Below are 63,531 nucleotides of genomic sequence, written 5' to 3'. Positions count from 1 at the left end.
TCATGGAGGTTACCGGGCTTCAGCCAGTCCTTGATCACCGTGACCTTGTCAGGGTCTGGGGCCACTCCTTCGGCACTCACCACATGGCCAAGGTACTGCACTTTGGGTTTTAGTAGGTGGCATTTGGACGGTTTCACCTTTAAGCCGAAGTTGGACAGAGCTTCAAACACCTCAGCCAGATGCTTCAAATGGTCTTCATAGGTCTTAGAGAAGACAATAACATCGTCCAGATAGAGCAGCACGGTCTCAAAGTTCTTGTGTCCCAGACAGCACTCCATCATCCTCTGAAACGTCCCCGGGGCGTTACACAATCCGAAAGGCATGTAGTTGAACTCGCAGAGACCCATCGGGGTCGTGAAGGCCATCTTCTCCTTGTGCGCCTCTGCCACGGGAACCTGCCAGTACCCACTGGTGAGATCCAAGGTGGAGAAGTAGTTAGCAGACTTTAAAGCAGCCAAGGACTCCTCTATCCTGGGCAGGGGGTATGCATTCTTATATGTAATGCGATTTAGTTGTGCACATGTAATCCCATTAAAACATAACTTTTAATGTAATAAATATTTAGTATAAAACCCTAACCCAAAACAAACCTTGGATTAATACAAAGTAAAATAAAATTGCCACAAATAGGTAACCTGTTGAGATACTATACTATAGCCTACTGCTCTCACCTGCCTTGCTGTGGAGGTTGGCACCCTAAGAACCGATTTTTTGGCGCCCCCACTCAACATAGGCTGTCCCTCTCTCCCTTACAAAATCCCTCTTCGTGTAGGTGGGAAAACAATATAGTGAAGAGCAGTGGTGAAAAAAAGGGTTCACAAATATTCAGATAGCAATACCCCAAAAAACCTTTACAGGCACCCCCAAAGTACCATAATGATGATCCAACACACCGCAAAAAAAGTCAAATCTTAATATTCAGTCTGACTGATGGCAATAAATGTCCCATATCAATTATGGATGTGTGAATATTGCAAAACGTAATTCAAACGGGACCAGCCCAAAAGATCAGAATATCATGATAAGTAATGATAAGGAGATGACTTAGCGTGTGCTGGTGTCGCCCCGACGCGTTTCCCCGTTAGCACGGTTCATCAGGAGGGAGTAGTGTGGTAATCAATGCCGCCGGATGCCATGGAGATGAATAGCATCTATTAGCATTTATGCTCTCCAGGTGAGAGCAGTAGGCTATAGTATAGTATCTCAACAGGTTACCTATTTGTGGCAATTTTATTTTACTTGGTATTAATCCAAGGTTTGTTTTGGGTTAAGGTTTTATACTAAATATTTATTACATTAAAAGTTATGTTTTAATGGGATTACATGTGCACAACTAGTCTTTATTAGTCCCAACTTCATTTACTGTTTGACCTTTTAATGCGATTTAGTTGCCTATAATCCACACACATCCTCATGGTGCCATCTTTCTTCCTAACGAGGACCAATGGAGCTGCCCAGGGGCTACAACTGTCTCTCACTACCCCAGCCTCCTTCATCTCTCGTAACATGTCCTTGGCACACTGATAATGAGCTGGGGGTACAGGACGGTATCTCTTTGATGGGTGGGTGATCTCCCGTGGGGATACGATGCTGAATCCCTTTTACCTGCCCGAAAAGTGTTTGCTGAATACCCGCTCATATTCATGAACCACCCTGTAAGCTCCCTGGGTTTGGTGAGATGGGGTAGTGCCCACATGTAATTCCCGACACCAATCTTTCATTTGCCCTACAGACCCATTGTCCTCCGCCGGGCTGGACGGAACCAAGGGCCCAGGTGCCTGTATCACGCTATTATTAACAGTAAACAGCTTGGCCAGCGTGACATATTTGGTTAGGTGGACTTCTTCCTCCCCACAGTTAAGAACACGTACCGACACCCTCCCCTTACGGACATCAACCACCCCTCTGGCTGTCAGGAGGGTAGGCCTATTATCTGAATACACAGGTTCTACCAGGGCCTGATAGTCTTTACCCCTTAGGCCTATGACTGCCCGACACCATATCAACATTTCGCTCCTGGGGGGTATCGCAATGGGGTTTGAATCACTCACTGTGACCCGGCCAATCTCACCACCAGTCAACTCCACTTGCTGTCTCTGCATTAGAGCTCTGATTTCTTTCTGCAAGGCACGTTGTTCACTATAACCAGCTGTTTCGGCGACCTGCTGCAACAAGACAATAACTTCTGCAAGACAATTTTCTATGACATTAGTACCGATGGTCATCATGGGGTTACATTCACGTCGGTCAATATCAACAATAACAATTCCCTGGGCCTTCAATTCTACCCGCCCCACCTTAATGGTGACCTCTTTATACCCCACTTGTGGCAGTGGCTGACCATTACTAGCTATTATGGAGAAATAATCATCAGGGACACAGGTAATGTCGGTGTCCTCCCAATAACGTCTATAAAGGATGTAAGGCATAGTCGTCACCTGGGAACCCGTGTCCAGCAAAGCGTTCATGGGGATACCGTCGATCACAATGGGGAGAACTGGTCGCCCTCCGATGTACTTGGCTCTCCAATTCTGCGGGCCTGATCGTCCTACTCCTGGGGGTTGTGTTATGGTTCTCAATGGCAAGAGAACATAGCCCAGCAAACATAAGAACTAGCTCTTGGAAGGATGGAAACTAAACTGACCATGAACTAAACCTGCCGCACAACTAACAGTAGCCGGGTAGCGTAGCCTGCGTTTTATCCCTAGACGCCCAGCGCCGGCCGGAGGACTAACTAATCCTGGCAGAGGAAAATATAGTCCTGGCTCACCTCTAGAGAAATTTCCCCGAAAGGCAGACAGAGGCCCCCACAAATATTGGCGGTGATTTTAGATGAAATGACAAACGTAGTATGAAAATAGGTTTAGCAAAATTGAGGTCCGCTTACTAGATAGCAGGAAGACAGAAAGGGCACTTTCATGGTCAGCTGAAAACCCTATCAAAATACCATCCTGAAATTACTTTAAGACTCTAGTATTAACTCATAACATCAGAGTGGCAATTTCAGATCACAAGAGCTTTCCAGACACAGAAACGAAACTACAGCTGTGAACTGGAACAAAATGCAAAAACAAACAAGGACAAAAGTCCAACTTAGCTGGGAGTTGTCTAGCAGCAGGAACATGCACAGAAAGGCTTCTGATTACAATGTTGACCGGCATGGAAGTGACAGAGGAGCAAGGCTAAATAGCGACTCCCACATCCTGATGGAAACAGGTGAACAGAGAGGATGATGCACACCAGTTCAATTCCACCAGTGGCCACCGGGGGAGCCCAAAATCCAATTTCACAACAGTACCCCCCCTCAAGGAGGGGGCACCGAACCCTCACCAGAACCACCAGGGCGATCAGGATGAGCCCTATGAAAGGCACGGACCAAATCGGAGGCATGAACATCAGAGGCAGTCACCCAAGAATTATCCTCCTGACCGTAACCCTTCCATTTGACCAGATACTGGAGTTTCCGTCTGGAAACACGGGAGTCCAAGATTTTTTCCACAACGTACTCCAACTCGCCCTCAACCAACACCGGAGCAGGAGGCTCAACGGAAGGCACAACCGGTACCTCATACCTGCGCAATAATGACCGATGAAAAACATTATGAATAGAAAAAGATGCAGGGAGGTCCAAACGGAAGGACACAGGGTTAAGAATCTCCAATATCTTGTACGGGCCGATGAACCGAGGCTTAAACTTGGGAGAAGAAACCCTCATAGGGACAAAACGAGAAGACAACCACACCAAGTCCCCAACACAAAGCCGAGGACCAACCCGACGCCGGCGGTTGGCAAAAAGCTGAGTCTTCTCCTGGGACAACTTCAAATTGTCCACTACCTGCCCCCAAATCTGATGCAACCTCTCCACCACAGCATCCACTCCAGGACAATCCGAAGATTCCACCTGACCAGAAGAAAATCGAGGATGAAACCCCGAATTACAGAAAAAGGGAGACACCAAGGTGGCAGAGCTGGCCCGATTATTGAGGGCAAACTCCGCCAAAGGCAAAAAAGCAACCCAATCATCCTGATCTGCAGACACAAAACACCTCAAATATGTCTCCAAGGTCTGATTCGTCCGCTCGGTCTGGCCATTAGTCTGAGGATGGAAAGCAGACGAGAAAGACAAATCTATGCCCATCCTAGCACAGAATGCTCGCCAAAATCTAGACACGAATTGGGTACCTCTGTCAGAAACGATATTCTCCGGAATACCATGCAAACGGACCACATTTTGAAAAAACAGAGGAACCAACTCGGAAGAAGAAGGCAACTTAGGCAGGGGAACCAAATGGACCATCTTAGAGAAACGATCACACACCACCCAGATGACAGACATCTTCTGAGAAACAGGAAGATCCGAAATAAAATCCATCGAGATGTGCGTCCAGGGCCTCTTCGGGATAGGCAAGGGCAACAACAATCCACTAGCCCGAGAACAACAAGGCTTGGCCCGAGCACAAACGTCACAAGACTGCACGAAGCCTCGCACATCTCGAGACAGGGAAGGCCACCAGAAGGACCTTGCCACCAAATCCCTGGTACCAAAGATTCCAGGATGACCTGCCAACGCAGAAGAATGAACCTCAGAAATGACTTTACTGGTCCAATCATCAGGAACAAACAGTCTACCAGGTGGGCAACGATCAGGTCTATCCGCCTGAAACTCCTGCAAGGCCCGCCGCAGGTCTGGAGAAACGGCAGACAATATCACTCCATCCTTAAGGATACCTGTAGGTTCAGAATTACCAGGGGAGTCAGGCTCAAAACTCCTAGAAAGGGCATCCGCCTTAACATTCTTAGAACCCGGCAGGTAGGACACCACAAAATTAAACCGAGAGAAAAACAACGACCAGCGCGCCTGTCTAGGATTCAGGCGTCTGGCGGACTCAAGATAAATTAGATTTTTGTGGTCAGTCAATACCACCACCTGATGTCTAGCCCCCTCAAGCCAATGACGCCACTCCTCAAAAGCCCACTTCATGGCCAAAAGCTCCCGATTCCCAACATCATAATTCCGCTCGGCGGGCGAAAATTTACGCGAGAAAAAAGCACAAGGTCTCATCACGGAGCAATCGGAACTTCTCTGCGACAAAACCGCCCCAGCTCCGATTTCAGAAGCGTCGACCTCAACCTGAAAAGGAAGAGCAACATCAGGCTGACGCAACACAGGGGCGGAAGAAAAGCGGCGCTTGAGCTCCCGAAAGGCCTCCACAGCAGCAGGGGACCAATCAGCAACATCAGCACCCTTCTTAGTCAAATCAGTCAATGGTTTAACAACATCAGAAAAACCAGCAATAAATCGACGATAAAAGTTAGCAAAGCCCAAAAATTTCTGAAGACTCTTAAGAGAAGAGGGTTGCGTCCAATCACAAATAGCCTGAACCTTGACAGGATCCATCTCGATGGAAGAGGGGGAAAAAATATATCCCAAAAAGGAAATCTTTTGAACCCCAAAAACGCACTTAGAACCCTTCACACACAAGGAATTAGACCGCAAAACCTGAAAAACCCTCCTGACCTGCTGGACATGAGAGTCCCAGTCATCCGAAAAAATCAAAATATCATCCAGATACACAATCATAAATTTATCCAAATAATCACGGAAAATGTCATGCATAAAGGACTGAAAGACTGAAGGGGCATTTGAAAGACCAAAAGGCATCACCAAATACTCAAAGTGGCCCTCGGGCGTATTAAATGCGGTTTTCCACTCATCCCCCTGCTTAATTCGCACCAAATTATACGCCCCACGGAGATCTATCTTAGAGAACCACTTGGCCCCCTTTATGCGAGCAAACAAATCAGTCAGCAGTGGCAACGGATATTGATATTTAACCGTGATTTTATTCAAAAGCCGATAATCAATGCACGGCCTCAAAGAGCCATCTTTCTTAGCCACAAAGAAAAAACCGGCTCCTAAGGGAGATGACGAAGGACGAATATGTCCCTTTTCCAAGGACTCCTTTATATATTCTCGCATAGCAGCATGTTCAGGCACAGACAGATTAAATAAACGACCCTTAGGGTATTTACTACCCGGAATCAAATCTATGGCACAATCGCACTCCCGGTGCGGAGGTAATGAACCAAGCTTAGGTTCTTCAAAAACGTCACGATATTCAGTCAAGAATTCAGGAATCTCAGAGGGAATAGATGATGAAATGGAAACCACAGGTACGTCCCCATGCGTCCCCTTACATCCCCAGCTTAACACAGACATAGCTTTCCAGTCAAGGACTGGGTTATGAGATTGCAGCCATGGCAATCCAAGCACCAACACATCATGTAGGTTATACAGCACAAGAAAGCGAATAATCTCCTGGTGATCCGGATTAATCCGCATAGTTACTTGTGTCCAGTATTGTGGTTTATTGCTAGCCAATGGGGTGGAGTCAATCCCCTTCAGGGGTATAGGAGTTTCAAGAGGCTCCAAATCATACCCACAGCGTTTGGCAAAGGACCAATCCATAAGACTCAAAGCGGCGCCAGAGTCGACATAGGCATCCGCGGTAATAGATGATAAAGAACAAATCAGGGTCACAGATAGAATAAACTTAGACTGTAAAGTGCCAATTGAAACAGACTTATCAAGCTTCTTAGTACGCTTAGAGCATGCTGATATAACATGAGTTGAATCACCGCAATAGAAGCACAACCCATTTTTTCGTCTAAAATTCTGCCGTTCACTTCTGGACAGAATTCTATCACATTGCATATTCTCTGGCATCTTCTCAGTAGACACCGCCAAATGGTGCACAGGTTTGCGCTCCCGCAGACGCCTATCGATCTGGATAGCCATTGTCATGGACTCATTCAGACCCGCAGGCACAGGGAACCCCACCATAACATCCTTAATGGCATCAGAGAGACCCTCTCTGAAATTCGCCGCCAGGGCGCACTCATTCCACTGAGTAAGCACAGCCCATTTACGGAATTTCTGGCAGTATATTTCAGCTTCGTCTTGCCCCTGAGATAGGGACATCAAGGCCTTTTCCGCCTGAAGTTCTAACTGAGGTTCCTCATAAAGCAACCCCAAGGCCAGAAAAAACGCATCCACATTGAGCAACGCAGGATCCCCTGGAGCCAATGCAAAAGCCCAATCCTGAGGGTCGCCCCGGAGCAAGGAAATCACAATCCTGACCTGCTGAGCAGGATCTCCAGCAGAGCGAGATTTCAGGGACAAAAACAACTTGCAATTATTTTTGAAATTTTGAAAGCAAGATCTATTCCCCGAGAAAAATTCAGGCAAAGGAATTCTAGGTTCAGATATAGGAACATGAACAACAAAATCTTGTAAATTTTGAACTTTCGTGGTGAGATTATTCAAACCTGCAGCTAAACTCTGAATATCCATTTTAAACAGGTGAACACAGAGCCATTCCAGGATTAGAAGGAGAGAGAGAGAGAAAGGCTGCAATATAGGCAGACTTGCAAGAGATTCAATTACAAGCACACTCAGAACTGGAAAAAAAAAAAAAAAAAAAAAAAATCTTCAGCAGACTTCTCTTTTCTCTCCTTTCTCTGTCAATTAATTTAACCCTTTGTGGCCGGTCAAACTGTTATGGTTCTCAATGGCAAGAGAACATAGCCCAGCAAACATAAGAACTAGCTCTTGGAAGGATGGAAACTAAACTGACCATGAACTAAACCTGCCGCACAACTAACAGTAGCCGGGTAGCGTAGCCTGCGTTTTATCCCTAGACGCCCAGCGCCGGCCGGAGGACTAACTAATCCTGGCAGAGGAAAATATAGTCCTGGCTCACCTCTAGAGAAATTTCCCCGAAAGGCAGACAGAGGCCCCCACAAATATTGGCGGTGATTTTAGATGAAATGACAAACGTAGTATGAAAATAGGTTTAGCAAAATTGAGGTCCGCTTACTAGATAGCAGGAAGACAGAAAGGGCACTTTCATGGTCAGCTGAAAACCCTATCAAAATACCATCCTGAAATTACTTTAAGACTCTAGTATTAACTCATAACATCAGAGTGGCAATTTCAGATCACAAGAGCTTTCCAGACACAGAAACGAAACTACAGCTGTGAACTGGAACAAAATGCAAAAACAAACAAGGACAAAAGTCCAACTTAGCTGGGAGTTGTCTAGCAGCAGGAACATGCACAGAAAGGCTTCTGATTACAATGTTGACCGGCATGGAAGTGACAGAGGAGCAAGGCTAAATAGCGACTCCCACATCCTGATGGAAACAGGTGAACAGAGAGGATGATGCACACCAGTTCAATTCCACCAGTGGCCACCGGGGGAGCCCAAAATTCAATTTCACAACAGGGTTGGCCCTTTGCCCCAGGGGTTGCTTGTTTAAAGGACAGTACCTTGCAAGATGGCCCACCTGGTGGCAGCGGCGGCAGATAGGTCATCCATCCCGATGAAAGCGATCATCGTCTCTGCCTCTGGTCGACGGAATCCTCCGCTGTCGCGGCCAGGGGACATCTTCCGGTCCGGAGGCCAGCTGGATCTTCTCCTTGGGGGCCTCCTGGAGGGACTGGACGGTCCGGGCTAGGGCAGCAACGCTCTTGGTCAGCTCTTGCATCTGGAGGCGTAGTCCTGCATGGGAGTCGTCTTCCAGGATCTGGGCATCGGCCTCGGCAGAGACGGGTGCTTCCGGCGCCACCTCCTGGTGGTACGTGAGGGCTTGACGCTTGGGAAGTACAGCACAGCTGGGCTGTCGCTCTGGTAGTGCTTGGATGGCTTTATCTTTAAATTGCGCAAACGTCAGGTCGGGATTCTGCATGGCTAGGAAGTGTAGCTGGGCCCTTTGGTGACTGCACAGGAGCCCCTCGATGAACCGCTCCTTTAGGAGTTTATCTTCATCTTGTATACCGCTTGGATCACTCTGCTTAATGGCCCTCAGTGCCTCCTGCAGATTAAGGGCATAGTCCCGTAAGCTATCCTGCAGCCTTTGCTTGCATCCATAAAATGTCAATTTGATTTCTGTAGCAGTGCGGGTGTCAAAGGTGGTTTTAAGCTTTGCAAAGATTTGTTGCGCAGTCTTCTTATCTGCGGTGGGCCAGGACTTCACTTATCTCAAGGCCGATCCAAAGAGTTGGTTCGTTATCATATGAACTTTCTGAGGCTCTGTCAAGGGATAAAACTCGAGCAGGCTGCAAATTCCCTCTTTAAAGTCAGTTAACGTATGGGACTCTCCCGAGTATCGCGGCTCCGGGTAGGTACGGCATGGAAAAGGGCATTATGGCTGTCGTAGCTGCGGCAGTGTCCGGCTGGTCGGTGGGAGCAGCAAGTCCCGCGGCATCTGGCGGTGGTGCAAGGCCCGCGGCTGCGTCTACTATGGGGCCTGGAGGTGCCCCCACGTCTGCGGCTGCGACCGCCGCCTCTGCCCCTCCGGGGTCCGACATGGTTGTTCCTTCCCCCTGCTAACCTGCCGGGGTCGGGGTTCCTCTTCCGGAGTCAGCACCCTCCCGCGGTTTCTCGTTCCGCGCTCTTTTTCGGCCGGCTCCGCCCACGAAACTAAGGCTCCTCCCTCCGTGCTCCGCTCAGCGCAGCAATGGCGGATTTTGGGCGGCAAACAGCAATACATAGTCTTTGCAATAAGTCACTGTTCAAGCACAAGCCAACACAGTCCCAAGGCACACATGACCTGATTCTTCAGGCTTAAGTAGATCCTGTTCGTGACGCCAAGTTGGAGCACCCCCAGACGCAGGGCCGCGGGGTACTCGATACCGGGCCTCTCTGTCTCTGTCCTGGGGTTGTCACGGTGGCTAGACCCGGTCTGTGACCCTGCTAAGGGGCGTCCAATGAAAGATAAGATTATGATGCGTGGTGCACGTCGTGATGAATAACGAGGACACAGGGTTGCAGTCTCTTTACCTCTTTACTGAAGGCTTCAGGATCCTCAATCCAGAGCACTGCTAACAGGACTGGCTGAGACCGGCCGGTCCAAAGGCACATCCAGAGTTCCCTTTGCAGGTGGAAATCAGTGCCTACCTTCTAGCGCCTGTGTGTTGTAGTACTTAAAAAAAAAACACAATTAGAGGAAAAACCTCCACTATACTAAACAAAAAAACACCAGAAAACAGGCAGAGATGCTTACCTGTTCAGGGCCTCCAACAATTGCACTAACCAGGGTGCACCAGGCCCAAGTAGAGATAGCAAATACACAGGTGCAAATAATACTAATGTAGCCAACCTACAATCAGGAATTGGCCGCTTGGAGCACCCGTGCAACAAATAGTCTGTATGTGGCATGTTCATGCAGCGCCCCAGAGTCCTGGTCGTTGCAGTACTGTGGCTCCGCCGCTAAGGGGGGCTATGGTACGTCTGATGGCACTGAAGGAGTTCCTCTGACCAGGTATCACATACACCAATACATTTCACAGTCTGGCCTCCAGGGGGAGCTAAGGGTACTATTCATTAGGCCACTCCTCACAGTCTGGTAAAACTGGGGGTTAGGCAGGAAGTTAAAAAGAACGCTGACTGGGTACGAACCAGGCAACACCTTGTGGCAGAGGGTGTTGCAGGGGAAGATTCGGTAGGGTCCCTGTCAGGGGTGGGATCCTGACAGAGGCCTGGCAAACAGAGAGAAAGCTACGGGACCGCGCCTGCACTTCATAGCGGCGGTGCCCTAAGAAAGGACAAGAAGCAAGATTTATTGTGCTGAGTGAGAAACGAGATCAAAGCAAGAAGGAGAATACCAGTAGGAGTCGTGCTGTAAGATTGAGGCAACATCCTACTGAGGCGTAAACAACCGGCGGCCGGAACGCCGAGGAGGTACAGAGCTCTAAGCCATACTTCAAACCAACGGCAGGACAGTCAGTCACAGGCGGGCTGTCTCATCTAAATCACCTACGCAGACATAGGGGGCAACCTTTGGAGAGGGGCGACTCTAGGGTCCCGGAAGAGCTCCGAGCCTACCCGTCATACGGGTGCGTCCCAACCATAACACCTGGGAGGGACGGAAGATTAGCAGAAGATCATCTAATCGAGTTGTGAGGGAACACGAGAAACAGACACAACAGTTGTGGGGACTATCCCGTAAGCTCAGCAGGGGAGGACCACAACACATAGCGCTAGCAGGAAGGCACAGATTTCCACCTGCAAAGGGAACTCTGGAGGTGCCATCGGACCGGCCGGACTTGCGCAGCCCGGTTAACCGTATTCCGGATTGAGGACTTTGAGACCTTCAGTAAAGAGGTAAAGAGACTGCAACCTGGTGTCCTCGTTATTGACTGCGACCGGCACTACACTACCACCATCATCCACATCTATCATTTGGGCGCCCCTCAGCAGGGTCACGGACCGGGTCTAGCCACCGTGACAACCCCCAGAGCAGAGACTCAGAGGCCCGGTACCGGGTACCCCTCGGCCCTGCGGCAGTGGGAGCGCTACAACTTGGAGTCACGAACAGGATCTACTTAAGCCTGAAGAATCGGGTCATGTGTGCCTTGGAATTGTACTTTATTATACTTGGACTGTGACTTATTGCAAAGACTGTGCTGTGCCACTTGCCGCCAAAATCCGCCGCCATTACAGCGCTGAGGAGAGCGCAGGAGAAGAAGAGGGGCGTGGAGTGGGCGTAGGCAAGCTGGAGAGCGCGAACGACGATGGCCGCCCAGTCTAAATATTTCTGCACCGTGAGGACGTGTCTGTCAGCAGCCGAGATCCGCCTCCTGATTCTCAATGGAGGGCGGAGACAACGAAAACGAAACCGCCCACGAAGGAGAGAGCGGGAAAAGGATCAGGAAGCGACCCACGTGGAGGACGCCATGGCCTGCAGCTCGGAACCCGAATGTGGGGTGGAAGCAGAAGTCTCCCCCAACTACCCGGACGAGTACCGCAGCCAATTCTCCACGGACAGTGCTGATCCGTTGCAGGTTGAGATGGGAGACCTGATCCACCATCTCCTTCAGCTAAACGCGGAGGCCCAGGCTCCGCACCAGGTGGTGCCGGAAGGAGGTCCTCTGACATCGGATCCTGTACCATTACCGGAGTTGTTGCTGAGGCCCTCGCCGACACCGCCAGCAGACCCTGCTGCGGAGGAGGAACCTGCATCGGCTGGTGAGTCCGTCGACCCTGTCCTGCCAGCAGAGGACTTGTTAACAGGCCCCGTTGCAGCACCCCCTCTCCCGGGGACCCATAGACTCCAACGCCTGTTACCATGGGAGGAGGCAACGGGCATGGAACACCGCCTGAAGGCCCCGATCGTGCCAACCACCCTGTTGTGTGAGACCCGCGCAGAGCGCACGGTATGCCGCTGGGTGAACCCAGGATCCGACCTCATGGGGTTCCCCGGGGTGAAGACACGGGAAGGGGAGATGGTGCAGGCCCTGAGCTGGGAGGAATACCAGGCCCAGCTGGAACAGCAGTGGGAGGAGAAGGAAAAAACGTACCAGGCCGGGCTGGAGGCCTACCATCAAAAAGACCTGGCGGTCAAGGACCGGGCCCGCAAGGACCCCACCGCTCACCAGGCCCCACGCAGGCAGGGCATCATCACCACCTTCAAGCTCCGCGGAGGCTGGGGCTTCATTAAAGAGCCGGGCCTGTATGCGGAGGTGTTTGTAAACCGGAGGGATGTTGAGTCGCACCTCAGAGAGGGCCACCCAGGCCGGGATCTCTACCCGGGGGACGGGGTTAGTTACACCAGGCACTTTGGGGAAAAGGGGTGGTTTGCCCTGAACGTCCACAAGAGGCAGAACCCTGTGACGCCCCCCATTTAAGGTGCCAGTGAAGCTGACCCCTGTAGCAAAGGTGCCCCCTTGTGGCCAGCCCATGATCACCACCAGGACCACCGAGGTCACTCCAACGTGCACTATGGTCAAGACCACAACGTGCAGCATCGTCACTTCAACCACCATCGTGGCCAAGGAGGTGCCTCCTCAGGTGGGTGGTGCTTCTGCTGCTCCAGCACTGAAGACAGTGGGTACACAAACCCCCAGATGGGACAGTACTCCACCTTACGCAGTACCAGGCGGCGGGCAATATCCAAAGGGGTTGCCTCCGCCGGTGCTGCCCCCTGATTGGTTTGAGTAAATATCTGAATGCTTTGCCACTGTAAATAAGTTAATTGTTTTCATTGTTTTTCTCTGCTATTTTGCTGCTAAAACCCGTCTAGGGTTATTCTTAAAGGGATCCCTTTGTTGACCCGGGATCCCTATTGTTTTTGTTTGTTTTCTACGTTTGCACAAGTTATCCAGAACTGCTGAATCATGAACAATGCATGATACAAACTCCTTGTATATAGTTTGCACTGTCATGATTCTCAATGGCGAGAGAACATAGCCCAGCATATATGAGAACTAGCTCTTGGAAGATGGAAACTATACTGACCATGAACTAAACCTGCCGCACAACTAGAAGTGGCCGGGTAGCATGCCTACGTTTTTTATCCCTAGATGCCCAGCGCCAGCCGGAGAACTACCTAATCCTAGCAGAGGAAAAGACAGTCCTGGCTCACCTCTAGAGAAATTTTCCCAAAAGGCAGACAGAGGCCCCCACATATATTGGCGGTGATTTTAGATGAAATGACAAACGTAGTATGAAAATAGGTTTAGCAAAATCGAGGTCCGCTTACTAGATAGCATGAAGACAGAAAGGGCACTTTCATGGTCAGCAGAAAACCCTATCAAAACACCATCCAGAAATTACTTTAAGACTCTAGCATTAACTCATAACACCAGAGTGGCAATTTCCGCTCACAAGAGCTTTCCAGACACAGTAACGAAACAGCAGCTGTGAACAGGAACAAAATGCAAAAACACACAAGGACAAAAGTCCAACTTAGCTAGGAGTTGTCTAGTAGCAGGAACATGCACAGAAGGCTTCTGATTACATTGTTGACCGGCATGAAACTGACAGAGGAGCAAGGTTATATAGCGACTCCCACATCCTGATAGGAGCAGGTGAACAGAGGGGATGATGCACACAAGTACAATTCCACAAGTGGCCACCGGGGGAGCCCAGAATCCAATTTCACAACAGTACCCCCCCTCAAGGAGGGGGCACCGAACCCTCACCAGAACCACCAGGGCGATCAGGATGAGCCCTATGAAAGGCACGGACAAGATCGGAGGCATGAACATCAGAGGCAGTGACCCAAGAATTATCCTCCTGACCGTATCCCTTCCATTTGACCAGATACTGGAGTTTCCGTCTGGAAACACGAGAGTCTAAGATCTTTTCCACAACGTACTCCAACTCACCCTCAACCAACACCGGAGCAGGAGGCTCAACGGAAGGCACAGCCGGTACCTCATACCTGCGCAACAATGACCGATGAAAAACATTATGAATCGAAAAGGATGCAGGGAGGTCCAAACGGAAGGACACAGGGTTAAGAATCTCCAATATCTTGTACGGGCCGATGAACCGAGGCTTAAACTTAGGAGAAGAAACCCTCATAGGGACAAAACGAGAAGACAACCACACCAAGTCCCCAACACAAAGCCGAGGACCAACACGACGACGGCGGTTGGCAAAAAGCTGAGTCTTCTCCTGGGACAACTTCAAATTGTCCACCACCTGCCCCCAAATCTGATGCAACCTCTCCACCACAGCATCCACTCCAGGACAATCCGAAGATTCCACTTGACCGGAGGAAAATCGAGGATGAAACCCCGAATTACAGAAAAACGGGGACACCAAGGTGGCAGAGCTGGCCCGATTATTGAGGGCGAACTCCGCCAAAGGCAAAAAAGCAACCCAATCATCCTGATCCGCAGACACAAAACACCTCAAATATGTCTCCAAGGTCTGATTAGTCCGCTCAGTCTGGCCATTAGTCTGAGGATGGAAAGCAGACGAAAAAGACAAATCTATGCCCATCCTAGCACAGAATGCCCGCCAAAATCTAGACACGAATTGGGTCCCTCTGTCAGAAACGATATTCTCCGGAATACCATGCAAACGAACAACATTTTGAAAAAACAGAGGAACCAACTCGGAAGAAGAAGGCAACTTAGGCAAGGGAACCAGATGGACCATCTTAGAGAAACGGTCACACACCACCCAGATGACAGACATCTTCTGAGAAACAGGCAGATCCGAAATAAAATCCATCGAGATGTGCGTCCAAGGCCTCTTCGGGATAGGCAAGGGTAACAACAATCCACTAGCCCGAGAACAACAAGGCTTGGCCCGAGCACAAACGTCACAAGACTGCACAAAGCCTCGCACATCTCGTGACAGGGAAGGCCACCAGAAGGACCTTGCCACCAAATCCCTGGTACCAAAGATTCCAGGATGACCTGCCAACGCAGAAGAATGAACCTCAGAGATGACTCTACTGGTCCAATCATCAGGAACAAACAGTCTACCAGGTGGGCAACGATCAGGTCTATCCGCCTGAAACTCCTGCAAGGCCCGCCGCAGGTCTGGAGAAACGGCAGACAATATCACTCCATCTTTAAGGATACCTGTGGGCTCAGAATTACCAGGGGAGTCAGGCTCAAAACTCCTAGAAAGGGCATCCGCCTTAACATTCTTAGAACCCGGTAGGTAAGACACCACAAAATTAAACCGAGAGAAAAACAACGACCAGCGCGCCTGTCTAGGATTCAGGCGCCTGGCAGACTCAAGGTAAATAAAATTTTTGTGGTCAGTCAATACCACCACCTGATGTCTGGCCCCCTCAAGCCAGTGACGCCACTCCTCAAAAGCCCACTTCATGGCCAAAAGCTCCCGATTCCCAATATCATAATTCCGCTCGGCGGGCGAAAATTTACGGGAAAAAAAAGCACAAGGTCTCATCACAGAGCAGTCGGAACTTCTCTGCGACAACACCGCCCCAGCTCCGATTTCAGAAGCGTCGACCTCAACCTGAAAAGGAAGAGCAACATCAGGCTGACGCAACACTGGGGCGGAAGAAAAGCGGCGCTTGAGCTCCCGAAAGGCCTCCACAGCATCAGGGGACCAATCAGCAACATCAGCACCCTTCTTAGTCAAATCAGTCAATGGTTTTACAACATCAGAAAAACCAGCAATAAATCGACGATAAAAGTTAGCAAAGCCCAAAAATTTCTGAAGACTCTTAAGAGAAGAGGGTTGCGTCCAATCACCAATAGCCTGAACCTTGACAGGATCCATCTCGATGGAAGAGGGGGAAAAAATGTATCCCAAGAAGGAAATCTTTTGAACCCCCAAAACACACTTAGAACCCTTCACACACAAGGAATTAGACCGCAAAACCTGAAAAACCCTCCTGACCTGCTGGACATGAGAGTCCCAGTCATCCGAAAAAATCAGAATATCATCCAGATACACAATCATAAATTTATCCAAATAATCGCGGAAAATGTCATGCATAAAGGACTGGAAGACTGAAGGGGCATTTGAAAGACCAAAAGGCATCACCAAATACTCAAAATGGCCCTCGGGCGTATTAAATGCGGTTTTCCACTCATCCCCCTGCTTGATTCGCACCAAATTATACGCCCCACGAAGATCAATCTTAGAGAACCACTTGGCCCCCTTTATACGAGCAAACAAATCAGTAAGCAGTGGTAACGGATATTGATATTTAACCGTGATTTTATTCAAAAGTCGATAATCAATACACGGCCTCAAAGAGCCGTCTTTCTTAGACACAAAGAAAAAACCGGCTCCTAAGGGAGATGACGAAGGACGAATATGTCCCTTTTCCAAGGACTCCTTTATATATTCTCGCATAGCCGCGTGTTCAGGCACAGACAGATTAAATAAACGACCCTTAGGGTATTTACTACCCGGGATCAAGTCTATGGCACAATCGCACTCCCGGTGCGGAGGTAGTGAACCAACCTTGGGTTCTTCAAAAACGTCACGAAAGTCAGACAAAAATTCAGGAATCTCAGAGGGAATAGATGATGAAATGGAAACCAAAGGTACGTCCCCATGAGTTCCTTTACATCCCCAGCTTAACACAGACATAGCTCTCCAGTCGAGGACTGGGTTATGAGATTGCAGCCATGGCAATCCCAGCACCAAAACATCATGTAGATTATACAGCACCAGAAAGCGAATAACCTCCTGGTGATCCGGATTAACACGCATAGTCACTTGTGTCCAGTATTGTGGTTTATTACTAGCCAATGGGGTGGAGTCAATCCCTTTCAGAGGTATCGGAGCCTCCAATGGCTCCAAATCATACCCACAGCGTTTGGCAAAGGACCAATCCATAAGACTCAAAGCAGCGCCAGAGTCGACATAGGCGTCCGCGGTAATAGATGACAAAGAACAAATCAGGGTCACAGATAGAATAAACTTAGACTGTAAAGTGCTAATTGAAACAGACTTGTCAGGCTTCTTAGTACGCTTAAAGCATGCTGATATAACATGAGTTGAATCACCACAATAGAAGCACAACCCATTTTTTCGTCTAAAATTCTGCCGCTCGCTTCTGGACAGAATTCTATCACATTGCATATTTTCTGGCGTTTTCTCAGTAGACACCGCCAAATGGTGCACAGGTTTGCGCTCCCGCAGACGCCTATCGATCTGAATAGCCATCGTCATGGACTCATTCAGACTCGCAGGCACAGGGAACCCCACCATAACATCCTTAATGGCATCAGAGAGACCTTCTCTGAAAATCGCCGCCAGGGCGCACTCATTCCACTGAGTAAGCACAGACCATTTGCGGAATTTTTGGCAGTATATTTCAGCTTCATCTTGCCCCTGAGACAAGGACATCAAGGCCTTTTCCGCCTGAAGCTCTAAATGAGGTTCCTCATAAAGCAACCCCAAGGCCAGAAAAAACGCATCCACATTGAGCAACGCAGGATCCCCTGGTGCCAATGCAAAAGCCCAGTCCTGAGGGTCGCCCCGGAGCAAGGAAATTACAATCCTGACCTGCTGTGCAGGGTCTCCGGCAGAGCGAGACTTCAGGGACAAAAACAATTTGCAATTATTTTTAAAATTTTGAAAGTGAGATCTATTCCCCGAGAAGAATTCAGGCAAAGGAATTCTAGGCTCAGACATAGGTGCATGAACAACAAAATCTTGCAAATTTTGTACCTTTGTGGCGAGATTATTCAAACCTGTAGCTACACTCTGAAGATCCATTTGAAACAGGTGAACACAGAGCCATTCAAGGATTAGGAGAGAAAGAGAGGAAGGCTGCAGCATAGGCAAACTAGCAAGTGATTCAATTAAGAGCACACTCAGAACTAGAGGAAAAAAAAAAAAAAATTGTAGCAGACTTCTTTTTTCTCTCCTTTCTCAGCCAGTAATTTAACCCTTTTTTAGGCCGGTCAAACTGTCATGATTCTCAATGGCGAGAGAACATAGCCCAGCATATATGAGAACTAGCTCTTGGAAGATGGAAACTATACTGACCATGAACTAAACCTGCCGCACAACTAGAAGTGGCCGGGTAGCATGCCTACGTTTTTTATCCCTAGATGCCCAGCGCCAGCCGGAGAACTACCTAATCCTAGCAGAGGAAAAGACAGTCCTGGCTCACCTCTAGAGAAATTTTCCCAAAAGGCAGACAGAGGCCCCCACATATATTGGCGGTGATTTTAGATGAAATGACAAACGTAGTATGAAAATAGGTTTAGCAAAATCGAGGTCCGCTTACTAGATAGCATGAAGACAGAAAGGGCACTTTCATGGTCAGCAGAAAACCCTATCAAAACACCATCCAGAAATTACTTTAAGACTCTAGCATTAACTCATAACACCAGAGTGGCAATTTCCGCTCACAAGAGCTTTCCAGACACAGTAACGAAACAGCAGCTGTGAACAGGAACAAAATGCAAAAACACACAAGGACAAAAGTCCAACTTAGCTAGGAGTTGTCTAGTAGCAGGAACATGCACAGAAGGCTTCTGATTACATTGTTGACCGGCATGAAACTGACAGAGGAGCAAGGTTATATAGCGACTCCCACATCCTGATAGGAGCAGGTGAACAGAGGGGATGATGCACACAAGTACAATTCCACAAGTGGCCACCGGGGGAGCCCAGAATCCAATTTCACAAGACTGCTACGACCCACGAACGTTTGCTCCCCCTGAGTGAACACGCAACAAATTGTATAAACTTTAAAACTTTTATTGGGAAATCTGCTCATAACATTTCCATCTTTTACTTTTGGAAAAATATTCTGGTCGCAGCTCATAACAGGCACTGTATGCCAACAACTGGGTGTAGGGAGATAACTGCCGACCGGACTCCCGGGCAGGTAACTTCACCACCAATCAAAAAACTCCACCCTTCCGCAGCTGCGACTTAAGGATCATTCTAATAAACAGGGACGGGAGGGCGGGAAACGGTCCGGGTCCTGGGACGGATGTGGCCACAGGAGCTTCCCGGCGCCAAGATCAGGGAGGAAGCCACGCCCCCCGCCAGGGGAGTTAACCCCATATTCCACTGGGTTCACTGAAGGGGAGATCTCTGATTCAGGTAACAGGGAAGGCGCAGCAGTCAGGGGACAGCGGCATAAGCCGCAGTGTCCCTAAGACTGCTACGACCCACGAACGTTTGCTCCCCCTGAGTGAACACGCAACAAATTGTATAAACTTTAAAACTTTTATTGGGAAATCTGCTCATAACATTTCCATCTTTTACTTTTGGAAAAATATTCTGGTCGCAGCTCATAACAGGCACTGTATGCCAACAACTGGGTGTAGGGAGATAACTGCCGACCGGACTCCCGGGCAGGTAACTTCACCACCAATCAAAAAACTCCACCCTTCCGCCAAGGAGGAGCGAATAACGAGAGCTACGACCCCCCCAAAGAATGCATCGCCTGAAGAACTCCTTCTCTAATGCCGTTGAGAAAGATGTCTAAACCCGCCTCATTCAAATGTACACCGTCTGGAAGTAGAAAACCGGAATTATCCCCCTCCAGCCGGTGGTGCCGTACAACTACCCCGTTCTTGAATCTCACGAAACGTGAAATCCTTTGGTTGAGCGTGCGTCTGGATCTCTCCATAGCATTACGTTCCCTGGCGCCTCGCCAGACCACCCTTGGGATTATCTCAGACCAGACTAAACGCATTGACGGGAAGAACATCGAGAACTTGTCCATATCCGATCTCATCAGTGTAAGTAGCTCGACCAAAGAAAACGACGCCAGATCATTTCCTCCGACATGAATGACCACAATGGTGGGGGATGATGTCACTCGTGAAATATGAACAATCTCCGGCAGAACTCGGGACCACATCATGCCTCTCAATCCACGCCATATCACATCGACGTCGTTGAATCCCAGGGATCGCCCTCCTGGGCACATTTCGGCACGTTGCGCAGCCCAGTAAATGTAAGAATGGCCCACAATCCAGACGCTTGGACGTCCACCATCTGAGAATGAAATGTAAAGTTAGCCAACAGCCACAAACCAAACAACCAAAACGTTCCCCAATAAAATTGAAAGCTGACTCCCTAATATATTGACGGAAGGCCAAGAAACTTCATAATGCTAAATCAGGCCTAATGTACCTGGTGAAACACCGGGATTTCCATCTGCCCACCCTTTGAATTTCTGATTCAAAAAGCCCCGCTCTAGAAGCCTCTGTTGCTGCACCTATCCGGAATGAGTGAGTTCCAAACTCATCCGAGGGGAATCCCAATAGTAACAAAATACGTCTCATGACGGCTAAGAACTGCCCCGACAATAGGGGGAGCCCGTTCTCGTGAATGAAAAATTGTGAACCGTCCTTCCTGAATTGTGCGTAGCGCCTGATTAACTTCAATGGGCATATGGCATTGTTAATGGCAAATATCGGGAACCAGGTACCCCTACCATCCTGGTCAGTTTTGGATTTGCATATTCTTACCCTTAAACCATCCTCGCAAATTAGGATATCCTCCCGCTTAAGGCCACCAGGTTTTTTCAGGGCGGTGGGAACAATCTCGCTGACCCGCATGGCCCCGAAGAATGCTATTCCAAAAGCAGCCGATATTAAGGCAGCCTCGTATCTAGAGTCGCAAACGGATCCCGCAAATTTTACCATGCTAATTAGTAATTCAAAAGTTATAGGACGCCTGTTGTCATTGTGTTTGCTTGCCCGTTGCCATCCTTTAAGTATCTGAATGACCAGAAAGTGTTTCGTGGAATCCGGCCAACCCCGTAGCTTGAAATGAAATGCCAGTGCTGACACACGGTTACGTGCCACTGACCCCGACACCCCCATGGAATGCATTTTTGATAAAAATGCCATTGTCACCTGCATACGAGCCTCCTCCGAAGACCCCACCGGTTTGCCAACCGCTAAAATACACCACTCCTCCCACGCCTTACCATAGGCTTTCCAAGTCGAAGGGGCTATCGATGATTGTATCAATGGCATCAGATCCCCAGGACATCCCAGATCGACAGCGGGCAGTCCACCTCTACCAAGTGTTCCTGAGTACGTCGTTCCTGTACCTCCTGCAACGAAAAACCGGTTAAAGAACCACTAACCTCCTCATTGTTGACGGATATCGCCTGCGCTTTTAACCAAATATTAAACATTAGGCATTTCAACACCAAGAACCTAATCAGGTCCAGGACCAGCGGTGAAGGAGATGCTAGGAAATTGATGGCATGAGCCCCGCTGATGGTGCCAAGTTGCAAACGGATCTGCTTGTTGGCCAATAGCGGACCCCAGACCTCTATGGCAGCCGCCACGGGGAGGAGGTCAATCAATGTGGGATCCTCGTTCCACTTCCTGAGGAACCAAGAAGCAGGCCAATTGGCGGAGCATAATTTGTCACCAAAGCGAACGCTGAAACCAGAGCTACTGGATGAGGTGAATGCCAAACCCAAGTCGACGTTGGAGCATTCAATCTCCTGAAAGCAAGTCCTACCATTGTAGTTGCTTAAAAACAGCTTCCAAGTGAACAAATCAGAACGTAACTGTGTCGTGATCCTGATTCTATGATGTTTCTGATTCACCCCTTTCGTGGCTAGTATCAATCTGCGCGAGAAGATCCTGCCCATTGGCATGACCCTGCAGGCGAAATTTAATGAGCCGAGCAGAGATTGCAATTGGGTTAATGTGACCTTACCAACAGATATACAACCATTGATGAGGTCCAGAAGCTTGTCAATTTTTTCCTTTGGCAACCTAAACTCCATGGCGATAGAATCGATTTCAATGCCGAGGAATGTAATCACCGATACCGGCCCAACCGTTTTTTCGGGGGAAAGTGGAACACCAAAATACGCCATGGTGTCTTCGAATTGGGTAAGGGCTTTGGCACATACGTCTGAACCCGCGGGACCGACTAACAAAAAATCGTCCAGGTAATGTGTGATGGAATTCAGCCGGGTAACCTTACGAGCAACCCATTCTAAAAACGTACTGAATAATTCAAAATAAAAAACAGGAAATTGAACACCCCATGGGGAGGCAAGTGTCGTAATAGTATCCTTCCTCCAATTTTGCCCCAAGTAAATGGTGGCAATCCGGGTGCACGGGGAGAAGACGGAAAGCCGATTCTATGTCTGATTTTGCCATAAGGGCACCCGGACCGGCACTTCTGACTAGATCAATCGCTTTGTCAAATGAAATGTAAGTAACGGCAATATCCTCGTTGGCTATACCATCGTTGACAGACCTACCCTTGGGGTATGAAAGGTGATGAATTAATCGGTACTTACCCGCTTCTTTTTTGGGAACTATACCCAGGGGCGAAACCCGTAAGTTCGGGAACGGGGGGGAAGTGAAAGGGCCACGAAAACGACCCAAACTGACTTCCTTCCCCAGCTTCTCTGCTAGTATATTAGGTAACTCCCTGGCTGACTGTAGGTTGGGTGACGATTGTGGTATAGGTGACCAATTAAAAGGAATGAAAAAACCAAAGGAGAAACCGACACGCAGCTGTGCAGCGGCCGACTCATTGGGGTATTTGTCCAGCCATGGCCCCATTCTTTTTACGCTCACCGGCGTCGTTAACCTCGCCTGTAGAGGGGGTTTTTCCTGCGCTAGGTTTCTGGTGCGGGCGTGTGCATTTTGCCAATGGGTGGGGGCCCCCGCATGATGAACACTCGTGTTTGTATTTACATAGCCCATAGAACTTGCAGTGCCCCTCGTTGAATAACCAGCAAGAACCTGGCCTGCGAGTGGCTGTTGCTGTGGCGTTGCTGTTGGACCCGGTAACGGGCCCATGAAAGGACTGGGTCGTTCTCTGAGCCATCATCAGACGGAGCCATGAATCCGTGGCTTTCGTACCCCATCCCAATTGAGGATTGACGGCCAATCGACGGCGGAAATCTTCATCATATTTCCACCAAGCCGATCCGCCGTGCGATTTATAGGAATTATAAATGCTATCTAAATATATAAATAGCTCAGAGCACCTTTCAGGATGCCTTTCTCCCATGACGCAGCCCATGACCGCGAAAGCTTGCAACCAGTTGTTAATGGTTTTTGCAACTTTTGGCTTGCGTTCGTAAGTTTTATCGCCCAACCGCCTCTCTCTGTCAACCGAATGCTGATCCGTGGAAACCAGAGACCAAATGTCAATGAAATCGTTGGACCAAATTTGCTCCTTGATGGCGATATCCAAATGGGCTCCTAAAGGAGGGACTCCACAGAATAAGCCATCCTTGTACACATCCGGCCGAGGAGGAGGTGGCTGGCTGGATAACCCGGTTGGTTGCAGCAATTTTGGATTGACATAAATCCTGCTACCTGCGATATTATTGGCTACGGAATCTGGCGGGACGGCGTTGGCTCTCTCCCCACCCCATGCCCCAATAAAGGGGTACTCACCAATTGATACACCGACATTCGGACAACTGGCCTCCCGTGTCGCAGAAGGTACCGGGTCTTGATGCTCCATGTGATGTAAAGACCTACGGCGAGAAGACTCCTGCCTGTGTGACCTGCCTGACGAACTCCCGGATGACGAAGGCGAGCGCCAGCGCGACGATCTGGAACGTCTACTACGCCTACTGGACCTAGATCTATGAGAACGCCGTTTGCTAACCCGACGCTCCCGCTTTCTGCGTGCGCTTCTGCGATGTTCTCTAGGGGACGATGATGAAGAAGATGAGGGTGATCTGCGCGCGGAGCGGGAAACCGCACTCTGTCTATTCTCCAGAGCCGGCGTACCAGCACCCTGAATTGGGGCAGGAGCACCGGTTGCCATCAGCGAATGCGACGCTGAGGCGTCCTGGTGTTCAATTACCGACGCTTGAGAGGGAGCGATATGCCCGCCCGGCCCGGGTGGACCCTGTGTGCTAAAAATTAGCGGGAAAGGAGGGTATTGGGATTCCCCCCCCAAACTAGCCTGGGAGAGCGTGCTATGAGGTCCTTGCGCTAACACTAAATGGCGTGTGCCCACGTGCTGCTGGGTTATAGCTGCCGTTTCCATGCTCCTGTCTTTGTTATGCACAGCCTCCCCTGTGCTCCCTGAGAGTGAAGGAATGCCCCCCTGCGGGGCATCCGGCTCTCTTATTGCTGTGCCTGAGTCCTGGGATGAGGCAGATGTCCCTTGGACCCCCCCCATATTGCTTCTAAATAATAGCGATGCTGCAGCCTGCCCTGCTGACACTTGCTGGCCTGAGCTCCCTCTCAGAATTCCCGGGGCAGAAGGAGGTACAACACTGGTTTCACTCCACACCGTACCCTGAGTCTCCCCAACCTTCCCTACGGCACTCTCCCCAGACTTCCTGGCGCCCGCCGCAACAGATTCGCGCGCACGAGCGCTGCGCGCGCTCCTTTTTGAAACTAACGGCGGGCTCAGCCGTGCCGGAGGTCGGGTAGCTCTGTTAGAGCGCCGACCCTCCGGAGGCGCTGCCTGCATCGCGGTAGGGAAGGAGCTGTCCCCGGTCAGCAAAGCTGCTAACCAGGCGCTGCCTTCCCTACCGATCCTATCCCTCACCGCACATGATAGCGGATCCATGTTCCGGCAGCCCAAACGGTCCGGGTCCTGGGACGGATGTGGCCACAGGAGCTTCCCGGCGCCAAGATCAGGGAGGAAGCCACGCCCCCCGCCAGGGGAGTTAACCCCATATTCCACTGGGTTCACTGAAGGGGAGATCTCTGATTCAGGTAACAGGGAAGGCGCAGCAGTCAGGGGACAGCGGCATAAGCCGCAGTGTCCCTAACATTGCACCTTCTTAAAGGTGCTCTCTACTGGTTTTACATAAAGACGGACTCTTTGCGAAGATACGGTTCTTGGAACCTGCACTGGAGTCCTTGCTGCATACGGACTTGCGGCTTGAGAAGTTGCACTACCTCATAGAGACTTGGTCCCCTCTTAAAGGGGATGTTTGTTATGATCCCAGTGGTAGAGGATCTCTGGAATTCCGGCAAGGTCAACAAAAACAAAAGAACTGCTCTAGGGAGGTGGAAACTGGGCTAACCGCATAACTGATCCTAACACAACAACTAGAAGTAGCCGGTGAACGTGCCTACGTTGATTCTAGACGTCTCGAGCCAGCCGGAGAACTGACTACCCCTAGAGGGAAAATAAGACCTCACTTGCCTCCAGAGAAATTGAACCCCAAAGATATAGATAGCCCCCAACAAATAATAACGGTGAGGCAAGAGGAAAACACAAACGTAGAGATGAACTAGATTCAGCAAAGTGAGGCCCACTAGTCTAGATAGGCAGAAAATAGATAGTGAACTATGCGGTCAGCAGAAAACCCTGCAAAAACATCCACGCTGAATATTTCAAGAACCCCCACACCGACTGACGGTGCGGAGGGAGAATATCAGCACCCTAGAGCTTCCAGCGAGCTAGAAAATCACATATTAAGCAAGCTGGACAAAAACACTGAAAAATGCAAATGATCCAAAGTATTCAAAACGGACTTAGCTTTTCTTGCATGAGACAGACGGAAAGGAATCAGGAGGAGACCTTATAGGACTGGATACAACGATGCCAGGCAAGAGACTGAGTCCAGAGGAGACCTAAATAGGGAACACCCGCTGCTTAATGACACAGCTGGAGCCTAGGCCTGCAACAAGACATGCCTCACACAATACCGTTAGTGACCACCAGAGGGAGCCCAGAAACACAGTTCACAACAGATGTTCACATCCTGCACTTATGAACAGTGTTGCCTTAAGATGGTTGAATGGCAATAATGTCTTGAAAATGAAAGTATTGATGATGTTGATATGTGAAAGTTAAATGTAACTAACCAGTTGATTGTAAGAAATGTTCAATGATGTTAATAGAAGAATGAGGACAGGAAGTGAACCCGTAGGGGTTAGTGGTGAGTCCTCTTAGGAGCCATATGGGGATGGCTCAGTGATCTTGAACTGAAAGAAAAATATGTTCTATACTGTGTATAGTAGTGGAAGGACAGTAGGCTCGGGCGGAAAGGAGCGGTCCTGTAACAGAAAGGAGAGGCAGTAGGTCTGGAGCAGTTAGGACAGGCGGTCCTGCAGACGTAAAGTAGGAGAATGCATAAAAGTTAATTAGCCTTATATGTGATATAAGAAGGTCTTTAGTGGATTTAGCGAGTACGTCCTTAAAGGCAATGTTAACCTATTGTTCAGAATTAGCACTCAGTAGAATACCCGGTTGGGTAAGAAAAGTTATTTATAGTAAAGTTATTTAAAAAGTATTTAACCATGTTTGTAACGTTCAAGTGTCCTAACCTCCCATAAAGGGAAGCTCTGTTAAAAAGTTTACTTGTACTTGCATTTTAAAAATTGTATGTCTTTTTGCTGACATGTATTGTTGTTTTCTTCCCAGTCCAGGAGTACTGGATTTAACCGGGGGGGAATGCAGCGCCCCAGAGTCCTGGTCGTTGCAGTACTGTGGCTCCACCGCTAAGGGGGGCTATGGTACGTCTGATGGCACTGAAGGAGTTCCTCTGACCAGGTATCACATACACCAATACATTTCACAGTCTGGCCTCCAGGGGGAGCTAAGGGTACTATTCATTAGGCCACTCCTCACAGTCTGGTAAAACTGGGGGTTAGGCAGGAAGTTAAAAAGAATGCTGACTGGGTACGAACCAGGCAACACCTTGTGGCAGAGGGTGTTGCAGGGGAAGATTCGGTAGGGTCCCTGTCAGGGGTGGGATCCTGACAGAGGCCTGGCAAACAGAGAGAAAGCTACGGGACCGCGCCTGCAATTCATAGCGGCGGTGCCCTAAGAAAGGACAAGAAGCGAGATTTATTGTGCTGAGTGAGAAACGAGATCAAAGCAAGAAGGAGAATACCAGTAGGAGTCGTGCTGTAAGATCGAGGCAACATCCTACTGAGACGTAAACAACCGGCGGCCGGAACGCCGAGGAGGTACAGAGCTCTAAGCCATACTTCAAACCAACGGCAGGACAGTCAGTCACAGGCGGGCTGTCTCATCTAAATCACCTACGCAGACATAGGGGGCAACCTTAGGAGAGGGGCAACTCTAGGGTCCCGGAAGAGCTCCGAGCCTACCCGTCATACGGGTGCGTCCCAACCATAACACCTGGGAGGGACGGAAGATTAGCAGAAGATCATCTAATCGAGTTGTGAGGGAACACGAGAAACAGACACAACAGTTGTGGGGACTATCCCGTAAGCTCAGCAGGGGAGGACCACAACACATAGCGCTAGCAGGAAGGCACAGATTTCCACCTGCAAAGGGAACTCTGGAGGTGCCATCGGACCGGCCGGACTTGCGCAGCCCGGTTAACCGTATTCCGGATTGAGGACTTTGAGACCTTCAGTAAAGAGGTAAAGAGACTGCAACCTGGTGTCCTCGTTATTGACTGCGACCGGCACTACACTACCACCATCATCCACATCTATCATTTGGGCGCCCCTCAGCAGGGTCACGGACCGGGTCTAGCCACCATGACAACCCCCAGAGCAGAGACTCAGAGGCCCGGTACCGGGTACCCCTCGGCCCTGCGGCAGTGGGGGCGCTACATTCACACAGGAATGCAAAGTATATGGTACAAAGCCTATTAATGACGCCATATGTATATGGTTAGTGCAATTGTTGGAGGCCCTGAACAGGTAAGCATCTCTGCCTGTTTTCTGGTGTTTTTTTGTTTAGTATAGTGGAGGTTTTTCCTCTAATGGTGTTTTTTTTAGATTAGGACTGCCAATATACAAGGACCCTTGACGTGGGTTGGCAGCTTAAATATTGTGGCCATAATATCAACCAATACCTTGCATACATTGTTATGTTTTTGTGCACTGTATATTTTTCCAGGGTGTGACTAGGCCCTGGATGGCTCTGTACACTGTGGCCTCTGTTCACACAGGATGCATCATGGTTAGCCCGCTATACATATGGCGTCATTAATAGGCTTTGTACCATATACTTTGCATTCCTGTGTGAACATGCCACATACAGACTATTTGTTGTACGGGTGCTCCAAGCGGCCAATTCCTGATTGTAGGTTGGCTGCATTAGTATTATTTGCACCTGTGTATTTGCTATCTCTACTTGGGCCTGGTGCACCCTGGTTAGTGCAATTGTTGGAGGCCCTGAACAGGTAAGCATCTCTGCCTGTTTTCTGGTGTTTTTTTGTGTTGTAGTACTTCCCTGCTGAGTACCACGGGATAGTCCTCACAACTGCTGTGTCTGTTTCTGATGTTCTCTCTCTCCGTCCCCTAGATGATATGGCTAGGACGCACCCGTATGACGGGGTAGGCCTGGAGTTATTCTGGGACCCTAGAGACGCCCCTCTCCCACAATTGCCTCCTTTGTCTTCGTTAGGTGTTTAAGGTGAGACAGCCAACCTATAGTTAACTGTCCTGCCGCTGTTTGAAGTAGTACGTAAAGTCTCTTACTTCCCCGGTGCTCCGGCCACCGGCTACGCGCCTCAGAAGGATGTTGCCACGGTCTTAAGGGCACGACTCATTCTGGTTCTATCTCCTCTGCGCTGTGATCTCGCTTCTCACTTCTCCGCAATATACTCCGCTTTCGTGTCCTTTCTTAGGAGTTTGCCGCTGTAACACTCAAGCACGGCTCCGTAACGTTCTGTCTGTCCTAGGCCGCTGTCAGGATCCCACCCCTGACTGGTCTTCTCCCTAGCTCTCCCTAGCTACTTTCTTCCTAACTTCCTGTCCAACCCACAGTTTTACCAGAGTGTGAGGAGTGGCCTAATAGATAGAACCACCCCCCCTGGTGGCCGGAGTGTGGAGTGTAGTGTGTGTCTGTGATACCTGATCAGGTGAACTCCTTTAGTGCAATCAGACGCAACATCACTCCCCTTAGTGGCAGAGCGACATTACTGCAATGACCAGGACTCTGGGGTGCTGCATATGCAAATCCCGACACTGGGTATAGACATCGACATCGGGGATATATACACACCCTGACACCAGGGATATATACACCTCGGCATTGTGTATATACACTCACCGGCCACTTTATTAGGTACACCATGCTAGTAACGGGTTGGACCCCCTTTTGCCTTCAGAACTGCCTCAATTCTTCGTGGCATAGATTCAACAAGGTGCTGGAAGCATTCCTCAGAGATTTTGGTCCATATTGACATGATGGCATCACACAGTTGCCGCAGATTTGTCGGCTGCACATCCCAAAGATGCTCCATACAAGGCAGGATGGATCCATGCTTTCATGTTGTTTACGCCAAATTCTGACCCTACCATCCGAATGTCGCAGCAGAAATCGAGACTCATCAGACCAAGCAACGTTTTTCCAATCTTCTACTGTCCAATTTCGATGAGCTTGTACAAATTGTAGCCTCAGTTTCCTGTTCTTAGCTGAAAGGAGTGGTACCCGGTGTGGTCTTCTGCTGCTGTAGCCCATCTGCCTCAAAGTTCGACGCACTGTGCGTTCAGAGATGCTCTTAGGCCTACCTTGGTTGTAACGGGTGGCGATTTGAGTCACTGTTGCCTTTCTATCAGCTCGAACCAGTCTGCCCATTCTCCTCTGACCTCTGGCATCAACAAGGCATTTCCGCCCACAGAACTGCCGCTCACTGGATTTTTTTTCTTTTTCGGACCATTCTCTGTAAACCCTAGAGATGGTTGTGCGTGAAAATCCCAGTAGATCAGCAGTTTCTGAAATACTCAGACCAGCCCTTCTGGCACCAACAACCATGCCACGTTCAAAGGCACTCAAATCACCTTTCTTCCCCATACTGATGCTCGGTTTGAACTGCAGGAGATTGTCTTGACCATGTCTACATGCCTAAATGCACTGAGTTGCCGCCATGTGATTGGCTGATTAGAAATTAAGTGTTAACAAGAAGTTGGACAGGTGTACCTAATAAAGTGGCCAGTGAGTGTATATATATATATATATATATATATATATATATATATATAATTGTCTAAGGGTCACTTCCGTCTGTCTTTCTGTCTGTCTGTCACGGATATTCATTGGTCGTGGCCTCTGTCTGTCATGGAAATCCAAGTCGCTGATTGGTCGTGGCAAAACAGCCACGACCAATCAGCGACGGGCACAGTCCGGTGGAAAAATGGCCGCTCCGTACTCCCCTCCAGTCAGCGCTCACACAGGGTTAATGGCAGTGTTGACCGCGGTGTAACGCACTCGGTTGACGCTGCTATTAACCCTGTGTGACCAAAATTTTACTATTCATGCTGCTTATGCAGCATGAATAGTAAAAAGATCTAATGTTAAAAATAATTAAAAAAATAAAAAATAGTTACATACTCACCGTCCTTCGGCCCCCAGATCGAAGCGGCCGGTTACCGATGCTCCTCGCGACGCCCCGGTAACCGCTCCATGCATTGCGGTCTCGCAAGATGATGACGTGCGGTCTCGCGAGACCGCTACGTCATCATCTCACGAGACCGCAATGCACTCTTCAGACCGGAGCGCGCGAAGAGCATCGGTAACCGGCCGCTTCGATTCGGGTCCAACGGAGGGTGAGTATGTAACTATTTTTTATTTTAATTCTTTTTTTTTTACAGGGATATGGTGCATACTACGTGACTGGCCCATATACTATGTGACTGGGCAATATACTACAGCACAGAGCCACGTAGTATATTGCCCAGCCACGCAGTATATTGCCCAGCCACGCAGTATATTGCCCAGCCAAGCAGTATATTGCCCAGCCACATAGTATATTGCCCAGCCACATAGTATATTGCCCAGCGCCACATAGTATACAGCACAGAGCCACGTATACTATGTGGCGCTGGGCAATATACTATGTGGCTGGGCAATATACTATGTGGCTGGGCAATATACTATGTGGCTGGGCAATATACTGTGATAGAAATATATATATATCATGTAGATCTCACTTGCATGTATACTCCTCTATAATCAAATATATACTTATATACTCACAGCTAATATATACATTATAATAAATGGCTTAAAATGGCTGACAATGAACTGATATAAGCCTGATATAAGCCAGACAGATTGTATGGGGGTTTTCATTCTCAAAAGCGGAAGTTGGGTCAGATGTTTGAAATAATGCCTAGAATATAGCTGAATCTTGCTGAAACGGCAGACCAACAGTGTCAGATGTCTCAACTCTGTCCTAGACACAGAACTCAAGTTTAGTTGCTTAATCAGCAGTCATATGAGCATTAATCACAATATTCCATATATGTTTAGATAACCAATGACAGAGGAGCTAGACAGTATGGTAATTAACTAACCACCCCTGACAACCCCTAACCACTCCTTTCTATGTGAAAATATAAAACTATGTATGTACAATAAAGTTTCAGTATTGATGGAATGTTGTTCTGTCACAGTTGTGTACAGTCCATTCTTGATGAGCGCTCAAAATACTCAGTCTAATTGGAAACGGCCACAGCACACACAGGGATATATTTATCCAACCCTATTATTTCCATAACATAATGGCCCCCAACAGCGAGGCATGGATGAAACGCACGCGGGGACCCACTACTGACCGGAAAGAAGGAGGTGTTGCCGTGGCCTTGGCACAGGGGCAGGAGACTGCGCAGCTCCATAAGTAAGGTAAGAAAATGTTATCATCTTACCTGAAAGTCCCCTGTGCCCAGTCCTTGTCTATGCCTCTTGCCTGGTCAGATGTGGTCATCAATTCCCAGGTAGTGTAAAAAATCCGTAGCCACGAATCCACCCTGGGAGGTGTCTGCTGTGTACCGTGTATATGTTTTGTGTAAAATCCGAGAGAAGAAGGAAAAAGTGACTTTTGTTTGTGGTTGCTGGGAAACAGACCGCAGGAGGTCAAATCGCTCGATAAGTTATTGCAGGATTCCCGTGCATAGGAGGAACACGCAGAGTTCCGGAGCAGGTGGCTCCAGGTTCCAGGCACGGGTAGTGATAACTTAAGAGGGCTACTGCAGATTCCCGTAGTGCCGGCGATCCAGTCAGGACGTCCGGACCGGGGTGGTAGATTTCCCGCTTGTTGTGCTTCTCAGGCACTCAGGCGGCCCGGGCGCAGGTGCGTCCAGTGCGATTGGCAGTAGTCTGTTCCCAGCGCAACCTGCACGTGTCACAGAATTAAAAAGGGCATCTCTCGGATTGTCTATCTGTTTCTGTCTGTCAAGTGTTGCTTCTTTAAGAAGCAGAAATAGTTCTCTTAAACTTCCTCTTTTTTCAGCTGAAGCGGAGATATGCATTGTAAATCAAACTGTCACATCTGTTTTTTTCTGACTGTTTTCGGCTGCAATGCTGGCTATGTGTAGTTTTTTTGTGAAGAAGTGAAATTTAAATTGTATCTATCATTTTTGATGTGACATAAGTGTTTTCAGAAACGTGATTTTAGTGACATTTGATATTATTGCAATGGCATACGGAATAAAAAGAGGTGGTGTGTCTCTGACTGCATTTGAGCGCAGAGATTCTAAAAGAAAGAAAAAAAAAGGAGAAGAGGAAAGCCGTTTTAATTTTTAATTTTTTTTTTACTCTCTTAGAGGGTCTTTTTCTTTTTGCGGCATTTTAAAGTTTTATAATTAAGTTTTCCTCAATCTTCAATCTCTTTACCTTTTTTACTTTTTTTTGGAAAAAAAGTTTTTTTTCCTTCCCTTTTGTGTCAAAATTTTGAGCTTTTGGATGTGAACTAAGTTTTTGACGGTTTTTCTTATCGTTTTGGGTTTTTCTTAGTGTTTTATATATTCATTTTTAGAAGTTTTTTTTAGTACTGTTTTCTTTTTTTCATTTTTGTGTGTTTTTCATTTTCATTTTTTTTTGCTTTTGCTATGGGGAATAAAGTGGCCGAGCAACAGGAAAGTCTTTTTACTTCCTGATGAGAAAACAGCCCCTAGATAGTGGCAGAACACGAAGGTGTGAGTATGTGAAGATTTTGGAAGGTATAAAGTACGTGAAATTCATTAGAATGGCAGATTTCAAGCTGCGGATTGGCATGACGTAGAAAGGAAAATAAGGGAAGTTAGCTGATGTTAGATTGCTGAATACTAATACATGGTATGAAGTGGCAGCAGAGCTTACATCGTTTAGGTGGTACAGAAAGTTATGTGAGCAAACCAGGAAGCGATTTTTGTGGGTATAAGACAGGAGAATCTGCGCAGTCTGCTTTTAGCAGAATCCATGGTATAGGTAGTTATTTTTGCACAGTATGTGGTGTGCCCCGTCTCTCCCTACAGGGAGAAGGCATAATTGCTCCTCTCTATTATTCTTGTTGTTCTCATCTATCCTCTTTTTTCTCTGTCAGTCTTTTCTCTCCGCATTCTCTCTCCTTTCCTCTCCTCTTCCTCCACATTTTTTCTCTTCTCTCTCTTCCCCTCCTTCTCCACTCCTCTCTTCTCCTCCCTCTCTCTTCCTTCCACACCTCCCATTTTCTCCTCCCTCCTCTTCTCACCCTCGCACTCCCCTCCTTCTCTCTCCTCTCTTCACCACTCCTCTCTCTCCACATTCTCTCTCTCTCTCTCTTCCCCTCTCTATCTCTCTCCTCCATACCCTCCATCTTCTCCTCCCTCCTTCTCCACTCCCCCACCACACCTTTCTCCTCTCTCTCTCCTCCCTCTTCTCCTCACCCTCTCACTCCCCTCCTTCTCCACTTCTCTCTCTCTCCTCCTACTATTCCTTTGTCTCACTCCTCAACCCCTCCCCCTTCTTCTTCCTCTTTTTCCCTCCTTGTTGCCGGCTGGGCCAACGCCCAATTCAAACAATATGGTGCTTACAGCACAAGGTTTCCCTCTATGCCCCTGGCACAGTCCAGCCATTGCCATTTGTGATATCGGGGAAAGAAGGTGAAAGCCCCCCCCCCACAGTGGGCAGCCCCAGACACATCAGGTAGCAGACAGCTCAGCCCTGGGTGCAGAGGGGGGAGGAATGATATCAGAACGAGCTCACTGACAGATCCTCCGTTACCTCATTTCACAGTCAAACAATATTGTAACCCTTAATGTACAGCTTCAGCACCGGTCAGAGCTGCCTACATTCACACCAACATGAAACTATAATCCTAATCCATCACAGCTTCAGCAAGGGGGGAGACATCCTCACACAAAAAAGCAACTTCTAAGTCCAAAATCAGTCAGTGTATGACCCCAGTACAAGCTATCACAACTATTTCTCTGATGAAGATGAAGAGGGAACATCATACATGCTGTCCAGTACTAGGAAAAGAAACCCACAGGCACCAAGAATGCAAGGGCAGATAGAGGCACCACCATTACACTATGTGCACTGCACTTCAAGTCAGGTGACAATCTTCCAGACCCAGGGATGCATCCCATGCCATTTTACCGAAGAATGTAGCAGAAGCAGTAAACATATGCAGCCACCTGGAATGATCTCTGGGCCATGAATGAAAATAGAAGCAGGTGATGCACTCTGGCCAATCATGAAGGAACAATTCAAACTTCCAGCAGAATCAGATGTACACGCTTGGGAGTCAGGGCCACGGCTAATTGAACAGCTCAGAGAGTGGGCCAAAGGCAGATTGGCAGGACAAGCCATGACATGAGCCAAGATAAGACAGAGTCTGTAAAGAAGTTTCATTGCAGAGTAATGCAAGTATCCCAAGACTTGGGCTTTACCATTCATGACCAGATACACAGGCAAATGTTGGCACAGGACTTTGTGCATGGACTGAGACAGCCAATCAGGAAACCACTGATAGTGGCTAGGCCTGAGAACAGGTCAATAGCAGTGGACTGACCCAGCAAAATGTTTTATGTGCGCCTAGGAGACTGTTTAATGCCGATTGTCACCAAAACTGCCGCCATTATAGCACCACAAAGAGCGCAAAGAAGGAAAAGGGTGCCGTGCTGCTGAGAACACCAGAAGGGGAGCCAGAGGTGAAGACGCTACAAAGTGCCGATCGACACACCGGAAGAACCGCTGCAGACTCCAGAGAGGAGACACCGACCTCAATAAGGTTAGCAAAGGGGAGAAACTATGTTGGAGCAGGGGGAAGAAGTGATGGCAGATGCAGCCACAGCCCCTGTAATGCCCCAAGACCTTGGGTTGGATGCAGCCGCCGGTCTCATGGCACCCCCAGGCCTCGCCACGAATGCACCTGCAGGCCCCGTCTTACCACCGCAGCTTCAATCAGCAGGCCGGACCCCGCTGCTGCTGCAGTACCCATCATGTTGTCCACAGTAGCCAAAGGGATTGAGTCCCAACCAGGGGTGCAGAAGACAGCCCCTCTCATGGTGACCACTGACCTGAAAGCGCAACCACCCTACAAAGACAGAAAAAGTGTCAAGTGTTACATCTGTGGCAAGTTTGGCCATTATCAGAACCAGTGCAAAGCACCCACGCCCCTGAAGAAACTGGACCCATGCAACCCAAGAGTTGGTCCAGAGAAACAGGTCAAGGAAGAAGTGCAGAAAGCAGTGAAGTACCCTGTCCATAGGACAGAGGCAAGCAAGCCAGGTCCTCAAGACACTACACTCCTGACATGTAAAACTTCATCTGCAAGACCAATACCTCAAATTACCCTTAAAATGGATGGCGTTGTCAGATCCAACGTGGTGCAGCCAGAAGTGTGATGATATCTGTGGAACTCGCTGATCCCACCTGCCTATCAGAATTCTCTGTGTCTCGCATGAGCATTGATGGTCAAGTCAGACATTCTCAGCTTATAAAGCCACTGAGCGTGTGCACTCAGCCAGGACACTTTATCCTGTCCCAGTTTGTGGTGTAAAGGACCTGCCACTCAACCTGCTGGGAGCGAACCTACTGCAGAAGCTGAAGGCAACCACAGTGTTCCAGGAAGATGGGACAGTGACACTTACTTCATCCCTGACCCAAGAAGAGTCATGCTGGCGGCCCTACAAGAACATTAAGCAACCGATGAGGCCTACTCAAGGAGGTACTGGACGTAGTACCAGAAAGTCTATGGTCTAAGGGACCCCAGCACGTGAGAAAACCTCAAGTTGCCCCAGTGCGGGTGTCACTCAAGCCCTGTACCCCGTACCCTCGTAAGGCCCAGGCCAGGCCTAGAGTCAAGCTGCCTCTGACCAACTGAAGGTCTACCTGGAAATAGGAATCATTGTTCCTCGCACATCGCCTTGCAATACCCCGCTTTTCCCCGTCAAGAAAAAGACTGTAAAAGGAGAGCCAGCCAAGTTCAGAATGGTATATAACCTGAGAGCTGTGAATGACGCCACGGTGTTTGAAACTGCAATTATGCCGAATCCGCACACTCTGCTCTCAAATGTGCCTGCCACAGCAAAAGTGTTCACAGTGAACAACCTGGCTAACGTTTTCTCCAGTGTTCCAGTTCATCCGGAAGACCAGTTCCTGTTTGCCTTAATGCACCAGGGGGGACAACACACATGGACAGTGATGCCACAGTGGGCCCAGAACAGCCCTTCACGGTTCACCAAAGCAATGTCCACAGTCCTCACCAACTGGGTCGCAGAACATGCAGAAGTGACCCTGCTACAATACATGGACAATCTACTCCTTTGTGCAGTTGACTTTGACACATGTAAAGCCCTTTCCTTGTATCTCCTACTCTACCTGGCGGAGCAGCACTGCAAGATCTCAAAGAACAAAGTCCAGTGGTGTCTGAAGCAAGTTACGTTCCAGAGACACTGTATTGCTCACCAGGCGAAACACCTGACAGATGACCGGAAGACCACAGTAGAGAAGATGGTTCCTCCAACAACTCAAAAGGTGCTACAGGCCTTCCTTGGTCTACTTTCGTATTGCAGAGCCTGGGTCCCTGATGCTTCCGTCCTAATGCAGCCTCTGTGTGAATACGTCAGCGTGACCCCGTTCCTCCAGACAGATGTGGCCTTCAGTTCATTCAAGAAGTTAAAAGGGCTCTGTAGTCTCAGCACCAGCACTAGGCCTATCTGGCTACAAGAAGCCATTCCGTCTCTACTTGATGAGAAAAGAAGGCCTTGCTACTGGAGTCCTGACACAGCTTCAGGGGGGAAAGCAGAGACTTTCGGACTACTTTTCAGCTTGCCTGGATCCAGTTGCAAGGGAAGCCTCTTCCTCCCGCATGAGAGCAGCAGTTGCAGCACACGCCCTCCTGGACAGGACTACTGACATCAGTGGAAAAACCATTGGAAATCCTGGCTCTGCATGACATCTCAGCAATCCTCAACCAAACCCAGCTAAAACATCTCTCCACCGCCAGGCATCTTCGCCTCCAGTGCTCTCTACTCCTGCCCAACAATGTCACCATCTCCAGATGCACAATCCTCAATCCGCCCACTCTACTCCCACTCCCAAGGGGGGATACAGATACGGATCCTCAGATAAAAAGTCTGATCAAAATCTGCATGATACCTTCTGCAGGGATCTGAATTTGCTCCGGACGGATGACCATGATTGCTTCAGCATCATGCAACAGGAAACAGCAGGACTACCCAAGGTGGCAGAAGAGCCACTGACCAACCCAGAGTTGATCCTCTATGTGGATGGCTCCAGATTTGCAGATGATGAAGGAAGATTCCACACGGGAGGTGCAGCGACCAGCAATCAAGAGATCCTGTGGTCCAGAAGTCTGCCGCCCAGTCTGTCAGCCCAGGAAGCTGAACTGATAGCGCTGATGAAGGCCTACCAGATGGCAGAAGACAAGACTGAGAAAATGTATACCGATTCAAGGTACTTGCATGGCATAGCACACGACTTCGGACCCATCTGGGCTGCAAGGGACTTCCTCACAGCAAGCGGAACAACCGTGAAGCATAATGGAGCCATTAAGGACCTGCTGAACACACTTCAACTTCCAAAAGTGGTGACAATGCTAAAAGTCAAAGCGCATGAAAAACTGAACACAGTAGGGGCACGAGGCAACAACATGGCGGATATGGCAGCCAAAGAAACAGTCAAGGGAAGACAATATGGACAAGTGGAAGAGGTCGTAGAACCGGACGGCTAAAGACAGGAAACCTGACAAGATGACATCCTGGGATCTGCTCAAAAAAAAAAAAAAAAAAAAAGTTGCAAGAGCAAGCCCCAAAGGACAAGAAGGAATGCTGGATGCAGAAGTGAGCAACACATGAAAAAGGAAGGGTATACTCAATGGACTACAAACCCAGTTTACCCCGAAGCATGTACCCTATGGTGGTCCAGTGGGCACATGGGCCCACACACAGATTAAAGACACAGATGAATGATCCGATTGGTGCTTACTGGTTCGCTCCAGAAATCTCCACCCTAACAGCCAAGTTCATAAACAGCTGTCTGACCTGTGGCAAATGCAACCCTGGAAGAATGAAGAAAGTTCCCACACCTCGTCTTGCCAGACCACTGTACCCCTTCCAGAGGATCCAGATAGACCACATCCAGATGCCGCCAAGTGGAGGATTCGAATATGCCCTTGTGGTCGTGGACGTGTTCTCAGGATGGCCAGAAGCTTTCCCAGTGAGGAACCAGTCAGCAAAGACTACTGCGAAGAAGCTACTCTCAGAGATGAGATATGCAGCCATGGGGTCCCAGAAGTGATAGAGAGTGACCAGGGACCTGCATTCACAGCAAACCTCACATGAGAGATCTAGTCAGCAGTAGGGTCAGACTTAGGCCTACACACTCCCAATCACACTACTTAATGTAAGGCATACTTCCAGAGGCCCAGCAAAGCTGTCACCATATGAAATTTTGTTTGTGTCTAGTCCCAGGTTAGGGGTATCCTTTCCCTCAGCAGCTGACTATGTAATATGATACTTTGTCTGCTTATGTAATTGAAATCACCAAGAAACTTGCTAACATCCATTCTCGAGTTTTTTTCTTCATTGCCAGATCCAGATACAGTGTCCGGTATGCACTCCTAGAAGCCAGGAGACTGGGTGTTGGTGAAAAAGCTTGTAAGGAGAACACCACTCGATCCCAGATTTGATGATCCTGTTCAAGTGCTGCTGATGACACCAAACTCTGTGAAACTGGAGGGAAGACTCACTTGGATCCACTCATCGCATTGCAAGAAAGCTCCCCTACCAGAAGATGACATCCAAGCCAGAATGATGTTGCGGCCTGACCGAAAGGATGGCCTACCTGATAAAGACTACACATCGCTCACTACACATGCTATTGACTAAGAGACTGATTGCAACGAACCCCCATTAGGGACAGATCTCCTGACCGCCCATTTGCGAAAAGTCTGTACGGAGTGGGGCACAGGCGTTAGGCTTGTGTCAGTTCGCCGACAGCACAAAAGAGTTGCAGCGCTTTGGGACAGGAGGCTAGGATTAGGGCAAGTGATATCTAAGGGGGGCTTGTGATAGAAATATATATATATCATGTAGATCTCACTTGCATGTATACTCCTCTATAATCAAATATATACTTATATACTCACAGCTAATATATACATTATAATAAATGGCTTAAAATGGCTGACAATGAACTGATATAAGCCTGATATAAGCCAGACAGATTGTATGGGGGTTTTCATTCTCAAAAGCGGAAGTTGGGTCAGATGTCTGAAATAATGCCTAGAATATAGCTGAATCTTGCTGAAACGGCAGACCAACAGTGTCAGATGTCTCAACTCTGTCCTAGACACAGAACTCAAGTTTAGTTGCTTAATCAGCAGTCATATGAGCATTAATCACAATATTCCATATATGTTTAGATAACCAATGACCGAGGAGCTAGACAATATGGTAATTAACTAACCACCCCTGACAACCCCTAACCACTCCTTTCTATGTGAAAATATAAAACTATGTATGTACAATAAAGTTTCAGTATTGATGGAATGTTGTTCTGTCACAGTTGTGTACAGTCCATTTTTGATGAGCGCTCAAAATACTCAGTCTAATTGGAAGCGGCCACAGCACACACAGGGATATATTTATCCAACCCTAATATTTCCATAACAATACTATGTGGCTGGGCAATATACTATGTGGCTGGGCAATATACTGCGTGGCTGGGCAATATACTGCGTGGCTGGGCAATATACTGCGTGGCTGGGCAATATACTGCGTGGCTGGGCAATATACTGCGTGGGTTGTGCAATATACTGCGTGGGCTGTGCAATATACTGCTTGGGCTGTGCAATATACTGCGTGGGCTGTGCAATATACTGCGTGGGCTGTGCAATATACTACGTGGGCTGTGCAATATACTACGTGGACTGTGCTATATACTCCGTGGGCTGTGCTATATACTACGTGACTGGGCAATATACTACGTGACTGGGCAATATACTACGTGACTGGGCAATATACTACGTGGACTGTGCAATATACTACGTGGACATGCATGTTCTAGAATACCCGATGCGTTAGAATCGGGCCACTATCTAGTATATATATATACCCCTACGTCAGGGAAATATACATACCCCAACCGAGGATATATACACCTCCATACTTGGGATATACACACCCCGACACTGGGGATATACACCGACACAATGTATATATACACCTCAACACCGGGGAATGAAACACACCCAGACACCTGGGATATATATACACCAAGACACCGGGGGTATATACACACCCCAACACCGGCGATATATACACCCCTATACAGGGATATACATACCCCGACACCGGGTATATATGCACCCCGACACCGGGTATATATGCACCCCGACACCGGGAATATATGCACCCCGACACCAGGGATATACACTGACACCAGGGATATACGCTGACACCAGGGATATACACACCCCAACAACGGGGAAATATATACACCCCGACACCGGGGATATGTATATACCCACATACACTAACACAGTATATACCGGAGATAGATATTGTAACAGATTGTACAGGGGAAAGGCTGTGCGTTTAGGAGGCTTTGTTGCGATGGACGGCATTGATAATTATTGTTCCCACCTGAGTGGGAGTAGTTATATCGCCCTCGCTTCAGCGTGCCTATTAACCAGGACAAAGTAAGGCAGCCTGCTGCTGCGGCGGTCACATGTGCCGATACTTAAGAGAAATGAATTTTCTGAATATTAATTTCTCTTAATTATCAGCACACTTGACCGCCAGCCCCAGCTGGAAAACTGTTTTTGTGGGGGGGAACGGTCTGCCAGCTCGAGGATTTCATGAGATGCTTGAATAATAATACATTGAACATACATTTAACATACGCTTTTAGCGCTGTAACAGTCGACTTCCTGGATGTCCGCCTGGAGATCGATTTTGACCGGCGCATCCAGACTGACGTCTTCAGGAAGCCGACCTCTGTCAATTCTTTGTTGCATGCTACCTCTGCTCACCACCCAGCCACTGTGAGGGCCGTCCCGATCAGACAGTTTCTTAGGATGCGGCGGATTTGCTCCTCTGAAACCAGATTTGAATTACAGGCGGGGGATCTGAAGCAGAGGTTTAAGGCCCGCGGCTATAGCCACAGATCTATCAAAACTGGTTATGACCGCGCTAGAGCAACCCCACGGAGTGATCTTCTGCACTGTACTGCTCGACGTCGTGCTACGAGTAAGGGTGGATCAATAAGATTCATTTCCACCTACAACCACGAGTGGGAGAACATGCGCTCTATTTTTGCTAAACATTGGCCTGTTCTCCATACTGAGCCTTCCTTGCGTGCTGCCCTGGGTAATTATCCCCTGATGACTCCTAAAAGGTGTAGGAACCTCAATGATATGTTGGTCAGGAGCCATTACATTCCGGCTCCAACAAATCCCTTTGGCACAGGGGGCCCTCGTCCGGGGTGTGTTTCATGTGGGCGCTGTCTTGCCTGCGCCAATGTCCTCCGCTGCTCTGACTTTACTTGACCTTGGCAAGGTTGACTCCCCGTGACTTCCCCCCCACCTTTCTTGAATAACCACACCACACCAGTAATTTGGATAATAACGGCCACAGCAGCCAATTTATTATTAATATTAATAAAGAACGGACCCTTGGTGCGGCCCTCGAAGCTAACCCGCTCCTGGTCTGGTGATTATTCCGTCGGCACTGCCTCTTCCCTCTCAGCCTTACTTCCCGCCGCGTTTTTCCCCCAGGCTCAGAAGCATCATGAGTTGAGGGAAGAGGTTGCCTCCATCCGTTAACCTGTACCCGACTTCCATCGTCGGGTACCCACCCGTCGGTACCGCGCACCCGACCTCCAACATCAGGGTGGCCCTCCGGGTCCCCCGATAACGTGACCCCGACCTACCTCGTCGGGTATCACGCAAGTATCACCAGACCACGAACTAAGTAACTATCCATGGCAGTGGGGGGGGGGGTCCCGCAGTGCAAGAATCCCCCCTCTACCGTACTTTTCTGCCAGCTTCGAGGACCCACCAATGCTCAAATCATCATCCTATGATGTAACAGACCTCGCGCTCACAAAGAGCTATCCGCCACCAGTCAGGAGAGGAAAAAAACCCTGTGGGGGAAACCTCCAGGGAACCATGGTGATGGACTGCCCTTCCCCTGGGCTTAAAGGTAACTGCCAAACAAATAAATTTTTCTTCTTTATTTTTTTTATTTTTTATTTTTTGTTTATAAGTTTCGCTAATGTCCACGTCCGAATGGTTCATCTGGCTACTGCGACCCGGTCCTCCTTCTTTTCGTCAGGGATGGGTGGGTGGGGCTTGATGTCCGGCCGTCCTGAGAGGGAAAGAGGGCCACGGCTCCTCCCTGCATCCTTTTTATCCCCCTGTGCCCCCCCTCTCCCCCCGTCCTAGGTCGCTTCCTTCCCCTATATCAAAAAAACCTGGCACTCAACTTATTGTATCTGGAGATATGTTTTATTGTCAGCAACAAAAACGTTTCGGTCCCAAAACGGACCTTCCTCAGTTACTGAAAGTGCAAATAACATATAAAATAAAATAAACAAACAAATAAACAAAGTATTTACAAAGCTGGTCATCCAGTGTATGGCAAACATGGCGGTACAGTTGCTACAGTAATACAAAAACAGTACAGAACCAACCAATATTGGCACAATGCTACTATGGGTGGTAAGTGGTTAGAACTATTGTAAGTGAGGGGGTAATCACATACCGTTAGAAGTAGAGGATTGGAGAAAGATGTGCCCGTGTAGGCAAGAGATAAGTGGTTTCTGTAAGATAGGGCATAAAGCATAAGTATTGGACCAGGGAGAAGGTGGTTGTGATAACGTGGGAAAGAAAAAATCATACCCATAAGGATGCAGACCTTAGGTCTGTGTGAGGCTGAGTGGGCAATGTCCTAATCGGTAAGGAAAGGGGGGTAAGGGGGGTTGCAAAACTGTCAGCTTGCACATCCAGGCTATGTTAGGGGAAAGAAACTCGCATTGGAGACAGGCTTACCTTGCAGGAGTGGCGTTACTGACGCGGTGTCCACCGCTAGTCTGCTGCCATCTGCTTCAAAGTGTGTTTCTTTATATACATGCACGCCTTCTTTCCCCTAACATAGCCTGGATGTGCAAGCTGACAGTTTTGCAACCCCCCTTACCCCCCTTTCCTTACCGATTAGGACATTGCCCACTCAGCCTCACACAGACCTAAGGTCTGCATCCTTATGGGTATGATTTTTTCTTTCCCACGTTATCACAACCACCTTCTCCCTGGTCCAATACTTATGCTTTATGCCCTATCTTACAGAAACCACTTATCTCTTGCCTACACGGGCACATCTTTCTCCAATCCTCTACTTCTAACGGTATGTGATTACCCCCTCACTTACAATAGTTCTAACCACTTACCACCCATAGTAGCATTGTGCCAATATTGGTTGGTTCTGTACTGTTTTTGTATTACTGTAGCAACTGTACCGCCATGTTTGCCATACACTGGATGACCAGCTTTGTAAATACTTTGTTTATTTGTTTGTTTATTTTATTTTATTTTATATGTTATTTGCACTTTCAGTAACTGAGGAAGGTCCGTTTTGGGACCGAAACGTTTTTGTTGCTGACAATAAAACATATCTCCAGATACAATAAGTTGAGTGCCAGGTTTTTTTGATATATGGTTATGGTGTTGGAACCTACCTGAGCACCACCAAGATTAAGGCAGTGCACGAGTCTAACTTTTGATTTGTATCTCCTCTACTTGACTGCACGCCATAAATGGCTACGTCTTCAGATACATTCTCTTACAACACGGAAGAATCTTCCAATATTTTGGCACAATCAACTTTCTCATGTGACTTCTTAAAGAGTCCACCGCACGAAACACGTGGTAGGGATTTAGAAAAGGCACTCCGACATCAGGCCAGCATTGAGCTCCATTGCGCCACCCTATCCGAGTATTTAAGGGTTAAGCGCATCCCCAGGGGGTTGAGAGTGGCTTTACGTCCCACACTATTTCATGATAATTCTGATTATTGTTCAAAATATATACAAATTCTTAACAAATGTTCCTTTGACTTGATGACCCTCACGGTGGAGTTTCTACATAAGAAGATCGAGGCCAACGCTGCAGAGATCCGTAACATCGAAGCACAACTAACAACAGCAGGCACACCCGAGGAACTCAGCGCACTCAAAACGCAGATCCAGACCCGAGTGGAACAACACAAGAGAGACACTGAAATCCGGAAAAGAAACAAGTTCTCCAGGGATACCATCGATTACGAACAGAATCAAGTTTATCGATGGCACGACAACTCCTCTACAAGACGTCCACCTCCACGGAACCCAAGGTCATCCACAGACTTCTCTACCTCGGGATCCGATGTGGAACGGGACGCTCCTTCCTCCAGCCAGGCTCCTTTTTTAGGACAAAGGCGCCGGTTCCCACAAAGAAGACGAGGCGGGGGCGGCAACAAAAACGACAACGCGGACAGGATGCGAGTGACGCGCTCCATGGTATGGAATCATTGGTAATTAACATTTCCTCTAGGTCTTTAGGTATTGCTGAACTTAAGGTGTTACAGAAAGGTCTCTCTTTCTGCCCTGCATACAAATGTCAGACTTTTCAACTAGAAATGGACTTGCAACGATTCTTTCGCCTCCTCAGACTTAAGGCTTACTTCTCCACCACACCACCTTCTCCTCCCGATGTGTTGTGAAATTGGATTTTGGGCTCCCCCGGTGGCCACTGGTGGAATTGAACTGGTGTGCATCATCCTCTCTGTTCACCTGTTTCCAGCAGGATGTGGGAGTCGCTATTTAGCCTTGCTCCTCTGTCACTTCCATGCCGGTCAACATTGTAATCAGAAGCCTTTCTGTGCATGTTCCTGCTGCTAGACAACTCCCAGCTAAGTTGGACTTAGTCCTTGTTTGTTTTTGCATTTTGTTCCAGTTCACAGCTGTAGTTTCGTTTCTGTGTCTGGAAAGTTCTTGTGATCTGAAATTGCCACTCTGATGTTATGAGTTAATACTAGAGTCTTAAAGTAATTTCAGGATGGTATTTTGATAGGGTTTTCAGCTGACCATGAAAGTGCCCTTTCTGTCTTCCTGCTATCTAGTAAGCGGACCTCAATTTTGCTAAACCTATTTTCATACTACGTTTGTCATTTCATCTAAAATCACCGCCAATATTTGTGGGGGCCTCTGTCTGCCTTTCGGGGAAATTTCTCTAGAGGTGAGCCAGGACTATATTTTCCTCTGCCAGGATTAGTTAGTCCTCCGGCCGGCGCTGGGCGTCTAGGGATAAAACGCAGGCTACGTTACCCGGCTACTGTTAGTTGTGCGGCAGGTTTAGTTCATGGTCAGTTTAGTTTCCATCCTTCCAAGAGCTAGTTCTTATGTTTGCTGGGCTATGTTCTCTTGCCATTGAGAACCATAACACCGATGTAAGCGTTGCTAATAATCCTCTTTCAATTACTCAGTTGGGACTTAGGTGTAAGAGTAACTTCCGCCCACCGCAGGGGTCGCATGCAGTGGAGACGTTTATAAGCTTTGTATACCAATCTTTTCTTGACATACGTGACGACATTGAGAAAGGGAGACTCTTTTTTCCCCCTAATCTGTCCCCCATTGAAAGACAGGCCCTTAGATCCCTTCGGGAGGACAGCAGTTTGATAATAAAACCAGCTGATAAAGGGGGTGCCCTGGTGGTCATGGACAAGTCCACGTATCTGTCGGAAGTTGCACGACAATTACAGGACGAGTCGGTATACAGTAAACTCAGTAGAAATCCCACTGGGGACATTACAAACAAAATAGAGGCCACTTTATTGAAATATTCCTCATTAGGGATCCTTGACACCAAAACCATTGAGTTCTTGACTAAAAGGAACCCGGTAATACCGGTTTTTTACATCTTACCGAAGGTCCACAAGAACTTACAAAACCCCCCGGGGAGACCGATAGTGGCATCCACCGAATCTATTTTGTCCCCTCTATCCATTTATTTAGAAAAAGTCCTTACACCCTTAATCCGGAATACCCCATCCTTCCTTCTGGACACAGGGGCGTTTCTGAACAAAATTCAATCAATCGGCACTATACCAACTCATACAATCCTAGTGACAATGGATGTTAAGGACCTATATACCTCAATTCCCCACATAGAGGGTATTAATTCGGTCCACCATCTACTGACATCAGCCGGTTTAGACGCTAATCAGATTAATTTATGTGTGGATCTCCTTACTTTGATTTTGTTCAATAACCATTTTCTGTTCCAGGATCAATTTTTCCTCCAGGTACGTGGGACCGCCATGGGTTCCAACGTTGCGCCCCCGTACGCTAATGCCTACATGGCACACTTCGACGAATCTATCATCTATAGGCATCCCCTCTTCATTTCAAACGTCCTGTACTGGACACGTTATATAGATGACATATTTTGCCTATGGGGGGGCACGTTGGAATCCCTGGAAACATTTTTTTCGTTTCTGAACGGAGCATGGCCAGGCATAAAGTTTACCATAACCCACGACACTAGGACTGTAAGTTACCTAGACACTATGGTAGTGAAGGATGAAGAGGGTCGTTTAACTACAGACCTCCATGTGAAGCCCACTGACCGTAATAGCATTTTGCATTACGATAGCTTTCATCCCCCAGCAGTCAAACGCTGTATCCCCAAATCACAGTATCAACGCGTACGTCGCATAGTTTCTGATCAGGACTTACAGGACCAACGCCTACGGGATATGACCACGAAGTTCCAGCGACGTGGCTATCCTGAACGCATTTTACAAGAACAACTAAACCCTTCTACTCGCATCCGGAGTAATGAACAGGGAAAGAGAGTCCCCTTTGTACATGTTTATCACCCGGTTACCTCCATCCTCCATAAACATATCAGAAAACACTGGCCTTTACTTTCTGTAGCATATCCCACGGTTCCTGAGTTCAAAGTCCCTTTCCTCCCATGTTTCAAGAGACCACAGAATCTCAGGGACACCTTGGTCAGGGCAGATTTTGGGCCCACACAAACAACGAAATCAAGATTCCTGTCACACCCCAAAATGGGAACATTCCCATGTCTACATTGTGCCCAATGTGGGAATATACAGAAGGGCAATACTTCATACAAAACTCACAAAAATTAATACATATGCGTGGCCGAGAGACAAGGATTGTTATATCTCTCCCAATATTTCTGTCCGAAACAATAGGACAGTCTAGGAAACTCCCCAATAAATACAAAACAACAGAACGGAGTATACAAGTCCCAATACGCATTTTATTTAAAAATTGTATAATTTTATTTATATTATCAAAATATATAATTCAAACTGAGTAATCAAATATAAATACAATACATATAAATAACAGGATTAGTGGAGGAGGAAACACTATAATAGTGGCGGAGCGGATGACAACACCTATCACATCATATCACAAGGACTGCTATTGTGGGAGCCATAGTATGAAAAAAAAAAAAAAAAAAAAAAGTTGCAACAGTGCAGGTTATATCACTAGCTAAAGTGCCATAGTGCCTACAGGACTCATCACCTCATATCATATAAAGCAGCTTACCCATTAGGTCTGAGATGTCTCACCACGCTCCACACACCACCCCCTTGACGCACGTTTCGCGGTCGCTTTCTCAAAAAGAAAAAAACCCCTTTTTGAGAAAGCGACCGCGAAACGTGCGTCAAGGGGGTGGTGTGTGGAGCGTGGTGAGACATCTCAGACCTAATGGGTAAGCTGCTTTATATGATATGAGGTGATGAGTCCTGTAGGCACTATGGCACTTTAGCTAGTGATATAACCTGCACTGTTGCAACTTTTTTTTTTTTTTTTTTTTTTTTTTTTTTTTTTTTTTTTTCATACTATGGCTCCCACAATAGCAGTCCTTGTGATATGATGTGATAGGTGTTGTCATCCGCTCCGCCACTATTATAGTGTTTCCTCCTCCACTAATCCTGTTATTTATATGTATTGTATTTATATTTGATTACTCAGTTTGAATTATATATTTTGATAATATAAATAAAATTATACAATTTTTAAATAAAATGCGTATTGGGACTTGTATACTCCGTTCTGTTGTTTTGTATTTAGAAGGGCAATACTTTTCAGCATCCACATACGGACAAAAGCTTCCAGATCAAAAATTATTACACATGCGAATCGTCATTCGTCATCTACCTTATCAAATGCCCATGCGGCTTACTGTACATCGGGGAGACCACCCAATCGGTGCGGGATAGAATATCCAAACATAAATCCACTATCCGCTGCAATAATTTACTTCTGCCAGTCCCCCATCACTTCTCAACCCATGGTCATACCATTTCACAACTCAGATACCAGGTGATCGATTCAGTACCCCCGCAACGACGAGGGGGAGATAGGATTGCACTCCTAAAAAAACGGGAAGCTTTCTGGATACATACCCTGGAAACCCTAACACCCAAAGGGTTAAACAGGGAGTACGACCTATTGGCGTTCATCTGAATGATTTTGGGGTTGCGTTATTATTTATGCCACCTTTATCATGTGTATACTAATAATTTCTGTTTTCTGTTATTTTAGAATCGCCTGTATTGACTTCTGGACCCAGAATCCTCCCATGTGGCACTCACTTCTGATATGACGGCTCACCCTCTAATCACCAGCACTGTTTCAGCTAATTAAACGTAACTTTGCCTTTCTCTACATCCTCCCACGTGACTCTTTCTGTTGGCATATTTATTAATACATATTCCATCAACCACCTCTGTCTCATATGGATCATCCTATCCATATGTCCTCTAATAGCCATACCCACTTAGGAGCATACGTTCCCATCCAGTGAGATGTCACTACATTTCACTGTTATCTCCTAGGAAGCATTGTCTCCTACTTTTTATGTCCCTTGTATACAACACGCAAGCTTTGCTCCTTGCTGCGCACCATTGCTGGGGTGATAGCGCTCTCATTTGTAGCTCACACTACAAAACATTGGGGCTTTTTTTTCTCCTTAGCCAGGACTGCATTCTCTTCCATAGACACGCCCCCTTGCGTGACACGCATTATTCCGCCCCTTGGAACGCACCACCATGTTGGTGATGCCGTGTACGGGGCTGTACCTTCTCTAATAGACACGCCCCCCAGCGTGACCCGCAAAACCCCGCCCCCTGGTATGCATCACCATCTTGGTGATGACACCCATAGCTTCATTTTCAGCCCAGCGCGCCGGACACGCCCACATCCGGCTCAGCAACACACAGGCCCTTAGTCTAGGCGTGCATGTATATAAAGAAACACACTTTGAAGCAGATGGCAGCAGACTAGCGGTGGACACCGCGTCAGTAACGCCACTCCTGCAAGGTAAGCCTGTCTCCAATGCGAGTTTCTTTCCCCTAACATAGCCTGGATGTGCAAGCTGACAGTTTTGCAACCCCCCTTACCCCCCTTTCCTTACCGATTAGGACATTGCCCACTCAGCCTCACACAGACCTAAGGTCTGCATCCTTATGGGTATGATTTTTTCTTTCCCACGTTATCACAACCACCTTCTCCCTGGTCCAATACTTATGCTTTATGCCCTATCTTACAGAAACCACTTATCTCTTGCCTACACGGGCACATCTTTCTCCAATCCTCTACTTCTAACGGTATGTGATTACCCCCTCACTTACAATAGTTCTAACCACTTACCACCCATAGTAGCATTGTGCCAATATTGGTTGGTTCTGTACTGTTTTTGTATTACTGTAGCAACTGTACCGCCATGTTTGCCATACACTGGATGACCAGCTTTGTAAATACTTTGTTTATTTGTTTGTTTATTTTATTTTATATGTTATTTGCACTTTCAGTAACTGAGGAAGGTCCGTTTTGGGACCGAAACGTTTTTGTTGCTGACAATAAAACATATCTCCAGATACAATAAGTTGAGTGCCAGGTTTTTTTGATATATGGTTATGGTGTTGGAACCTACCTGAGCACCACCAAGATTAAGGCAGTGCACGAGTCTAACTTTTGCTTCCTTCCCCTATGTCATTTCCCCTTTAATTAAGCCCCTAATACTTCCTCCCCTCCCGGCTTACCCTTGCCTTGTCGTCCCCCTGCCTTCTCCCAACCCCCAACTCCCCCGTCACTTGCAACCTGCCCGGTCATGGCCCCCTCCTTACGGACCCTTCGTGCCTTATCCGGGGGTTACTTGACCTTGGCAAGGTTGACTCCCCGTGACTTCCCCCCCACCTTTCTTGAATAACCACACCACACCAGTAATTTGGATAATAATGGCCACAGCAGCCAATTTATTATTAATATTAATAAAGAACGGACCCTTGGTGCGGCCCTCGAAGCTAACCCGCTCCTGGTCTGGTGATTATTCCGTCGGCACTGCCTCTTCCCTCTCAGCCTTACTTCCCGCCGCGTTTTTCCCCCAGGCTCAGAAGCATCATGAGTTGAGGGAAGAGGTTGCCTCCATCCGTTAACCTGTACCCGACTTCCATCGTCGGGTACCCACCCGTCGGTACCGCGCACCCGACCTCCAACATCAGGGTGGCCCTCCGGGTCCCCCGATAATGTGACCCCGACCTACCTCGTCGGGTATCACACAAGTATCACCAGACCACGAACTAAGTAACTATCCATGGCAGTGGGGGGGGGGGGTCCCGCAGTGCAAGAATCCCCCCTCTACCGTACTTTTCTGCCAGCTTCGAGGACCCACCAACGCCACACCGAGAGCGCTTGACCTTCAAGTGCTCGAGACCCCACCAACCAACCCTGCTGCGGCCTTCCGTATCCCCCCAACCAAGCCCTCAATCCATAAGTCAGTTCCCACGGTGTTCCAATGCACCCCGTCCCCTAGCCAGTAATCTCCTTCTGTAGAGTCCAGACCTGCGTGACGTATTGTCACCCCCCCGCTCCGTGACACGAACTTGGATACCTCCTTGTTCACTTTTATCCGTGCCTTGTTAACCTTTCCCACTGACCGTGCCCCTCGCCACTTTTTTCTAGGTACCATGTCTGACCACACTAGCCTCAAGTTTGGATATGCCAATCCCAGCTGCCTTATATCCCTTCTGATTTTGGCACTCAGCCCTTTTCCCGAGCTAGCCCCTAAGTCGTTCCCCCCTGCGTGTAACACTAATATATCTGGGACCCCATAGAGGTTCACCGCCCGGAAAAACTCGTGCAGTAACCGGCCCCATGTTAAACCCCGATAACCCAACCACCTAATCACCGCCCCATTCCTTGCCATACCTAACTGTCTCCCGCCCGTCCGTCTGTCAGCCCGCTGTGCTCCCCAGTAAACGTATGAATGTCCTAGAATCCAAATCACGATCGGGACTTGTCCTGTAACAACAAAAAGAAATCAGTGAGATGTATTAATTCTGGGGGGGAATTGCCGCCTCATATCCTTGAGGTCGTACGTAAGACCTGTACCGCCGCGACTCCCACCGGCCAATTCGCTTTACTGTTTCCGGGCTCAGCCCACCCACTGCGGCCTCCGTTGCCGCCCCAATCCGGAAGGAATGACCTGTGTATCTCCCAGGGTTCCCACCTGCCCTTACCATACACGTCCGGAATACTCTAATAAATTGATACCTGGACAAATATGACCCATCCTCGTGACATAGCAGCGGTCCCCCCTGCTTAGGCCTAGCTGCCGAGAATATCCCGAAACACTTACATGGACACATCATAGAACCGCTTACTTTTCCCAATAACACCCTTTTTCCTTTCCCCCTTTGGTCCGTCTTTGACCTCCTAATCCAAAATTCCAATCCCCTTTTTGTCTTCATAACGTCTTCGGCTAGAATGCCCCCCACTATGGCCTTGCCTGGCGCTACAAGCTCCCCTATCCTCATTGCTCCAAAGAATGCGAGTGAAAAGGCCAACCTAAACAAGCCAACCTCAAATTGTGTCCTGCACACCCCCTCTAACTGCTCTCCTAATACCTCTAACATGCCAAATGACACGGGCCGCCTGTTGTCTTTTCTAACCTTTCCCTTACGGTAGCCTTTTAAGGCCTGCCTGACTAAGAAACTCTTCGTCAAATCGGTTCTGTTCCTAAGCTTAAACCCGAATGCTAATCCTGCAATTAGTTGACTCATTTTTGCCGCCGACCAACTATCGTCTGCGGCCTGCCTAATTCCCATCAATAACACCCCAATCTGCTCCTCCTCTGACATGTCCTCGCCACCCCGGCCTAGCCATTGTTCCCACAGCCCCCACGGCCGCCCACGTGCTACTTGTTACGGATGCCTTGATCAGCGGTTCAGCCGCCCAGATGCCACGTTCCATAATCCGGGAGGGCAGGGTAGGCCTTCTTCTTCCGCTTCGGGGGCCAACGCCCGAAACCGCTGCCACTGAAAACAAGAAAGCGCATCAGCGACCGAGTTAAATTCTCCTGGAACATGAGATGCTGTCACCTGAGCATTGATAACTAGGCATTCCAACACCAACTGCCTCAACACTCTAATTACTGGCGGCGAAGACGCGGTGATGTTATTTATATCCATGACCACCCCCATGTTATCGCACTTAAACCTCACTTTTCGGTTTTTGAGCCGATGTCCCCATAGTGTTACCGCTACCAGGATTGGGAAAATTTCCAATAATGCAATGTTTTTTGTCAGCCCTGAGCGCACCCACTCCTCTGGCCATGCTGCCGCGCACCACTGTCCCTGACAGTAAGCTCCAAAGCCATGACTGCCCGCTGCATCCGTGTATAATTCAATATCCGTATTACAACATCCCCCTTCCATCAAGAGGGAAAGCCCATTGTAATTTTTCAAGAATGTGTCCCAAACCGCCAGATCAGCTTTGTTATCTGCCGTCAATCGCACATAATGATGCGGCGATTTAATGCCGGCCGTTGCCGCCGCTAATCTCCTCGTGAATATTCTGCCCATCGGCATGACTCGACATGCGAAATTTAATCTCTCCAGCAAAGACTGCACCTCCCGAAGCTTTAGTTTTTTAGCTCTCCTCGCCCTGCCTATTTCCAATTTTAGGGCTTCCACCTTCTCCCCTGGGAGACGACACTCCCACCTTATCGTGTCGATCATGATTCCCAGAAATGAGATACATGACGTTGGGCCGACAGTTTTCTCGGGAGCCAATGGCACCCCGAACTCCTTAGCAACCCCCTGCAAACCCTTTAAGATGGTACCGCACACCTTTGATTGTGCCGGACCTACACACCAAAAGTCATCGAGGTAGTGGATCAACGATCCCAATCCTGTGATATCCTTCACTACCCACTCCAGGAATGTGCTAAAGGCTTCGAACAATGAACATGACAAAGAGCATCCCATTGGCAAACACCTGTCTATGAAATACTCTCCCTCCCAATAGCACCCGAGCAACCGCTGACTCTCCGGGTGTACCGGCAGTAGCCGAAAGGCAGCCTCCACATCCGTTTTTGCCATCAGCGCCCCCTTTCCGCATTTTCTCACCCACTCTAACGCCCGATCAAATGATGCGTACAGCACCGTACATAACTCAGGATCGATGCTGTCATTGACGGACTTACCGCGAGGGTATGACAGGTGATGGATCATTCGGAACTTGTTCGGTTCCTTCTTTGGTACAATGCCCAATGGAGAAACCACCAAGTCCGACACGGGTGGGGAAGAAAACGGACCCGCCATCCGGCCCATCCGCACCTCTTTCTCAAGTTTCTGCTTTACAACTGCGGGGTGCTGATAGGCCGAATAGAGATTCCTCAGCTTCCGTGGCGTTTGGCGCGCCGGGGAAGGGATGGAAAACCCTTCCTTGAAACCTTTGATTAATAGGTCCGCGTTTTTCTTATCCGGGTATCTACTTAGATAAGGGAGCATCGCGTGCAGCTTGACTGGTGTTTTGCCCTTGACCATAACCGGCTCCTCCCACCTTACCACCGTACTTCCTAGGACACCTATTGGCCCCATGTGCCGATCCCCCACAATTGGAACACGTGTGCCTAAATTTACAACCTGTTCCAAATTTGCACTGTCCCTCGTTGAATTGCCAGCAGAGCCCCCGTTTTTGATTACCGCCCCAACCTTGGAAGTTCCCCCCTGCCATGCTTCCTGCGCTGTACCCTGTATGGCCGGCCCCCCCGGCCCCTCCCTGAAAGGGCATCCAATGTCTGTGATTCTGAGACATAATCTGAAGCCACAGGCCAATATCTTTTTGATCCCATCTCATAGATGGTCGCATGGCCTTGCGCTGACGAAACTGTTCGTCATACGTCAGCCAAGCGTGACCCCCATATGACTTGTAAGCCTCCCCAATGGTGTCCATGTAACAAAACAATTGCAAGCAATTTTCTGGCGCCTTTTGCCCAATAATGCTACCAAATATCACGAAAGCATGCCACCAATTTGAAAACGTATGCGCCACCGTAATTGCTCTCTCCTCTTCTTTCCTCCCTCCATCCTTTTCTATTTTTGTGCTCAACCTCTCCACAGGCAAAAGCGCGAAAATGTCCACATACTCCTCCCTCCATATTTTTTCTTTCATCTCTTTCTTAAGGTGCATACCCAGGTTACCCGTAAAACAAAAATATATATCCCCCCACGCGGTGTCATCTAACTGTCCATACTCTTCCCCGGCTGCTGCCGACTCGGGTGTCCAGTTTATAACGTCCCCACCCCCAGCGGCACCAGGCCGCAAGTATGGGCTCGTCCAAGCTGATAGGTGTCCAGGCCCGCGCCCCTCAACACGGTCTAATCTGTCTGCCAGACTCGCTATTATTGCCCTCGTTTCCCTAGCGGTGGCCTCTAAAGACCCTAAAATAGTGGCTACATTATCCCTATGTGATCCCCCGCCTCCCCCTTCCGCTAGCAATGGGCCTGCATCTGGGTATGATGGAAACATAGATTCATAGTTACCAGGCCGCACGGGAGTCATCCTCCCCCCGGCCGCTGTGCTCCTGGAATCCCCCTCGCCGTTGCCGTCGCTGTCCTCGTCCAGGGATGAGGGCCATCTTGCTCTTTGCGACCAGCGTCCGTCCTCAGCTCGTTCGTCTCCCGTTCTTTCCTGGCTCCCGTGACTATATTGTGTGGTGGCCACCCTGTCGCTACTTCTGTTCACCTGCCTGGCTCTGCCCTGTGTGCTCTGCTGTTGGCTCTGCAACCCGCTACATGGCCCTGGCTGCCTGGGGGTGCTCACCATCCTGGGCCGTCGCCGTCTGTTAATGCTTGCCCCCCGCTCCCTCGAAGGGCTCCTTGTCCTGCGCTGCTGACCCCTTATCGGCATCTCCATGGCCAGCCTTTCGGGGGGCCTGGTCCTGCGAGTTGTTCTCCTCCCCCCCTCTTCCCCCACGGGCATCTGGCTGGACGGCCCCGGACTCTGTAAACTTTCCACAGGCATCTCGCTGGGCAGCCCACTTCCTTGGGGCCTTTGGGAAGGACCCCGGAAACAAGATGGCACTGCCCATGTGTCCTGACTCTCTTGCCTGGCTGCGGGGGGAACGCTCACACCCCCAGCTGCTACTGCTGCAGGGGCTACTACCGGAGGCCTCCCTGGAGATCCCTGTCCCTGCTGCTGCGCTGCGGTGGGTCTTGTGGACTCGCTCCTCCGCCCCCCCGCCGGCTCCGTACCGCATTCTCCCTGCCTTTCCTGCCCATCGGAGCATGCAGCATCCGACGCCCGACACCTACTAGCCTGCACGCTCCTCCTGCTGCTGCTACCCCCTGCGCTCCTGCGGGATCCGGCGCTGCCCTCCCTACCGCGCCCCGGACCGGTCCCACCAGCTGGCGCCGAGGACTCCCCACCACCACCGCTCACCCCCAGGATACCTTCCGCAATGCTTTCTAACCATCCTGGGGGGTGAGCGCTGGCAGCCGCCTGGAGCCTGGTGATGACGTCCATGCCGGTAAGATGTGTCGGGATGGGAGAGCTCGGTGGCAGGGTGGGAGAGCAGCTTGCTTGATGTCCGGCCGTCCTGAGAGGGAAAGAGGGCCACGGCTCCTCCCTGCGTCCTTTTTATCCCCCTGTGCCCCCCCCTCCCCCCATCCTAGGTCACTTCCTTCCCCTATGTCATTTCCCCTTTAATTAAGCCCCTAATACTTCCTCCCCTCCCGGCTTACCCTTGCCTTGTCGTCCCCCTACCTTCTCCCAACACCCAACTCCCCCGTCACTTGCAACCTGCCCGGTCATGGCCCCCTCCTTACGGACCCTTCATGCCTTACCCGGGGGTTACTTCAAGTGATGGTTTAAGAACATTCCAAATTAGACAGCGCATAACTTGTAGTACCACCAATGTTATTTATTATGCGACTTGTCCATGTCCAAAAATATATGTTGGACTCACCACCCGTGAATTCAGGGTTCGCGTGCGTGAGCATGTGCGGGACATTGGCGCGGCCAAGACAGCGCTCTCAGTTACTGATCTGAAAACAATTCCACGTCATTTTAGGTTACACCATAATTGTAATGATAGATTGCTCTCGGTTAGGGGTATTGACGTACTCCACCTCGGCAGTAGAGGTGGCGACTATAAAAAACGCCTAGCACAGATTGAATCCAAGTGGATCTTTTTACTTGATACTTTGACCCCTAGGGGTCTGAACGAATCTTTGAGCTTTGCTCCCTATCTTTAGTACATCCTGTGATTAGCCTCTGTTGTGCCTCACCCTTGTCCCTCGGGACTTTTTGTTTTTGTTTTTAATCTTATTTCTTGTTTATGGTTTTAATGATTTTTCAGTTTTTTTATCACCAGTAATATTGTTGTATCCATGGGCCCTCCCTTGATCCCTGTTTCATATGGAACAAATTGAGTCTTCAAAAAATTCCACTAACATCTTGATGCCTGAAATTATGGACCCTTCTACCCTTCTTTTGGTTCCGAGCCAGCTATTCTGAATAATGGGATATGCAATGGACTTTATTTATAGATGTTTGTACCTGTATTTATATGCATGTATATACTGTGCCTTATACTTTGTATACCTCTATAAAATATGGCTATGTTGGTGCCGTTTATAGTTTTGCTATTTATATGTCTTGTTCCCCTTCTCTTTAATCCAGTATATTATAATGGTGGGGACTTATTTGGAGTCTTGACATTTCCTTTATATATGGCACGGCACCTCTATGCTATGATTTGGCACTTAATACATTTTACCATCATTATCGGTTTCTTTTTTGCATCTCCCGAATGGTCAGACTCTTCTCCTCCCTTTTTTTGTATTAGCTGTCGCAGCATTTTTCTCTATGTGCTCACCCGTGTGGCCGTGCGCATCGCGCTGTGTACGGGCGGCTCCGGTCTGTGGGCGGGCGTCTTAGTGCTCCGTGCGCGATCCCTGGGTCTTTACCTGGCGCTTGCGCACTGAGTCTAACGCCGGTCCCGCATTCCTGACCCGTCCGTCGCAGTGCGCATGCGCTGCCGGCGCCGCTCGGATTGGCTTGGAGAACTACTGGACTCTCAGTGGTGGAATATGTACTGCGGCTCAGAGAGAGAATGCAAAAACTGAGAAACCTGGCCCATGAGAACGTGACCCAGGCCCAAATCAACCAGAAGGTCTGGTACGACCGTAATGCCAGACTGAGGGCCTACGAGGAAGGGCAGAAGGTTTGGGTGTTGGTCCCTATGTTACAGAATAAATTGCAGGCCGAATGGGAGGGACCATATACTGTACATAAGCGGCTGAATAATGTTAATTATGTGGTGACACTAGATGAGCATGCAAAGCGTCAGAAAGTATTTCATGTAAATATGTTGAAGGCCAGGGAGGCCTGTGTCTTACCTGTCTGTAACCTGCCTGAAGAGGGGGAGGCTGATCTGTTACTGGATGTGGGGGCCGGGACTCAGTACATGGAGTCCCTGGAGTCAGCGGAGTTTAACCCTGAGCTATCCCACAGTCAGAGGTCTGAGCTGATGGGGGCGCTCAGTGAGTTCACCGAAGTCTTCACAGGGGAGCCTGGGAGGACACACTTAGCAGTTCACCATGTGGACACTGGTACTAATCCCCCAGTACGGCAGTCTGCATACCGTGTGTCAGCAGAGGTGAAGGCACACATGAGGAAACAGGTAGAGGAGATGCTAAAACTCAAGGTGATACAAAAATCCCAGAGTGCCTGGGCCTCGCCTGTGGTTCTTGTCCCTAAAAAGTACCGTACTACCCGGTTCTGTGTAGACTACAGGAAATTAAATGTACTGACTACATGTGAGGTCTACCCCATGCCGAGGATAGATGAGCTGTTAGAGCAGCTAGCTAAAGCATTTTACCTTACCATCATGGACCTGAGTAGGGGATACTGGCAGATACCCCTGACCAGAGAAGCTCAGGAGAGGTCTGCCTTTATAACGCCATTCGGGCTGTTTGAGTTTCTGGTGATGCCCTTTGGTATGAAGAATGCCCCTGCGACCTTCCAGAGGTTGGTCAATCACTTATTGGAAGGATGTGATGGCTTTGCCTTCGCTTATCTTGATGATATAGCCATCTTTAGTGATTCTTGGGACTAACACCTCGTACATCTTTCTCAGGTGTTGCAAAAGCTTAAAACTGCAGGTCTTACTGTTAAGCCAGGGTAGTGTCAGGTAGCCATGCGGGAAGTACAATACCTGGGACACTGGGTGGGGGGAGGACTGCTAAAACCTGAGCCAGGGAAGGTAGAAGCCATTACAGCCTGGGCCACCCCACGAACCAAGAAACAGGTACTGTCCTTCCTGGGTATGGCTGGCTTCTATAGGAGGTTTGTACCAAACTTCAGTGCTCTGGCCAAACCGTTAACTGATCTGACCAGGAAGAGACTTCCTAAAATTGTTTCCTGGAGTCCTCAGTGTGAGGAATCATTTTCTGCCTTAAAGTCGGCATTGGTTAGTTCACCCGTCCTGCAGGCCCCAGATTTCACTCGCCGGTTTGTAGTGCAGATAGATGCCAGCACCTATGGGCTAGGTGCAGTTCTCAGCCAGGTGTACCAACAAGGAGTGGAACACAACACCCAATTCTCTACCTAAGCAGGAAACTCCTGCCCAGAGAAGTGGCTTATGCCACCATTGAAAAAGAATGTTTGGCAATTGTGTGGGCCCTGCAGAAGCTGCAACCATACCTCTATGGGCGCAACTTGACCGTGATCACAGATCATAACCCATTGAGTTGGCTTAACAGAGTAGTTGGGGACAATGGGAAATTGCTTAGATGGAGTTTGATACTTCAGCAATATGTTTTCACAATTCAGCACAAGAAGGGAGTTGATCATGGCAATGCTGATGGCCTGTCTCGCCAAGATGGGGCAGAACCAGATACGTGCTCAGTAGCTGACCTGTAAGTCAACTCGCATGCCAACGTTCATAAGGAGAGAGGTGTGGTGAAATATGTGTATATATATATATCTATATGTGTGTAGTGACATATGTCTAGGGTTATATGTTTGACTAGTGATAATGTAACATCTGTCCTGAAGGCAAGTTGCACCTAGGTGTTAATAGGTACTTCCTTGGGACTAGTAGAAATTGTGTCTCCATATCTCACCAGGAGGTCTAGCTAGGGCCAAGAAGAAAGGTAACATTTGGCACCTCCTAGGTCTTGGAGGGGAGATGCTAATTATGGCCTGAGGGGATCTATTCCTGAGAACCTTTTCACAAGTGTCTCAAGAGAAAATAATATATTCATTGGGGGCGCGGCCGTGGCCCAATCAAACAGGCAGCAGTTATGATATTGACCTGAGGGGCCGGTCTAGAAACCTGACCTCCAGACCAAAGCTATAAGTCCGGCCTGTGTACAAAGAATTGTGTTCACATAATGGGGGCAGCCGAGCTGGTGTGATACAATCAACAATCGTCCTACCCTCAGGGAGCAGAAAGCAACTACCAGTTAGATAATTTCTGTAAGTTTCTCCTCTTTATTTTATACTGTTTTGCATAAGTTGTATGTCTTTTTATTATCATATTTTTATACCTTTTTCTTATTGTAAGCATTGAACCTTTTGTTATTAAAGTATAAAACTTTAACAAGTTGAACCTTGAATGTTCTAAAAGAATCCATAGCCTAAAGTGTGTGAGCCTTATGAGTGATAGACATAATTTTATTACTATTATTATTTCCGGGACTCATCGCCCGTGTATTCGATGAGTGGTGGCAGCGTGTATGAGCGGGTTGTGGCCTGGGTCGGTGTGTGATTTATGCTCCCATTACAGCATATGACAGAGGCTGAATGCTGGACTGAGAGTGGGGAGATAGATTAACCCTTGCAGGCACAACCCCAATTCACGTGTGAGAGCAGGCACGTGACGAATAAGTGACACCACGGAGAAGGGATCCGTGACAGGTCACATGGTCTCTGTGTTGGAAGGTCCTTGAAGAGGACAGGTTTTTCCTGGAAGTACATGGAGGAGGTCATGTGCCTGCAGAGTCCGTGATGGATGGCTATCTGAGTTGGGGGAAGACATCGTCCTTCTGAGGGTCTGGAACTGACAGGTTTGAGCTTGTCTAGCAAGTCATAGTACGGGTCAGTGGTCCCAGTAAGGCAGCTTCCCTGGAAGTCAGGGCTGACTAGGAGTCAGCGTGTGGAGTGGAGCTCTTGGAAGTTAACCTCGGACAAGGGGCTTGTAGGAAAGGCAGACAGGTGTATCTGCTATTGGAACAGACCGGTGGTCATAACATGTTTCGTGGATGTAACAATATGGACCGTTCTTTATGTGGCTTATGCTGTCTACATAAACCAGGTGGACTGTTTAAGTGGAAAACCGTTCCTGTGTGCCTCTTATCCCGCTGCCAAATGAGTGTTCCCCAACATATTCAGTGAGCGCTATACCACAAATATATATATATATATATATATATATATATATATCAGTATATACGATACATACCGCTCAAAAAATATACAGTAGGAGGGTGTGTGTATGTAAACATATATAATATATCCAGTAGATATGTATATATAATATATATGTATGTGTGTGTATATATGTGTATGTGTGTATATATATATATATATATATATATATATATATATATATATTGCTCAAAAAAATAAGGGAACACTTAAACTGAATATAACTCCAAATAAATCAAACTTCTGTGAAGTCAAACTGTCCACTTAGGAAGCAACACTGTTTGACAATCAATTTCACATGCTGTTGTGCAAATGGAATAGACAACAGATGGAAATTTTTAGCAATTATCAAGACACCCTCAATAAAGGAGTGGTTCTGCAGGTGGGGACCACAGACCGCATCTCAGTACCAATGCTTTCTGGCTGATGTTTTGGTCACTTTTGAATGTTGGTTGTGCTTTCACACTCGTGGTAGCGTGAGACGGACTCTACAACCCACACAAGTGGCTCAGGTAGTGCAGCTCATCCAGGATGGCACATAAATGCGAGCTGTGGCAAGAAGTTTTGCTGTGTCTGTCAGCGCAGTGTCCAGAGGCTGGAGGCGCTACCAGGAGACAGGTCAGTACACCAGGAAATGTGGAGGGGGCCGTAGGAGGGAAACAACCCAGCAGCAGGACCGCTAACTCTGACTTTGTGCAAGGAGGAACAGGAGGAGCACTGCCAGAGCCCTGCAAAATGACCTCCAGCCAGCCACAAATGTGCATGTGTCTGCACACAAATGGTTAGAAACCGACTCCATGAGGATGGTCTGAGTGCCCGATGTCCACAGATGGGGGTTGTGCTCACAGCCAAACACCGTGCAGGATGCTTGGCATTTGCCACAGAACATCAGGATTGGCAAATTCACCACTAGCGCCCTGTGCTCTTCACAGACGAAAGCAGGTTCACACTGAGCAGGTGACAGACGTGACAGAGTCTGGAGATGCCGTGGAGAGTTATCTGCCTGCAACATCCTTCAACATGACCGGTTTGGCAGTGGGTCATTAATGGTGCGTGGATGCATTTCTTTGGAGGGCCGCACAGCCCTCCATGTGCTCGGCAGAGGTAGCCTGACTGCCATTAGGTACTGAGATGAGATCCTCAGACCCCTTGTGAGACCATATGCTGTTGCGGTTGGCCCTGGGTTCCTCCTAATGCAGGACAATGCTAGACCTCATGTGGCTGGAGTGTCAGCAGTTCCTGCAAGATGGAGGTATTGAAGCTATGGACTGACCCACCCGTTCCCCAGACCTGAATCCGATTGCACACATCTGGGACATCATGTCTCGCACCATCCACCGTCACGTTGCACCACAGACTGTCCAGGAGTTTGCGGATGCTTTAGTCCAGGTCTGGGAGGAGATCCCTCAGGAGACCATCTGCTGCCTCATCAGGCATTGTAGGGAGGTCATACAGGCATGTGGAGGCCACACACCCTACTGAGCATCATTTCCTTGTCTTGAGGCATTTCCACTGAAGTTGAATCGGCCTGTAAATTCATTTTCCACTTTGATTTTGAGCATCATTCCAACTCCAGACCTCCGTGGGATATTAGTTGTGGTTTTACATTGATAATTTTTAGGCTTTATTGTTCTCAACACATTCCACTACTATGTAATTTCATTGTATTTCACTCAGTGATATCTAGAATGTGGGATTCTAGTGTTCCCTTTATTTTTTTTTGAGCTGTGTGTATGTATGTATGTATGTATGTATGTATTTATGCATGTGTATATGTATACGTATATGTGTATGTATGTATGTATATATATATATATATATATATATATATATATATATATATAGCGCCATTTATTCCATGGCGCTTTACGTGTGAGGAGGGGTATACATATATATAGTATATACAATGTCAGGGTATATATAGCTAAGCTATTAAAGGGCCACTGTCACCCCCCCCCCCCAGCCGTTATAAACTAAAAGAGCCACCTTGTGCAGCAGTAATGCTGCAGTCTAACAAGGTGGCTCTTTTAGTTTTTGATTCATTTATTACCTCAATAAAGCGTTTTAAAAATTGGCCACAAATACCAGATATTGTATCTGGAGGCGGTCCGAATCGTCCTCTATCAATCTCCCAACTGCCGTCACTCTTCTCTTCAGGGGCGATGGTCGCCGCCCCCTGAGCGCTGTTGCTTCTTAAATCCGGCGCCTGCGCTGTGCGTGCCTGCCTGGGGCCCGCACTGTGTTATTCATTATACACAGTGCGGGGCTGGGATTCCTGGGCATGCGCACTGCGCTTGTCAGACGCTCCCCCGGTCCCCCGCCTTCCAGCATTGCCGGAATATACAGGTTTCATTGC

At 48.5% G+C, this 63,531-nt stretch overlaps 1 protein-coding gene across 2 annotated transcripts; it reads right to left on the bottom strand.

The window, feature by feature from the left end:
- Positions 1 to 18,953: 18,953 nt before the first annotated feature.
- LOC143809782 (uncharacterized) lies at positions 18,954 to 24,115 on the bottom strand. Of its 2 annotated transcripts, XM_077292786.1 has the most exons (3): positions 23,657 to 24,115; positions 21,199 to 21,327; positions 18,954 to 20,258 (listed from the first exon to the last, which is right to left on the bottom strand). In XM_077292786.1, the coding sequence occupies exons 1-3, from the start codon at positions 24,033 to 24,035 to the stop codon at positions 19,675 to 19,677; spliced, it is 1,092 nt and encodes a 363-aa protein (XP_077148901.1). In that variant the 5' UTR covers positions 24,036 to 24,115; the 3' UTR covers positions 18,954 to 19,674. The 2 variants fall into 2 exon arrangements, with proteins under 2 accessions (XP_077148901.1, XP_077148900.1); XM_077292785.1 differs by having other exon boundaries at positions 18,954 to 21,327.
- Positions 24,116 to 63,531: the final 39,416 nt, after the last annotated feature.

The sequence above is a fragment of the Ranitomeya variabilis genome, chromosome 2 (assembly GCF_051348905.1).
Source record: "Ranitomeya variabilis isolate aRanVar5 chromosome 2, aRanVar5.hap1, whole genome shotgun sequence".
NCBI classification, from domain to species: Eukaryota; Metazoa; Chordata; class Amphibia; order Anura; family Dendrobatidae; genus Ranitomeya; species Ranitomeya variabilis.
Note: the sequence above shows the minus strand (reverse complement) of the source record. Positions and strands in the feature narration are given on the sequence as shown.

Coding starts and splice junctions, on each gene's coding strand:
- LOC143809782 (XM_077292785.1), bottom strand. CDS start 24,035: ATGGCAACCGGTGCTCCTGCCCCAATTCAGGGTGCTGGTACGCCGGCT. Junction 21,328..23,656: donor GAATGTCGGTGTATCAATTG/GTGAGTACCCCT, acceptor TTTTCGTTGCAG/GAGGTACAGGAACGACGTAC.